Here is a 68,960-nt window from a genome sequence, read left to right as displayed (position 1 = left end):
CATGTGCAGTCCACGTAACTAGTCGAAAAAAAGGAAATTTGTCGAGCCACAGCACCAAGGGTAATCGTGTTTTGGAAATTAAAAAAACCTATATAGTTATTACAAAAGACCAGCTGCAAACCTCTAGTTAGAGCTATGCGCCCAACTTTACTGGTTAAGAAGTCCATTATTAAATATTAGTTAACCAGCTGAAACTCAAGACGATTCACCGGATTTCTGGTGTCCGCCAAAACTGGTGATAATACTCCGAAAAAAAAAACATATTTTAGCCCAGCAAACCCTATTTTTGAAAATTTTCTAACGTGTTCGCTCACACACCCAGTATTTCTTTTTTCAGCACAACGACCGTAACTGACGATATCGAAGACCTAAATCCATACCACCCTATCAAAAATAAGAGACAAACACATGCATTCAGCACCCTCCTAGAATTCGTGGGGAGTTTTAAGGGTTATAAATAAGCTATGAATAAAGACTACAGAAGAAGCTCAGTGCCTGTTCAAAGAGAGAGCGTTAAAGGAAGGAAAAATTTCAGTGTAAGCAAGACTTCTAACTTCAAGAGGTACTGAACTGGGAGATGAGTACTGAAAACTAGAGACATTTGCCCTGCTGCCAACTTGGTTAAGCTCAGAATGATGTTTACCAAGAACGGTGAACATTATAGTTGAATATCAAAGAAAGATACCCTGCAAGATCACAAAACCCGAAATTAAAATCCTCCATATTCTTGTCCTCTAGATTTCCTCTGGCATTATGTTCAGCACAATGAACGCCGCGAATGTAAGCCGCCAAGCACAAATGCAAGAAATCAAACTACAAGGCGCACAATTGCGACAGGTAGGGACCATAAATCACCAGCATGTTCTGCTTCAGGCCCATTGTTTTCGTCGCGACAAAATACAGAATAACGCGTTGTGTCATGAGGCCACCACGTTCGACAATGCGGTCCCGATTTGCTCATTTTATTGCACATTCATTTTCCGAGACCCATCGTGGGAAGTCTTTCACAACTTAGGCGCATGGAAAGAAGGTATAGCCTTTTCTTTCGGTAATTGGCAATGCCGTTTTGTATGATCGCGACACCTTGAAGGTTTTTTTTTACATTATGCTCTTTTTTTTCATACGATTTTCTCTGCTCTTCCCCATTGTTTTGAACTTGAACAGAAGGCGGGCTTGCTCACGCTTCGCAAACGCCCCCATTTGTTCCGTGAGCCATGCTGTTGAGAGACACCGGCCTGTATGGCGCTCGCACTGGAGAACAATCTATTCTACAGTTCTTACTTTCGCTATGTCTAGTAATCACTAGTTCTTCAGGTCGAAACGCTGGATTTGAGTGCAGAGCAAGCAAGACGAGAATTTTTTAAAAGGGGCCACTTACTGCTGCGTGTATTCTGAAATCGCAGATCTTTTCAAACAGTTTAACATGGCGTTAGTCCTTGAGCGTGACCTCGCCGTCAGGTTAAAGTCTCATTTAATCTGACGTCTTAGCGACTCTTAATCCGAAGGATGGTCATTATAATAAACATTATAATAGATATTACGCAAGTTTTCTATATTTTTATTTGGCTCATCGACAATATAAAATCACTCATAACGGCACTTCTTCAGTAGGAACGGTATGCAATTGTGAAAAAATTTCGAACAACTAATCGAATAATCTTTTTTTTAGAAACCCCGAAGGAATAAAATTGTGTGTCTTCAAAATTTTTCGAAACAGATGGAGTAGAATATCAAGTTTTCAGTAGTTTTCGATTAACTTGCATGATGTTCTAATAGGGCATGCTGCTTTCTTTTCGCAGCAATTTCAAAAACAGGACCTGAAGCGATACCGCACTACACCATGCCATGATCGTTCTGAGCTGGAAGAAGGGTTCAGCGCCACGGCACGGTACATTCGTGTGGCGGCCTTTATAATGGTCATATATATGGCCTTCAAAATGGGGCCACGAATAGGTTAAAGCAGGTCTATCAAAGCCTGTCTACGTTACTGATCTCCAGTTTTGTGGCTCAAAATCTCGTCCCTCTCATTCACTGAGATTAAGCGCTACATTTTCCTTTCACGTCATCAGTCGAAAACGACATCAGTTAATATCATGGTGGGGGCTAGTCGGTCAATCATTATGGAATATGGCAGCGCAAAGGAAACGATGACAACATCGAAGGAGCACAGACCAGAAGGCAAGTGCTGACATAGCAACGGATTGTTTATAGAGAATCATGTCACATTTTGTCTGTGCCAAGGTTTCACATGACGAGCTATCTGGAATAAGCATGACTGCACATGCGGCAACGTCGACATTCGTTCCGTTGCCAACATAGACGGCAAAATGCTGGAAAAGTGCACGAGCGCACGAGCCAAGGGAGTGTCTCGCAAAGGCGGATAAGGCGATTACACAAATGACTGAACGTCAGATCGCGTCTTTTCTTCATAGCAAAAGCCAAGCCACCATATCGTAGCAAAATAAGTGTGGCAAGGAACAGGAAGCAGCCTATACAACATCAAAAACAATCACCAAATAAAAACATAAAGCAGGAGCTTAGTCATCCGCGCAAAAGTAGTGTCAGAGGTAAAACAAAGGTTTGAGTAAAAAAAGGCCGCCACCGTCTGGAAGACGCTGAAGTAACGAGCGTTAACTGTTTAGTTTACTAGATGAAGAAAGCGAAGAACGCGCCGCTCGTATAGAGAAACGGAACGTAATACCCTTTGGAACGGGTTGGACTGCCACCATGCTCAGCTACGCGTGCACGCATGCCGCCTATTGCAACGATCGCCGCCTAGCGCCATCTATCAGAAAAATTACAATGCACGTCTACCCATTGTCGAGTTGCGCCCCCTCAAGATACACCCCAAGGGAATTTGTTTCGTTTGGGGGGGGGGGGGGGGGGGTCAATGTGGGCCTAGAATTCGGCTTGCGGTGCGATATGGTAACGTTTCAATTAGTAAATGTATGTATGCAATGTTTACCTACTATTTAATTGTGGTTTCATTTCTATACCACAACCCATAGGGTTTTATTTGCCGATAGTCTTCGGTATACAACTGTCCCCGGAGTTGAGTTGAGTCGAGGTGTTTCATGATACAGGTGGGGTTAGCCTTGCTTTATCTGCCGGCAATTGCTCCACCGTAGCGTCCCTTCTATATTAATAAGGTCCTAAAGCCTGTCGCATCTACCCCGCTATGCGCACAGTCGCTTATAATAGCACACATTCTCTCCCGCAGTCACCATCTATGCACACAATCAATCCACACAGTCCACATCACAGTCCACTCCAGAAGTCGCCATCTATACATATATTCAGTCACTGAAGAACAAAGGCCATTGTAGTGCCACAATTCATACACACATTCACTCACAGTATAACGTAGTCCACTCCGGGAGACACATTCAATCACAGTATATAGTCCGTTCCTGCTGCCACTATTTAGAAATAAGATCCGTGCCCTGCAGGAATGTTAAAAGAAGGCGTGCAGCCTTCCTTCTGCATGTCTGGTTTCCACTCGGGTAGACAATGTCCTGAACTGTACTCTGACGGGTTCCTGTCTTCTTGTAGGAAGCGAACATCACAAACCTTTTCGCGTTGTACTCTGGGCAGTACATAACATAATGTTCGATATCCCCGCACACACGACCTCAAGAACAGAGCGGAGACGATGAAATGCCCGTCTTATGCATCCAGGCAGGAGTGCGAGCAGAGGCCGTGCGAATTCAATGTAGTAGAGTCGCCTGGGAACTTCTCAGTCCCTTGGTCACACATGGCTTGTGGGGCGCACTCCACAGGGTACTGAAATGATCGAGCACCGTTTTCCTGTAGAGATTGTTTTCATATTGAGGTACTTTTTTGATCGAATCCTTGAGAGAGCTTTATGGGCGAGATTGTCTGCCACCTCATTACAGTTGACTCCTATGTGAGAGGGCACCCATTGGAAATATAGAGCAAAACCTCTGCTGTGCAGATTCTGCACCAAGCGCAGAGAGCTTATAAACAAGGCATCAGTAGGGAATCCGCTCTCTAACCACTGAAGGGCAGACTTTGAATCAGTTAGTATGAGAACAGGTTGAGCCGGACAAGACCCTAACTTCCGTAAAGCCACGTCAATAGCAACACTTTCAGCCGCTGTGGAGGATACGAAAGCAGTAAAGCGTACAGACACCACTTACAGTCCAAAGAAGGAATGTAAAAAGCCGCTGCGCTAGCTTGTTTGGCCTTGTCCACAGAACCATCCGCGAAAATTTGAAGATGGCTGGCATACTCTGTTTCTAAATGTTCAAGTACAAGCGAACGTGTTCCTGCCAAAGGATAAATGCGCTTTGCGCTCACATGGGGAATTATTACCTTACAGTCGAGGGTCGGAAAAGACCAGGGGGATTTCAACCGTTTCCTTTGCCTTCGGACATTCAGGTCTACAGAACTAAGAATATTTAGTGCCAAGTAAGCCTTCGACTCATATCTCCTGCAGAGCCGCTGCAGAAGGGATCGCTCACCTACCGTCTCTTCTAGGCGGCCAAGATGCATTAGTAGTCTCTGAGAAGCGGCAAGGCTAAGATGTTTCGATAGAGACTCATGAAGTACTGCCTTATTCGCAGCCGCCTGAGGAACTCCAATGGCTCTTCTTAGGCCCTTTCTGTGGACAACTTCGAGACGTTCAAGTTGTGATGCCGAGAGGGCAATTAAACGTAATTGATACATTATGCGACTGACCACCAGCGCTTAATGAAGTGGGACCATTGAAGAAGGACGGTTTCCCCATTGCTCACGTGCCATTCTACGGATCACTTAGAGACGCGAAGATAAAGATGAAACAATCGCGTCTACAGCTTTTCGCCACTGTAGACGGGAGTCAATAATGACGCCCAGGAAACGCGCGTGGTTGAATTGACGGATACAAGAGTGACCGAGGTCTATCCTCAACCGCGCTTGACGTCTTCCTACACCTGGAAACAGAACAATGCCGGATTTTTTCACTGACAGAGACAATCCCACACCTTGAAGGTAAGCTTGTGCCGAAATTAGAGCCTGTCTAGCTATCAGGGCTCCAAATCCAAATCCAGTAGCCAGTAATCCAAATGCAGATTCCGTCAGCATATTTTGACGTACGCACTTGCCTGCAACTTTTTTCAACGAATCGGGAAGGCCAGCCAATACGACGTTAAAGAGCGTGGGGAAAAGAACACTTTATTGAGGCACACCTCGTGATAGAACCCTTTCGGTGCTTTACGTACTCTGTAACCGTACACGAACCGCGCGATCACTTGCAAACTTGTAAATGAATCTTAACATATGGCCCTGTATGCCCATGCCTTGCAAACTGTGTATAATTGAGCTCTGAAGCACGTTGTCGTAAGCTTTCGCAACGCCAAGAAAAATGGCTAAGGTGGAAAGGTCGAAAGCTCTCTCTCTGGTGTTCAATGTGACTCACGAAGTCTAAGACGCTATCTTGAGCAGTACGACCTCGGCGGAATCCTGTCATATATATTGGCAGTGCTTTGATGTCCTCAAGCCACCACGATAAGCGTCCATTTATTAGCTTCTCCATCAACTTAGCTACACAGGAGGTCAATGACACAGGGCGATACGAGGCAAGGTCTGTCATGTCTTTGCCAGGCTTCAGTACTGGAACTACATGTGCCACCTTCCATTACGGAGGAACATCGCCAGTCTCCAAACTCGACAGATGAAGTTGCGGAGCTCCTTCCTGAGTTCCAAGGGCAGATTATTCAGCATTTGATTGGTGATGCCTTCGGGACCTGTGCACACCTGCGCCGCAGGCCACTGAGCGCAGTCTGAAGCGCACGAGGCGTGAACAGGACGTCCATGATAGACCCGGAGAAAGCAGGTGGTGTATATATATATCAATTCCAGAATTAGCACGCACGAGTGCGTCTGCAAGTTCCTTTGCCAAGCAAGCAATAGGTTTTTCCTTGCGTACTGCAAGAGCTTCTAAAGGCTTCGAAGGGCGAAATTCTCCGGCAAGGCTGCCAATAACTCGCCATATTCTCGTCATCGGTGAGAACACAGTCAAACTAGCGCAGAATGAGGCCCATTGCGACCTATACAACTTGGTCGTGTGCCGACTAATGGCAGAATTCAGCCTATTGAAGGACGTCTTCAGTTGCCTGTCGTCCTTCTTCAGCACGAGTTGGCGTTCCACCATTCTTCTCGCTGCGCAAAGGTTCCTGAGTTTTATATCCGCGGCCGGAAAATGATCAGGTAACTTGGCCGTCGTAGTTGCTGCGAGCTTACTAGAAATCATTTTGTCAAGATCACCAGAAACGCGTTCTATGTGCTCTCCATACTTTTCCCAGTTGACCACATTTCTAGCTTTAGGACCATGCATGAGAAAGTCGGCAGCAAACACAAAAATTGGATAGTGATCACTTCCCATGCGGTCAGGCGCTGTTGACCACCTCACTCGGACGTCAGGTGAATGCGGTGTCAAGTTTCTAGCTCTCGCTGAGGCTGGAGGCCGGAAGAAAGTGGGGCTTTCGTCATTAGCAACACACAGCTCCAAACTGTGAATAATTTCTACGAGTCTGCTTCCACGGGAATCGGTGTTCCTGCCACCGCAGACGGCATGATGGGCGTTGAGATCACCGCAGATGATTCGAGGAGCTGGGAAGCGGTCGCCCCCGGATGGGTGCCCGTCGTTGTCGGAGTATATATAGCAGAACGAATGCACGCATGTATACCGGTCCTGTAACTGGACAGTTTTCATACCTGTTTTAGGATATTTTTGGTGTGTGGGGGGGGGGGGGGGGGGGGGGGCGAAGGGATGAGAGCGCACAACCAATTTCAATGGCCGCGATCTAAGATTCGAGAAACCAAAAGTATGCGCCACTTCGTCTGCCGACGTCATACTCACATAGTTCCACCATATTGGACCATGACGTCATCATTGGCTTACGCCAGATGGTTTTTTCTACAATGCTGTCGTAGATGGCGCTACAAGTCTCAATGTGACATGTGCTGTTTTCAAGTTACAGCCACAGATGGCGCTATGATCTCAGTGTGGTAGGAGACCTCACGAAATATCGAAACGTGATGAGTAGTTGCTGCCACAGATGGCGCTGTGATCAATGGTGGTAGGAGACCCCACGAAATCTCGAAACGTGATGAGTAAGAGCAAACGCTCCTAAACATGACAAGAAAAGTTGCGCAATGTCGCTACAAGCCCGCATCGTTTGATGCAGCAGACAGGCAATTTCTTTCTTGGGCACGCTAATTGATGCTGTGCTATAGCACCATTCACCACCTCTGGAAATAAGGCTAGCTTCTTGGAGCTTTGGCTCATGCTAGAAATTGAGTTCAATACCACAAACATAATGACAGCAACATTTCTTGCAATATCTCTAGCAGTCCGCAGGATGGCTGCGTGCCTTATAGCTACACACAGCTTGCGCTCCCTGTCTCAGTCGTTCACACAATGACCAGCCTGCCCGATATACGAACTGGCAAAGAAACGGAGAATCACAAACAACGCCATTTTCACATCCTCTGGCTTGTTCTGCATGTTTTTGAGTGCATACTTCGCGCTTTTTCATTTTCTTGAACAGTGAACAGCGTACGCTTGACAGCTTGCACGGAGCTTAGAGGATTACATTATCCTTGTTTTGACTTCCTACTTTCTTTACATTGCTCAAAAGCTTGTAGTGGCAGAAAGGATCACGTGCAGAGGTTGTATTTCCACCTCACATTCCAGGTCTTATATCTTTTAGTGCCAAAAGCACTACCTCACTGCAATCTTGGAAAAAATGATATTTCTTTGAAGCCTCACAGATACCAGCAGAAGCAAATCAAATATTGCCGCGAGTGGGTTTCGAACCTGCGCCGCCGCGAGCAGATTAGCTTCGATGGCCAGTGCACGACAGTATTATGCTCTCACTTGAACTGATCACAGCTTGTGTTTTTGTTGTTGTTGTTTCTAAAGCAATCGCGAATATCCACAGTGGGCGATTGTCCACAGTTTGGTTCAGCTACAAAAACGAGAAAAATTCATCCAGACTAATCGCAAACGGCTCATGAAGTGCTACACTTTCGCGCTGTGCATTGCGCGTCGTCGTATTCATTAACTTCCATCCATGCGCAAAAGCACTACTCTACTCCTATCCCGCAAAATGCACAAGTGGATGTGAAGCCTCTGACACCGACGCGAAAGGAAAGGAAACGTGCATAACTGGCATCTAGGGTAAGTGGTCACCTTATTCTCGCTTTGACCTACGTGGCCTCCATTGAAACGCCGTCCCCGCGGTTGGGTTAGAACCCGGGTATGCCGGCTCAGGTGAAGGCGCTCGTCTACTGAGGCGGAGTACCTGGGTTCGAACCCGACCGCGGTGGCGGCGTTTCGATAGAGGCGAAACGCGAAAGGCGCCCCTGTGCTGTGTGGTGTCAGTGCACGTTAAAGATCCCCAGGTGGTCGAAATTATTCCGGAGATTTTCACTACGGCACCTCTTCCTTTCTCTTTTCACTTCCTCCTTTATCTCTTCCTTTGTAGAACTCTTTGAGTGCCCACCGAGATAAGTGAGACAGTTACCGCTTCATTTCCTTCCCTGAATACCAATGTCCATTTTTTTGTTTCACGTGAACTAAAAAATTAAAATTGGTTTTGAGCAAAGGAAATGGCGCAGTACACGTCTTACTTATCTCAGTGGACACCCAAACCGCGCCGTAAAGAAGGAATAAAGGCAGAAATGAAAGAAGAAAGGAAGAAAGAGGTATGTAGTGGAGGGCTCCAGAATAGTTTCGACCGTCAGCCGCGCTCTCATCCTTGACGAAACTGCATGCGAGAGCGGCGTCGCCTCCTTAAGCGAACGCCGATTCAAGTTCATCATCACATGACCACATCTGGCGAAGCGGCGGGGCAGGTATAGGTGCGGCGTATCAAATGGTCTGACGACACAGGCACACCTCCGGTGCTTCTCCTGCTGAAAGTCAAAATGCAACACCTGATGCTGGAAAGGTCTACAGTGAACGATTAAGCCTCAACAATAATACGAAAGTCAACAGAAAACGCCCTTAACACGCTTGTTTCGTGAAGATGTTCTGCTATGCTTTTGTCTATTGCCTCAAGATAAATGTAGCATAGTACCGCTGCCAGGTATGGCCGGACTCATATCCTATCCTTTTGGCCAAAGTGCTGGCCGTTGCGTTCAACTACCACTGACTTCAGGTAGAATTTTAAGGGGGCGAGGCACTTGCCACAAAATAGGCTGGTTGCATTTCAGAGCCGGGTCAGTCCTGCTGTTTCCAGCTAGTCCTTCATAGTTTTAAATCAGCCTGCATGTGGTACTGAATAGAAAATAACTTTGCCGATGAAGAAGGCAAAGGGTCCCGGCGTAAAAGTACCAAAATCTTAAATAACTTCAGTGAAGCTTATAAACCATGAAAGAATTGTGGTGTTGTTATTGAAACAACACTGAAGGCAGCTGACCACTTGAACTTGCGACGTTTTCTTCTCGGTGAGAATGTTCTTAATCGACGGAGAGGTTTGTGTGTTTTTTCCTGAAGAATACGTTTACAGCTTGCTGCTTTAACGTTTTCTCGATAGCGTCGAAACGAAAGCAACTTCAATTCTGTGCTATTCTGTTTTCTGTTTACTTTTTTGCAAAATTTTGGTAACTTTGAAGTTCTTCTCCACAGCTGCCGTTCCATTCATGCAAACAGTTCAATTGACCTGATAACGAACACTCCTTCTGTGTCACATTGAAAATCAATAAGCCAAGCCTCTTGGAGACGTCTTGCAATCCTTACAACTCATGGTTTGACCCTTCCTGTTATCGGTGAAGTACGCCGATCGCAGTCGACTCCTTCGTCAATTATTCGGGGCCGGTGTTGTGCTGCACCACAGTCAGCAATGCCTAATATTATGATGAGGTGGTGAAGTCTGGTTACAGAAGATTCACAGCTGAACTTCGGGCGTCTTAGCTTATTTGTAAAATCATCTGAACATGAAACCTTTCTAGATCATTCATCTCAACTACTAAATCAAGCGCAAACTTCAACGCAAACCACAGGATGGCTCATATTCACCTCATTCGTCTTGGTGGTTAGGCCCCGGCAACCCTCATTGGACTGTTGAACCAGATACTTGGGGTAGTGCTCACAGCCCTATCTAAATCTCCATCACACCTTCTCGTCTCCGGACAATACGCCGCAGCGTGCACTTTACATCATGGGACTCCGTACGCGCAGATAATCGGTTCTCTACGTTGAACCCTTCTACTGTTCTGTCCACACTCTCGGCTCTTTTGTCGACTCACACATTCTCCACTACTGTAGATGATAATGATCTGAACCCGCACATACACCCTCTTACTCTCTGGGCTCTCCGTTGCCAGGCGGATCAATTTGGTTTTCTTAATCCCGATGACACTTCAGCTCTTCCAGCTCTTCATTGGGCTTCTGCATATTGACGGCGCTACTCAAAGCGACTTAGCGGGCAATTCTGGGCTGCATGGTGTGCCCGCCACTGCTCTACACAGGTTAATCGACATCTTTGGCGGGTATTTCACGCCATGGAACGCACTTCACAAGTAGCTGAATATACCGAAAGCATTCGCTTGGCTCTGAATGTGGATAAAGCTTCTTTTGCACAACAGGCAGCCCGTCAGCTTTTCCCACATCATGACTGCGCTCTTAACCCTCCTCCCATATTATCGTTCTGAGCCCCCTGGTGTAGTTACTACTGATTTTACCATTGCCGAATTGCTGGCCTCCATATATCGCCTAAAAACAGGCGCTGCTCCCGGACACAATGGCGTAGCTAACTCGTTTTTCAGTTTGGAAGGACCTCCTTTACAGTCCCTCCTTAATACATTCAATGAGGTGTAGCATTCTGCAGTTATTCCTGCAGAGTGGAAACATTCTATCATTGTACCAATACCCCGAATCAGGTCAGCCGCCGTTTTCTCTTTCGGCCCTCCGCCCTATATCTCTTGCGCCTACTATCTGCAAGCTTTATGAACACATTCTAGCGGCTCGCTTGTCCTGATGGCATCGAATGATTGTTATCCAGAGTCTCAAATTTGGTTCTGCTCTCAAATTGGAACGAATGATGGTCTGGTTGTTTTGGCTGCGGACGTACTTGACCATTCTCCCCATAGTCATCTTGTTGGTACGGTAACCGCTACTTACATCACAAAAGCATTTGAAAACGTCCTTCACTCTGCAATTCTTGGCACCCTTCAAGATCTCGGTCTCGCGCATCGGTTTCTTCACTCAATTCACTCATTTTTAACAAACAGAACCTTCAGTGTACGTGTCCATGGGAAGCATTTTGGTCACTTTGCCTCTAACCGCGGTGTATCCCAGGGCTCCGTCCTCGCCTTCACGTTATTTACCATAACTTATATACCTATTGTCCGAGCCCTAGAGAAAATGCCTTCTGTACGCATCCTAGCGTATGGCGACGACATAACCTTGTGGTCCTGTCATCCAGATGCGTCTGTGCAACAGTCGGCGCTCGAGCAAGGGCTGGATATCTTAACATCACCACTCCCCTCTATGGGTCTGACCCTATCGTGTAATAAATACTGTTTCATTCGCATTGTAAACAGGTGTGGCTTACGGAAAGCAGCCCCTTTTACCTTCACAGTAGATAATTCTCAAATTCCTCAAGTAGAAAGTGTGCGTGTTCTAGGTCTTCTAAATTGGGCCTGGCACACTATCCACGGCTGGACGATGGAGCGCCAAAGCTGACGGGCGGTATCAGAACGCGCTCCGCCAGAGCGCATAGCTATGCGTCGAATAAGACCGATAGAGCGAGAGCCGATTTACATGCTGCGTTTAACCACGGAGTCCCAGTTCCAGATGTATAAAGTATATTTCATACGTCTGGAACTTCAACATCTTGAACTTCATACATCTGGAGCTTCAAGTAGACTTGATACATCTGGAACTAGGACTCCGTGGCTAAACGCAACACGTAAATCGGCTCACGCTCTATCCGTCTTATTCGACGCATAGCTATGCGCTCCGGCGGAGCGCGTTCTGATAATGCCCGTCAGCTTTGGCGCTGCATCCTACAGCCGCAGATAGTGTACCACGCCCAATTTCATCGCCTCACCCATCGACAGTGGAACTCTCTTAAAGCGATTAATCGGGAGGCTTATCTCCCTCGTATTGCACCCATACCCACTCTGCAAGAGTACGCTTAACTTAAAACGTTAAGTGAAATCATCGACCAGCGTGACGAAAGGACGCAAGATGTAGCTTCAGCGTCAGCGTTTACAGCCTCTTCCTTCATGGTCATACTGTCAACCACACACAGCACTGCTCGAAGTAACCGCAGTTTACTGTTCCTGCCGTCCTCATCTTAACTCCCGCTCTACATATAGCGCGGATGCTTGCACCCCCTTGCCTTGGAGCTTCAAGCGATACACAATGCAATTTCTTCCCTTCCACTCGTACCCACTTTCGATATTGATAATATTTACACTGACGCCCTTGCCGCCCTTAAGCAGCTTAAGGCCGTCCGGCGCACATTTCAAATTACACAATCCATCCACCAACTCAGCAAAAAAAATCCCTGTCCTGTGCGTATACTCTGGATTCGCGGACATGCTCACGATCTGCATAATATTCATGTCGATACAACGACAAAACTTGACACATCAATCATCCTGCCACCTTCACCTCTTCTCCCAGATCGATTCCTGTGACATTTTTCTGAGAAACAAGCTTTGCGTCCGCTAACACGCGCTCTAATTCCTCCCTGTTCGTACCCTCTCCCTCGAAGTCTCACTCGGCAGAAGAAGATATCTGTGCGCTGGATTCAGGCAGGAGCGGCTCTGACTCCCTCTGTTCGTCATCGGTGGCGTGACAAACGTTTAGAAGTGACTGAAAAGGGTCCTCATTGTGGTGCTGCGCCTGAACTGTGTGACGCAAAACACTTTCTGTGGACTTTCCCGGCTACACCCTCCGTGAGACTACGCTTATCAAGGAAGGCACTCCTGCGATGGGATTTTGGAGACCACTATCGCAAGTGGACTCTTGATAATCGTTTTATTGCGAACTTTTGCCACTTTATAAGCGAGATTTGTTTACACTCCTTCTTCTTTCTCTCCCTTTCCCATTGTGCATAATGGCAAACATCCGGAATAAAAAAAATCAAAGTGCTGCAGTCGGTAGAGACTGCCACTCTGTTTTTGCAAGAAAGCTCAAACACGCTTGAACGAAGAGTTTGTGGTTTTAGCAGCCAGCTTATTGAACTCTTGGAGCGGCCTTTTCTTGATAATGGCTAAATGGGGCATATATGTTTTGTCATCTTATGCTTCTTTTTTAAGGCTCACCCTTGGCCACTCCGCTGATTCTACATGCCTGCTCAGCAGTTCACATGTTAAGTTCATAAAAGTGCTTGTTGTGATGTTGCCGAATGTGTAGTCAAGTTTGTTCTAAATAGATTGCCTGTGATGTCTTAGCACGTATCAAATGTGGTCTGGTTTTCATAAATATTGAGTTGGTAGCTCAGCGCTTTCCCTATGGACCATGCTTCGTTGATGCCGACCTCCTTTCTTTAGTGCTGTCCTTTTCCATGATGAGTAACCGGTTAGCCGCCACGATGATATTTATCGATGTTTCTCCTTCATTAAGCTTCTCATTTCACAAAAGGCAGTGAAAAATGAGGGCATCAAGTATGTCATTTGCATTATCATAACGGCCTGCATGGCAATGCTCCTTTCCACCAATGATATGTTTTGAAGCCACGACCAAAGATTCGCAAAAATTCTGAAGTTGTAACTTAAGGTCCGCATCTGAGGGTCCACATACAAGCTCAATTTCGCCCGTCCGCAGCAGAACGCCGCTTTAAAGTGAGAAAAAGCCGGCTGTCCAAACTATTGAAACTTTGTGACAGCGCGTTTGACACAGCCTTACAGAGAGAACAGAGTAGCAGTCTCAATCGATCCGATAAACCTAGTTAAGGTCCTGGGGCGATGGAGAACTAAAAAAATGTCGGAAGTTCTGCTAGGAAGCTTGCGCAAACAGGCCTCAGCTACTCGCCTTTATAAGAGGGATTGCTCACAGTGCAGCAGAACAACAGTCTGCCGAATAATACGTGAAGGAGTCGACTGCGTTCTAGTTGCTCCGGCGGCAGCAGGAAGAAAGGAATCGTCAACTGCGTTGATCGCAATACGACTTCAAGAAGCTCACCTTATTTATTTATTTATTTATTTATTTATTTATTTCGGAATACTGCCAATCCATTCTTGGCATTGTTACAGGAGGGCAAAACATACAAATACAGGTTTAGTGCTAAATTTGTTTTAAGAGTCAAACATAAAGGCAGAACATGCAATACACAGAATAGGAGGAGTAATCGTGTCATAAAGCTGATGATGACACTAGAATACAATAAATACACTGAGAAGAACCCTGTAGTACAAGATAATGAACAGGGTTATGGGAAGAGGAAGTAAGCACAGAGCTGTCAGCGAGGGTCAGAAATTTGTCTGCGGTGCGTTGCATTGTGACTGATGGATGCAAGCGATTCCAATATCGGACAACTTGTGGAGAAAAAGAATATCGGAAAGTATTACTGTGACAGAAATATTGTAGCGATAGCTACATTGGCCACAGTTTCGCCGTTTCGCGTACCTCCAAAACGTGCAGTTATGCGCATACGCGAAGAGCCCTGTGACGTCACAGCGCGCCGCTGACGCGTGATTCGCGGAGAAGGCTCCATTTTCCAATGCCCATAAGTCAGGGTGACGGCGTCGCTGTGCATCACGCATGTGTCGGAGCACGCGGATATAAAACTCCTGATTCACCGTCTGCTTTTGTGGGACGAACTGGTGGTGTATGACACCTCTGGCATCGAAAAAGTCTGTCATTATTGTCTTTGTGTGTGTCTTCTGTCGCCGCACCTTTCTCTTCGCCGGAGAGCTTGTGGACCGCCATTCGGTGCTCTGCCTCTTTTATTTGAGGATCGTATTGGAAACACCATGCTTCGTCTTCGGCAATGATGCTGTCGACGAATGCAGCATCCTTCTCTGCCTGGGAGAGCAAATCAGCGCTCACTGATGCCTGCTTGTCCTTCTCGTCTTGTGTGAGGGAGTGCAGCCCAAGTCTGGCATTCAGCTTTCGTTTCCCGAAGCTCTCACGCAGTTTGGTGTCATGTTGTCTTTCTAATGTCGAGAGCATCTGATAGCATGGAGACTGTAATGGTGCGGTCTTGCTGTACGATTTCTCTGATCTGAGCCTCATTGCTTTCATTCTGTGAGGTTGAAGGGCGCCCCTGCCTTGTGTCTTCCACCGACGTTTTCCTCGAAAAGAACTCCTTGTGCCACTCGAAAACACGCGCCCGCGATAATGTCTCGTTGCCGGTAAGCGTCATGAAGGAGGTCATACATCTTTGTGGCTGCCTTGTCAAGCTTCACACAGAATTTTATGTTTACACGCTGTTCGTGGTGGACGTCCATCTCTCCACATTCCCTCCCTGTAGAATGCGCAGTTGACTAATGACAACGTATTTTTCTACATGTAGTGCCCTCTAGAGGCTGCCACAGCAATTAACATAAATAGCTCAGGTTAGCCTGAAAAGATGGCGCTACACATACGCACCAGGGTTTGTTTTGGGGAGTCATTCCTAGGCAAAAAAATAAATCAGTCTGAAAAATTTACGAACAAAGGTTGTAGGTCAATTTTTTTATTTTTAAACAGCGTTTTTCTAAGACACCCGAAGCATTGTTATAACGACCTTCTTTTAGAGAGAATGTTGCCATTTTCTAAAAATAAACACGCCGACATAGACACTGTGCTTGAATTATTTTATTAAAAGACACATAACAATGACATAGCGGTTTTCGTCTCTAACAGCTATTGCAAACACACCAATGGACCTCTCCTTATTTTCAGCATAGAGCGCAGTACAAATTATTGCCAGGGATGTAATTCTCATCGAAGATCAGAGTAAATAAAAGTTGACAGTAGCGTTCACACCAAGTGCGGAGTGCCAGTTACTCTTGAAAAATGACATTCATGTCTAGCGGCACTCAACTGTCTGAACCGTTCTGATCACTGCTCCGCAACAATAACATGCACATTCACTGGCACACGTACCTTCATTGGTGTCTGCCTTAAAGCGCAATGTCGTAAATACGTGTTAATCATGGCCAGCTGAGCAGCAGGAAAGCGCCATCAACTTACTGAAATGAAATGAGAAATATATCTAGATAAGTTATGACGTGGCTGATAAGAAAGTGATGGGCTCTAAAAATAGCGTGTAGTCTTCTTAGCAGCATACGTAATTATGAAGATATGAAGCCAAACTTGAGCCCACCGGAGTGTATGAGTAGCCAGAAAACGTTTAAGTGATATATTAGCACTCATTCTGCTGGTGTTTCTTTGTACGGTGTAGAGATTTAACTGTTGATTGGAGTGTGACCCTAATTTCACAATTTGAGAATTACCATTGTGAACGACCAATGCCGACTAGGAATTGGCAACATTTTACAGTCTGGAGAAAATCTGACATGACTGTTTCCTGGTGGAATCATACATACAAGCCTTTCAATGCTTTAAATTAAGTGCTGTTTTGGTGCACATTTACAAAGCAAAATAATCACTGCAAAATGTAACCTTTCAGATGGCATGATGTCGAGTTTCTTTTCCTGTCTGCCGTTCAAGTGTTTCGTCATTTTTAAAGAATTGTTTCAGCTTTTTAGGTCACATTATTCTTAAGGAGCATCTCGCAACCCCCCCCCCCCCTCCCTCCTTTGCTCCCCCAGTACCTACATGAGAAGCGGCCAATGGCATGAGGAGAGAACTTGATGAAAATTTTGCTTGAAACAAACACGATTTTCTTTTGCAGTTCTACACGCAATGGCAAGTCTGCAGACCAGTTGGGTTCCCAGGTTTTCAGGAAGGAATGGGGGCATGTCGTTTGCGAATTTTGCATGGAAAGAGTTCGCATAGATTGCAGATGCATGTGCAGTATTTGCAGTTAGAGTGTCGTTTTAAGCCAGGGGGGCGTAGTCGAACGCGCACCTGAGCCCTGTCATCCGAAGCAGTCCGGACACCGTGTTCCCAGGTGACGATCGAAGCCCCCCTTTGTTATCGTACTCCGCTTTTATACACTAGCCTCACACGACCGCAGATCCACTATCGCATCCGCAGCTTCCGACGGCTGTCACGTCACGCGTCAAGCAGGAACCGATGATCTCAGGACATAGAGGTCTCTCTTGATATCTTAACAAACACCAAAAAATGTTGCATGCCACAAGCTTGACTTCCCTCCTCCCGCTGTCTGTGTAGCATATGTTTTACACAGATGCATCATCTACAGGTGTATCATGGTGCTCAGGCAGCTCCATCGAAGTAGGTGGGCATGAATACTAGGCATTTTCTGCCACAGTGTTGTGATAAACACAATCATAAATGCGAAAAGACTTAACTGAATGCAAAAGCGCTTGAAGGTTCGCAGAAATTCTGTAAAATTATCTTATGGAGGGAGAAAATACGAGCGAAAAATCTGGGTGTCTTACATGTCGACAGTGTTAGTAAAACTTAAAGCACACACAAATCCATTAACTGCACAAGAGTTGACAACGAGAACTTTTAGAAACTATCTGTAATTTCGGCCCAAATTTATGCGGCGTTTCATAAATGCCTTTAAAACAGCAAACTTTCTTTCAGGTTGCGCAACCAGCAGTTGCACCGGATGTGCTGCACTTGAGTCGCAATAGCTCGAGAGAAATAAGAGATCGAAAATAGTAGGAGAAATAGTTGTATGGCGGCCGAAGATGGCACGCCCGAGCACGCCTGCCAAGCAAGATCTATATTGATTCCTTTGCTGTACAACCGAATGCCGGCCGCGGACTGTCCCGCCCATACCAAGCCCGTTATACTCTGTGGTACAGGCAGGAACACTTAATTTTTCTTTCTTTTTATCGTCCCACAATAATTTTTGTCCCGCTCATACCCGGCTAACAGGGTCCTGTCAAAAAGAATTTGGATTGGGACACTTCAGATTTGCTTAGATGGTGTGACACGATAGAGTAATGAATTGGTTATTATATATGCGGAAAGTATTCGCTACATTATTCAGATTCTTTGGAGTCCCTCATAGCCCTGCTTGCGCAGTGGCGCAGCAGTTAAGCCATGCGCCGCTGCTCTGCGGTGGCAGGTGCTCCCAGTGTTTGGCCTTGTGCGGCCCAGGTTGCTCTTCCTGAGAGACCAATCACATGTTTAACTGCAACCTGCCAAAGTGGGCAGTCCGCTCACTATCCGATGGGCACGTTGTTAAGACGCAGGAAGAAAACATCACTTAGGTGGCCCGCCTGCCTCCTAGGTTGATCTCTGGGCACCACTTGCCAGAGCCATGCCCGTCAGTTGTCGCTCGGAATGCCGCATTTGACAACGCCGCCACCTGATTATTCGGTGACCGGGGCCTTTAACGCTATTGTGTTAACATATTTGTGAAGACCTGACGACGGGTTGAGCCTGGGGTTCTACTCCACTACAGGCGGCGCTCAACCGGGAAACTTCTGAAACTTCAGCCGCTCCATATCTCGGAGGAGCTCGCTGGTCACAAACCTACCGAAATTTTGCGTCTCATGACCGCCCTGGCTGGACATGCGCCCGCCAAGCATCGGCGCCTGCTTCTTATGGCACTACACGCTCGTAGTTTCCATGCGACCAAACTGCATTCTGGATTCCGAAACGAGCTTAACCGTCCAAGGCGTTTCCTGCCACGCTTAACCCCTCCAGCTTCTGCCGGCGCACAGCACCGTTCCCGACCCTTGGGCAGGCGTACTTCCTCAGATTCTGGAAGTCTTCCGACCACCATCTTTTACAGCACTGGTCTCTAACAGCATTGGCCATCATATTGCGATGACTGCAACTCCCGTGTTTGCTCGCGCTCGTCGTCTCGCACCGGATCACCTCGCTGTCGCCACCCCCCAAAATAGAAATGAGCACATACTGAACCTTAGCTTTATCCGTCCCTCCTCCAGTCCTTGGACATCACCCCTCCATATGGCTCCCGTGCGGCGCCTACCGTGATGTTAAGAACGGTACAGTTCCAGACCGCTACTTGAATCGCCACATTCAGGATTTTACATTAGCCCTTCATGGCTACGCCATCTTTAGGAAGATGAATATTGTGAAATCATATTATCAGATTCCTGTGCAGACCCGGATGTTCCGAACATTGCCATTATTACGTCTTTTGGCATGTTTGATTATCTGAGGCTGTATTTTGTTCTTCGCTATGCGGCGGAGACTTTTAAGCGCTTTGCTGACCTTACGCGGTTCGACGCACCTCTCTGCCTATCTTGACGAAAGAGTCCTCTTCAGCCACACCGGTGAGATCCACAACCTTGGCCTACGTTTAATTTTCGTAAGACAGAGCCCCTGCAGCCTTGTAGTATATAGTCTCAGAAGTTAGCTGGGTGTAGCTGAGTTGGACTTGCTCGACCACCGCGTCAGCGCCCACGGCATACAGCCCTTTGCTTCCGGGGACTTTCCTGGGCCCACCACCAAACGGCAGCTGCGCTAATTTTAATACCACGCAAAATATTACCACTGCTGTATTCCTCGCGGCGTGCAGTACTGCAAAATGTACTCGACATCTTGTCTGCTCAGAGAAAACAGACCGCTCTTGTCACTTTGACCGACACAGTTGACCGCGCGTTTAACCGCATCAACAAAGCAATTGCCGCCATGGTGCCTTTGGTGCATTCCAAGGTTAAACTCTGGTCGCGCGCTTGCGTTAGCTGTGAGCAGTCCGCCGAGCATCCACAATGCGACTCCTCTTCACACCGTTCCGTTCCCAGGGCGCTCACTTCAGCTACCAGCACGTCGACATTATTGGTCCCCTTCCTTCCCACGGGAACCGCCGCACTCTACTCACCCTTACTGGCAAGTTTCCCACGTGGCATGAAGCAATGCCTTTTCTGGACGTAACGGCGGAGTGGATCTCAGCAGCATTTATATTAGCCTCTGTGGATAAGCCGCTACGGTGTCCCTTTTACCATTGCGACCGAGCTTGGTCGTCAATTCAACTCCACATTTTTCGCCGATCTATTTCCGCCCCTTGCCGTCAGTCGCATCACGACGACCTCTTAACGCCTTATTTACAACGGTGCCATCGAAAATTTTCACTTACAATTTAAGGCTTGTCTCATGAAGTTGGCATTGCCTTCACCATTGATTTAGCGCCTCTCCATTGTACACCTTCATCTCCTAACTGTATTTTGCAGTGACTCTTCCACTATTGCAGCAGACTTAATGTTTGGTACCACTTTTTGTTTTCCTGGTGAATTCTTCAAGAACTCGCCACACACAACTGTTGACTTTACAGGCTACGCCTGCCGTCTGCGGAGTGCTGTACGCACTGTCGACGCCAATATTCTCGTCATGTCCACGTCTGCCCCCCCCCCCCCCCCCCTTTACATTCAAGTCTGCAGCCGCATCATTGTTCGCCATGACGCAGTGCGCCCACCATTTGTGCTCGCCATACGATGGTCCGTTCCAGGTACTCCCCAGAGTGGTCCTTAGCACTTTCTCCTGCTCATTAGGGCTGAAATTATAGGGCTTCCATTGACCGTCAGAAATCTGCCTACTTTGACTCTGACGTCATCGGCAACGTTGCAGCTGAATCCCCTCCCGACCATGCCAGTCGTCGCTGCCGCGTACGGTTCCCACTGTCTGGTATTCATCCCTCACTCATGGCTTCATCGATAGAGGCGAGCCCTATAGCGTGCTATAGTGCTCCGGCCGCATAAGACATGTCGCGCCCCCAGCCCCCATGCTAAGCACGAGCAGATTTGATTCCGTGGCTCCACAACCGAATGCCGGCGGCACGATGTCCCGGTCCCATCTGCCTGAGCGGGTCCTGTCAGGTATATTGGTAGAGCTCAGACAACCACTTGTGTGTGGAGCTCTTGTCTAGAGAAGTGTTGCTGGGTAGCACTTCCCAATATACAGAATCTCATACCTGCCACGCCCCCTTTTTGTTAGATCAAATAACCCCTCTATGATGAGATGCTCTCCGTACTTGAGACAGGCAACCAAACATGGAAGCAACATAAGTTTAATAGGCAAGTTAGCCTCCAACCCCTTTCCAACTGTTTATTTTTTTTCCTCACACTGCTCAGTACACAACACAGGTACGTTTCTTTCTACGCAAGATATAGTATTCTGCTCTTCTATTACCTCAAATTATCACATTCTTTCTGCCGTGAAGGCAGCATTTTTGTTTTATTGTAGAGGCACTTATCTTGAAAAGAGAACTGGCTCCATGGTGACGACCGTAGCCGCAGAATATTGAAGAAAAAGTGGCCGGTACGACAGGAGGACTGGAAATCTTTGTTTCAACTTTACGCCGGTGTTTTTCGTGAATCTGACTGAGTTTATGAAATGGGGGTGGTTGAAGTCAGTTTATGCGCTCTTTTATTTGGTGTTTCGCGTTTAGAAACCAATCACTCGTTAGAGCACCATTACCTATGAAACTTGCAATGAAGGACACAAGCTTCCAACGTTCCAGTGCCATTTATTCTATCTGATATTCGTCATCGCATCACCAGAACCCTTTCACCAAGGCCGAACCCTAATAAGGCTCTCTTCGTTTGGAAACTACATCCTTTCCTGAGGAGGACGACACCTAGGTGCGCTCATTGGTCATAGTGCTCTATTTGGGGCGTTATAGCGCACGCCTCGCGTCAGGGGCAGGAGAGGTCTCGGTAGACGCTCCCACACGCCACCTCGCATTCACGGGGATGCGCACTGCTAATACGCGGGAGGAAAAGAGATATGCGGCAAGGGAACCAGTGCGTCCCAATAAGTATACCATCCCAGGAGGGTGGTTGCGGTGCCAGTGAAAAACGTTTACTATGCGATAGCATTAGATGGCTATGTCGCATCAACAAAATATTTTCCGCATGATTGTTTAATCCCATAAAGATAAATGTGAAAAATATTTTTGTTTCGCAATTAAATATTAGAATAATTATGCGTAATTATCTAAATAAATAAATATCGACTTTTGACAACAAATTGGATTTGGAGAGTTGTCGAGCACCTTCAGAAACTGCTATCCCATCATTTACGATAAGGAAACCCTCGCGTGTGTCTTTTTTTCCCAGCTTCAAAGAAAGCCTGCAAAATACAAAAATAAGCTTCTTGACTAACGCATTCGCGCACCTTCATCGTTCTGCTTTCAAGCGTGATTTGAACAAATGGAATCGCCTGCAGCCTTTACTCGACGGCCCCGCACCGTCCGCAGGCCGATATGTTGGCGATGGTTTCTCGTCCGCGTCAGCCGGTTGGCACTTGTGACGGTGAAGTGTGCCGCCGCCAACATACCGTCTTGCGGCTGCTGCGGTGCGGTCGAGTCAAGGCTGCAAGTGATTTCGTTTGCTCAAACCACGCTTGAGAGCGACACGATCGTGGCGCATGATTGCTTTACTCATGTGGTTTATTTCTGCAGTTCGCGGGCTTTCTTTGGAGCCGGTAAAAAAAGACACACGCGAGGGTTTCCTTATCGTAAATGATTGAATGGGGTTTTCTGAAGGTGCTCGACAACTCTTGAAATCCAATTTGTTCTGTAAAATCAGTACTTATATAGATAATTAAATTAATCAATCTATTAATTAATTGCGGTACAAAACATTCCCTTTGGTACGCAATGTGGCTCTAACCAATATGAAACTGGGGTCACTCGCCTGTCTCAATATTTTATTTTTTACCTTTGGCTCAGGGTAGCTGGGATACCCGGAATATAGAGAAAGGTGTTCGGGGGAAGGGAGACGAAACAGCCTCTGAGCGTATGCCATTGCAGTACTGAGGGATGAGTGTTTCTTATGCATTATCTCGGAGTTGACAGCACATCTTTACATGCAGTAAGCCACCAGTCTATGTTCGTGTGCTTGTCTCCATTCTCATTTCGCCATTTGCGCATGAAGAATTACCTTGCTCTGGCCGGCGATCCAAACTGTAGAAAGCGTAACTCGATAGCATTACAGATTTCTACACCACACTAGATATTGTTGGCTGCTGTCTCATAAAATGAGATAATACAGAGGGTACCCCAGGCGAGACGGAGACTTGCGAAAGGCTTTCGCGGGCCAGATTCTGATCCGAGCAGCGAGGTAAAACATAGTCTTACCATTACTTAGTGTCGGCAGGGCTAACAGTACCCATCATTAGTGCGCTCTGTATCGCAGCAGCATCATCACACCGGAACATATGTGGCAAGCCTGAACGATAGATAGGCTTTTCTCAGAGAGGCGGCAGTCATCACGCAAAGGCACATTAAACACATGACGATCCGTTCTGTGCACCCAGTCTGCGCTATAATGTTCTCTCAGCCAAGGCAGCCCATACAAGTGGTGAGAAGATTGACGTCACAGACTTAGCAGCCATGTGGAAGTCGTGCAGGAGTCAGAGCTGCTGCTTAAAACATAAGCTTTTATTGACTCCATCTGAATGTCACCAGCGATGAATGCAATAAAGCCTACAACACATTCGTCACTGCGGAACGCGAGAGCAACCTTGACTATGCTGCTGTACCAGAAACGTATGAAGCATACTGCACTGCCCATTTCCACAAGAGCCGCCTGAGGTATCTGTTTGGGAACAAAGTTCAGGAATCCAGATAGTCTATCGAGCTTTTCTTCATAAATTGGAGGACGCAAGCCTGCCCTGCAAGATTTTGAACAGGGATAGACTCAGTGAGTAAAGATTTAAGAGCTTTTCGCGCCAGTAACCGCAACATCAGAGAAAATGTGCTCTAAAGCATCAAGGCAACCTCGCTGTAAACAGAGAAATTATTAAATGGTGACGAGATCTATAAAGAGCACTTCAGTCAGCGCTACGCATCAAACTAGGTAAAAAAGAGCACTTCGTCTAACCAGGTAAAAGTCAAAGGTCTACTATTATTGGAAATGCCGGTGAACGCATAAGCGGCAGCACTCCTTGGTGTTCGGGCGAACCTGCAGAAGGTGTACACAAAATGATCCTTTATCGATCTCCTAGAAACAGCATAGCCAGCTCGATGAGCTGAACGAATGTAGGATGACTTTGATGGGCTGTAAGCCTCAGTCGGCGTGAATGAACCTCTGAAGCGCGCATTAATTGCATTAATGAGGAAGCTAAAGTTAAAACGCGGGATACCAAGCCAAACATTCGGCTTTTATTCATTGCTAGAGGATATCTCCTATGCAATCATTATGGCTGACCAGTGCGGTCTCTCGGTTGCATGATGGGGGCATTGTTGTCCTCAATAGAGAAGTAAACAGCTTGTGTTGTGCAGTCCTGCTTGGTAAGCAAGAAAAAAGAAGTAAAATGGCCTACTAGCATGTTACGAACTCTCTTTTCTGCCACTGCAAACTCACAGAGTATCGCCCGTACTATTCAAATGAAGTAATGTGAGAGATTGAGGTTTTTCGGCTACACAAGCTATATTCAAAGCCAGTTCATCACGGGGATTCGTGAGTGAGCGAACGCTGCAATTCAAACAGCACGGCGTGTAACGACTGGCTCTATGAGAAGCACTTAGAGAGGAACTTGAACACCTGGAGACGACTGGCACCAACGGCAAAGTCAGAAATGCCTAGGGCAGATCCGGCTTTTCGCAAGGGTCAGGAATCCTGTGCCAACTGCGTCTTATATTATTCCACTCCTTGATCCTCCTGCATGATTATAAAAAGAAGTATATGGGGGTTTAACGTCCCAAAGGGACTGAGTCTATGAGAGACGCCGTAGTGAACGGCTCCAGAAATTTCGACCACCTGGGGTTCTTTATCGTGCACTGACATCGCACAATACACGGGCCCCTAGAATTTCGCCTCCATCGAAATTCGACCGCCGCGGCCGGGATCAAGCCCGCGTCTTTCAGGTCAGGAGTCGAGCGCCGTAACCACTGAGCCACCGCGGCGGCGAAAAAAAAAATAGGGGCATTTACATTAAATTCATCCCACACGCGTTTCTAGTGACCGATGGATGGGAATGGTTTATTGGTTTTGTGATGCTTGATTTTAATCCTGCAAACAATGGTGAAAATATGGAGCGACTGAAGCAATTAGATGTTTTTTTGATAGGCTTTTTTGCGTGCTATCAATATATACGCCCCCTGTGCCCACATTTCACACTTCCATCTCGATCGTGATGACAACATTACCCACACCAAGCAGACGCATATTTAAGCATGAAACCGAGCCCAGATCACTAATATCACGCCACTTGAAGGGGTCTTTGAGAGATTTTCCTAGAGATGTTCCGATGTGTCGTTGTGTCGCTGCTTCACATGCCTCTGCCTCTACACCTTTGAAGCATTCCGTTTTTCAGCTCCTTCGTAGAGTAGTTGTTGCGCTGTTTCCCGTTCTCGCTTTTTTACAGCCTCCCATAATTCACGTCGCGCCTTGTCTGCAAACTTCATCCGCCCTCTATTCAACGCCTCTGCGGGCCTCTTCTCAGAGATATTAAGCCCAGTAAAGTGGGCTATGCTGAATCTCTTTTTTCACTTACGAAGACAGCCGTCTGCACTTACTCCTCAATATTTCCGTTGTATTGCGGCGCAGGTACGATCTGCGTTTCTGAGAAGCCGAACGTGAATTGCCCTTGGCTCTATAGGTCTAGTTTTAGCAAAGACATTGTTCGCAAAATCTGCAGCATGACGCAGTGCGATACAAGTATACTGTTATGACGCTCAGCTTTTATCAGGGAGTCAACTGCTTTGCCAAAGCCCAAGTAGCTCTGTGCATGGTAAGGTGGTACGCATTTGCACGTTTCCCTGCTACAGCTGCGCATTCGCCAGCTTTCTGTACCGAGGTGACAAATGCGCAGTTGATGCGACACCATAGTACGTACTATTCTGGACAAAAACCCCCTTCTCCAAGTTTGAACCCTGCCGCCCAGCATGCGGCCGCCACCTGACCGTCCGCTCCTGACTCTGTCCAGTGGAAGGGGGCGTGAGCCTGCAGCTACCCTAACACCAGGTGCCCATGCGTCGGCTTTTTGTGTTGAGGCGACGTATGCGAAGTTGGTGCCACGCCGTGCTTCGCACCATTGTGGACGAAAGCAACTGACACCACCTACGAGTTTTGAACCCTGCCGCACAACTTCCAGGCGGCGCCTGACCAGCCAGTTCTGGTGTCAAAATCATGCAGAACAGTAATGATAAGGAGGCGACCTGATATTGCGAAGAAGTTAAAGGATGGCGCAACAAATAATGCACCAGCCAAGTAACTTCGGCTTCCTTGTGATAATTCAGAAAGCATACGGGCATTAATTGGTTTAATTTTTCATACAGCGTGGCTTGTGAGGCCAATATTTTATCTTGTGGACAAGTCTGTGAGAGCTCTACCAAGTTGACATTAATAGCAAAACCTTATTACATCCTTTTCTGCCAATTACATTGCGTAACCTGAGGGAAGAACTTGCCACGCAGTTTTCTTACCTGTATACATAGCAAAACAGCAGGCACCTTATAATGAGCATAGTTATCAATACTTACGATATTATCATAAACTAAAAACAGAAGGGGCCTTAAAATGCGCACTTGGAGAACACCCGAAACTTCTGCTTTTAAGGCAGGTCAATGTCAATGAATGTCGACAAATTGTGTCCGACGTCCGAAAGGAGATATCAAATAAAGAACTTCACCACGAAAGCCACAGTATTCCATCTTCTAAAGCAGGATGCGATGGTTGATGAGGTGAAATGTTTTCGCGGAATGCTTTTGGTCAGATGCTTTCGCGTCAAAGAGCGAAATCATGCGAGAGACGCTATATGTGCTGCCTAGCACTTGAACAAATAAGCGGCCGAATGCGGTGGTATGTAAGGCATCAAAAGCGACCAAGCAAACCGAAGACGCTAGCAAATAAGACAAGTAAACTACACGTTACTTCTGATAGCAACTACGGTCCCGCTTAAGTCAGCGAAAAAAAGGGAATTTTGCATGGATGCCAGTAGTACTTGCTGTAGGGCTTATTCATTCGCGCTATAATCTTGAACAGCGCGAAGGACACGGTCGCCGGAAATATGAGGTTGATAGAAAGTGGCTCTATCTATCCACCTTTTATTTCGTTTGCTCGCGTCCTTCCCATCGTTCAAATTTATTCCATGGATTATATTATTCGAACACACAGAAAACCGCGTTTTGAATTATAAACATTCAACGTCCGCAAAATTTTCTAGATATAAAAATTGAAGAACTCAACACCCTATATAAAGGCGCAGTAATAAAGAAAACGCCATTTCTGTCCTTCATATGCGCTCTTTTTTCAAATGACCTTATTTTATGGCGTTCTGTAAACTTATCGTAAATGTCAGAGCGCAATCTCACGTTTATGTACGGTCTGGTAGATTTACTACTGGCAGACTTGACGTTTCTAGGTGCCCGACCATAACAAAACGAGCATTAGCACTGCCTTTTGAATCAAAATCAGTTGACCAGAATTTACACGGCCGTGGAAGGGTTAGATAGTTGAAACAGAAGCTAAATATAAAGCCAGGTGGATGCCGTGGCCAATTTTATCGCTCAGTTCCCTAGATTCTGCTCGCATAGTGCATAAGAACCGTTCAAGCAACGCTGCATCGCACTGCTCTGCGCTGTTTTGTCGTCTTGCTGTTTTTTTCCTGCGGTTATCTCTCGTCGTGCTGTTATTTTCGCTGTGCTGGTATGTCGCTGTTATTTTACCGGTGGGCTGTTTTGACCCGTGCAGTTTTTGCCTGTGCTGTTTGTCGCAGTGCTATTTTCTTGCGCAGCTTTGACGCATGCTTTTTTGTGTGCTGTTGTTTCATCGCCCCCAGCAGTTCTGTACGGCAGGTAGCCGTAGAAATCGATTACAATGCGATCGTACGGGCTAAGCGGACATGGTAGTGGCTGCAAATCGCCTGCGGTGCGATGAGGCAGTTGCTTACGGCTTTGGCAGGCCGGGCACGAGCTGAGGTACTTGAGGACGAAGTTGTACTTTCCTCGCCAATGCCACCTGAGGCGAAAGCGAGTGTACGTCTTGAAGACTCCCGCGTGGCCGCATTGCGGGTCAGCGTGCAAACAGGTGCAGATTTGGGACCGGAGATGTCGGGGGATGACGAGAAGCCATTTCCGTCCGTCAGAGTTATAGTTTCGCCGATAGAGTAGATCATCGCGAATTGTAAAATGTGAAGCTTGGCGATGAAGGGCGCGGGATGCTGGAGGCTTAGATCGGTCGGAGAGAAAGTGGAGAAGGGAGACAATCCGTGTGTTTCCGCGTTGCTCGGAAGGCTTGTCGCAGGTGGTGAGCGAAGGGCGGAGAAGCTGGAAATCTCGGCCGGTAAATTGGAACAGGAAAGGGCTACAGCGTCCTGATGCTTGCGGCGCAGCCGGTAGACAACGCGTATGTTATTTCCTTGTAGACGGATAGCCAATGGAGCCCGGAGTCTGGAGGGATCTTCAACGAAGAAGGCCAAGAAAAGGTCATGGTGGTCTGTTACCACGTCAAAAGGGCATCAACTTTTCAAGGGAGAGGAAAATGGGCAAGCACTGGTTTGGTTTGGATTAAAATATTTAACGTCCAAAATCGACTGAGGCTATGAGAGAAGCCGAGCGGACGGCTCCGGTTTTTTTTTTTTGACCATCTGGGCTTCTTGAAAGTGCACTGACTTCGCAAAGTACGCGGGCATCTGACATTTTGCCTCTATCGAAATGCCACACTTGTGCAGTCCCTTATTGAATACAGCTCGTAGAAATGCAGTCACAGCACGAGGTTTATTGGTGTCAGGACGGACACCCTGCTTTGACACAACAAGGCATCAAATTGCCAGTTTACGAGCCGCAAAGGGGCACTTTTTTAATTCGAGCAGCAGGCCAGAGTCCATAAAGTCGTTAAGAAATGCTTCAGCCGGTACAGATGAGTCTTAAAGTGGAGCGAACAGATCACGGCGTCTTCCAGATAGCACAGGCCTGGCTTTTACTTCAGGCCATGCAGAATAGTGTCCATCATGCCCTCGGAACTAGCCGGAGCCTTACAGAGGCTGAAAGGAATGGCGTTAAACTCATGCACGCCGTCATTGATCATAAATACTGTTTTACGGCAATCTTTGGCTTTCATGCGCACCTGCCAGTACCCAGAGCGTAAATCATGAGAAGTGTGGACAGTCTAGCGCATAATCAATACGGGAGGAATGGTAAATGTCTGTTCGCGTGATCTTATTCGGGCGGCGGTAATTAACGCAAAAACGACTCAGGACATGTTTCTTTTTCATGATTATCCCAGGTGAGGCCTATGGACTGTGAGACGCCTCAATCACGCCGCTCTGAGGCATGGTGTCAACCTGTTCTTGAATTAATTGGCACTCAGTGGCAGAAACACGATACGGGTGGTGACGCAGAGGGGCTCGGCACCTGTGTCGATGTCGTTGACGACAACCGACAGGCAGCTCAGGGTGGGTTCGTTAGAATCGAAGAAGAAACGAAATGGGTGGGTCAATGTGTATGAAATGCTAAAAAATCATGGAGCGGAAATTTAGCGCCCTTAGATTTGAAAATAATCTTTACTATTTTTTAGAGATATCCGCACTCTTAAAAAAAATATGGGAAACGCTGAATGCATCGCAGCAGTATATAAATATATGTAGGCAGTCTTGCTTAATATATCAAATAATTGCTCACCAGGGAATGATGCCGTCCTCGAAGCCAACATAGAAAAGCTTTCTTTGTTCACCAGCTTTGACTTCATACACTTCAACTCTCTTACCACCAGGTTTACGAGTCGAAGTTTCATAGCTTCTTTGGGAGCCCCACTTTCTTAACCACTGTTGATTTAAAACTAGGGTCCGAGTTTCGTAGTAAGTACAAAGGAATCCCACGTTTAGAGGCAACATTATCTTTTTCGCGGGCTCATACACAAGTTCACTTCTAACCATATCCCCTTAATTAGGCAACCCCCAAAAAATTACATGCGACGCGTTTCCGTTTCACTTCCAACCATACTCACCTGCTTCATCAAAGATGAATTTTGGCTTACAGTTCCCAATGCAACTGGCTATAAAGCACGGAGGGAATAGTAGTCTACAACGGTCGTCTCTTAGTTGTCCATATTTATTATATCTACAGCAAGCCAAGTCACTTCAGCTCTCCTGTGAAGACACGGTAAAGTGAAAGGAATCTCAGGTGAGTCAGTCACCCCGGTTGAACACGTCCGAAATCTCCACGTCCACCGTACTTATTTGATCAATGACTAAAACAACTTACGAGGACGCTTAAGCTTCGCCTTGAGAGAAGACGCGATTGCCCCTTCTCTTCCTTTCTCTTATTTTTATTCATTTTCTTCATCCTTACTCACCAAATACCGATCCACAATCATATTACCGATTGTGGTCATCGATTACAATCACAATTACCGATTACCAGTCACTAATCACTATCTAGATTGCACTGCACGGGATAATAGTATTCCACTAAATACTCGTGCCCATACACACCATTTGTTTGAGTATACTGAAGCACCATAACAATGTGTTTTCATTGCACGCAATTTCTGACGCCTAAGTAGCACATTAGTTTGTTTTTGTTTTTAATATTATAACACCCGTGCGCATGACAGACATACGTTACCTACTCATACATTCCACAACGCGTTCACTAGGAGCCCCTTTAACACGCTTGAACTAAAAACCCTTCGTGACCTCGACGTACTCGATGGGCCCCCAAAACAAGTTGATTTTTTAATATAATTCTACAGCCCTTCAAGATTCTAGCAACTGTGATTGTGTTTTCTACTCAGGTGGGAAATACGTTTATTTATAATAAACTGCACATCTCCAACCAAACATGTTAACTTTAACCCAACGTTTCGAAGCCGACTCGGTTCCTTCATCAGAGGGGACAGAGGGCAGTAGCTAGCGTCTTTTAAGTATGGAGGGGAGGGGGGTGAAAAGAACGACAGCTTTGTCGCGAAAGGCGCGGGGGAGGAAGGGGGGAGGGGGTTTAGGCTGTTAGTCACGCTGGCGCACTGCAGGGAGGTGCTGAATGGCGACTTTTTTTCGTTGCGTTGAAGAGCGAAGTCCCTGGGCATATACTGGGGGCAGGTTTCCTTTTGTGCGGTTGATATTGTTCGGGGTGGTTTGGATATGCCAGGATTCCAGAAGAAGCCTCTTGTGGTAATTTGTTTCGGTTCCAAGGATGCGGGTTTCTTCAAAGTTAATTCTATGGTCGGTGTCCTCGGAATGTTCGGCTACTGGATTGCGCTCTCTTGCGAATTTGCGGACGTCGTTTTTATGTTGCCGGATTCTTTCTTTGAAATTTTTGGTTTCGCCAATGTAGCTTGCGGCGCAGTTGGTGTATGGAATTTGGTAGACAATGCCTTGGGCTCTTTCTCTCGGCGGCCGGTCTTTGGGAACAAATAGGCAAAGCGCAACAGTGTTTATGGGCTTGTGCGCAACCTGGAGACTCAATTTTTTTAGGATTCGGGCGATGGTTTCGCTGACACCTCCGACATAAGGTAAAGTGACGTATTTTGGTGGTTGAGTTGGTCTTTGTGCGTTGATTTCTTGACGAATGTTGTGTTTTTGACGGCGAATGGTTTTTGAATAAAGTCATGTTTTTGTTATGAATTATGTTATAATTCATAACAGAAAGGTTTCTGTTTTTGTTATGAAATATTGTTGCTCTCTTGAGGTTATCGCTTTACGCCATAACTTTATTTTTCATTGCGAAAGGTGTGACTTTGTTTGAGGCGGTATGGCTCTTCAGTTACTGAAATATCATGTTCGCTCTCTGCTTGAAAGTACTGTAATGCTTCCTTGGCCTTAAGGTTCTCGCTAAGTTATGATTTGCAAGGTGTCGAGGTGTGAGAGATTACCTTGCTATTGTGCGTGAAAGCTTTTTTGCTTTTTGAGTGTGCGGTGTTATGCTTGGTGCGATGTTTCCACTGTGTTTAATGATGATGATTGGTTTTTGGTGGGAAAGGAAACGGCGCAGTATCTGTCTCATATATCACTGTGTTCACTTCCCAGTGGGTTTTTCTTTCGTTGCAGTATGTGCTTGTATTTCTACGAAAGTGTCGGTTGCAGTAGTTTGTTCTGACCGCATGTGGTTATCCGCTGTGGCCTCCATTTTCTGGGAAGGTTTAGGCGTGAGTTTTATTTTTTTTTCGATTTCATCTTCGCGTCTTTAACGTAGGGACGGGGAGTATGGCGACATTACGGAATGTCGTGTTCTGTCTTCGTGGAGTCGAGCATTTCGGCACATTAGGCAGGAAATTTCTTCGTGGCATCTGTCATCGTGGTCTTCTTGCCAACCGCAGTTAGTGCATCGCAGTGGTGCTCTGCACCAGTACGATGCATGGTCAAAGCTCGGGCATTTAGTGACGCGTGGAATCCTGATGCTCAGGTAGAGTGGACATCTTGTCCATCCGACTATTAGATGAGTACGGTCCTTTACTTGCTGGCAAGAATTCTTTGCAGAAACAAAACTGACCGATTTCGCGTTCTTTCTTCTCGGTTCTTCTTGTAATGGATGTCGTCCTTAATGCAGCTCAATTTGTTTTGATTGATGAGTGTTTCTGACAGGGTGGAAATCCTTTCTTCGTCCATTCCATCGATTTTTTACTCCAGCCGGCGAGCTTTCGGGATCTTTAGTGGAAGTTAGTGGAGGCTTTTCTGCTGTAGGATTTCCTTGCTGACGATCTCGAGGGATGAGGGGTTGGTCGATGTTACGACTATCCCCTCCCGCGCTTGTTTCAATGACATGTCTTTTAGGTTCAGCTGAATTGGATCAATCCCTTCCTTAAGTTTCTTCGAAATGACTTCTTGGTTGAGTTTCTCAGACGTTACATCTATGATGTAAATAAAATAAACCCACATCTAAGGTGTAAATAAAATAAACTTGAAACTTGAAACGTACTACGATTGATTCCCGGTCGTCTGTGGGTTGCTTGTCTTGTCGCTATAGGATAATGGCGTATGTCGCCACATGGGTCTTGGTCGCTTGGCCCTGGCTTTTTCCAACTGACCACTGATGTGCTCGTTGGCGTGAGAGTCTTCAACTCTGCGGCCTCGGTTTGAATGGCGTCCAGATGTTCCCCGGTGGCTTCATTTCCTCCACAGAATGTTGAGACCTTTTTCAAGTCTTTGAAAAATGTTTTGCCACTGCTCGTGAGCTTGTTGAGAACGTTCCTCGACTCTCCTCTATCTTCAGCACCCTGTTCTTGCTCCGTGTCAGAGCGACGTGGTGTTCTTTCCGATATCGGCGTTTCGTTTTTTCTCCCTCTGTGTGTCGTTTGTCCATTGCCTTGATCGACCTAGTTCACTTTTCGTACGTGACTGGAACTCATTGTCTTTCTCGTAGTTCTGTTCCTTGTTTCTATTAATTGCTATTGCTTTCAAGAAATCTTATCGTTCTTGGTCTTTAGATTTCTCTTTATCTTTCTTCTTCTTGGTTTCCTCTTCATCTGCGGCGTCTGTGGCAGAGTCCGACTGCACTATGCTTTTAGTCACATTCAGCTTTCTGAAACCGACAAGAGGCTGTTGTTGACCTTGCTTTGAGTTTTCCATCGAGAAAACAACCTTTTCCCTCTTCGGCTAGATTTGTCGGATTCCGGGTTACTAGGTCGGGAAACTACGTATATGGAGAAGCTTGCGTATTACGCTTGCCTCACGGTATCCCAGGAATATTACTAGGTAGAAATTTTGCTTTGCCACCACATTCTTGATACTGATTATTTTCTATGCACAATGAGTGGTTCCACTTTCTTCTAGGTTTAGCGGGGACGAAGTTATCGTGATTTAGCCCCGCTTGGTTCTGGTTTACAACATGGCTGCCGGTCAGGCCAAGGAAGCTACGCTCGGCGCGATGCCAGATTTGTTGATTCTAATCGAAATGTACCCTCCGGATGCTATTGATTCTTCTCTTGACGTCCCGAGCAGCTTTTAGTAAGTTTGGTGCAGGTTTTTCGGTTCGGGAGTCAGTTCGGAGGAGTGAATGGGCGATTCTTCTAAATGATTAGGCGTAGTATGGCTGCGCCCACTGTTTGGTTGTCTGCGAAAAGAAAGTAGCTGTATCTCGCTCTGTCCGGCTGGATTTTGACGTGATTTGCGGCAGCAGATGCGCGGGATGTTTATAAAAGCGTAGTGCAAAAAGAAATTTGCACACTTGCAAGTTTTGATGGCTTCAGGTTGAAAACCCGTAACTTGAAATCTGCCCCGCACCCGTCGTGACACGCACACAGCAAGAGTCGACAATCATCTACTGAGCTAGAATGGAAGTTTCAAAGACTTGGGCACAGAAGAGAACCCGTCTCCCGCTACCATCGACTGTGCTAGAGCGGAAGTCGGGTTCGATTTTCTGCCAATCCTTTGCCGGACGCTACTCATTCTGTTGCCTGTGTTAAAACCCTCGCCGCCGAAGACATCGATCTTCCCCATGCTCTTGCGTTCTTCTTCACCTGTCTTGCGACACTCTCAGCGACGACTCTGTTTTCTTTACTCCAGCCTATACTTTTCTGCACCGCAAGTGTGCAGAAAAGTATAGGCTTATCTGCTCTGCCATGCACCTTACTGACTGTGTCCGCTGGCCTCTCGATACTTTTGGTGTCTAACCCATTTTCCGGCCCTACTTTGAGTTCCTCGGCAGTGTGGAGCCCATCGCACCTCTGCTCATCCGCGAGGGGACCGACGATACACAGCACCTCGCCATGCACCTCGCGCCTCGTTCGCCGGATTATGACATCCGCGTGGTCTATCGCTGCGGCTGAAAGCATCAAGACGCTGATTCTCTGTTTCGCTACCCACTTCCAGCCGAAATCACAAGCCTTTCCACCTCTGACGCCTCCCTGCCGTTGCTTCACATCAACGACATGCCATCAGTGCAACGTATCGACCCCTGCATCACTTCTCTTCGCGACTTTTTTCTCCAACCCCACCGCTGCTTCTCCATCACATGTTCTCCGCCGCCATGCTTCCCACCCCGTGATTCCTCATAATCTTCTATATCGCCGGCACTACAGCTCAGACGGCCGCAGGTGGTTGCTCGTTATTTCTCGCTACTTGCGCACGTAAATATGCGCCTATTTCCACGCTGACCCACAACGCGGTCACGCGGGAGCTTTCAAGACAGACACCCGCACCCGGCGGCGGCGCTACTACTAGCGCGGCATGTACACCATCGTACTCAAAGACGTGTGCTCCTACATCGCCTGCCAACGTCGTAAGAGATCTCTGCTCATCGTTCTGGTGGAGAGTTGTCCCCCAGCCGTTCCCTTGCCCACCACGCCCTTTCGACCGCATCGGCATTGGTTTCTAAACCCGCTTCTGTACACTGCGGACGGCAACCGTTGGGCTATCGTTACGGTTGATTATCTGAGAAGGTATGCCGAAACTGCCGTCTGTCACAGCGACAGACCTCGCCTTTTTCTTTGTGCAGCATTTCGTCCTTCGTCACGGTGCACCTCGTGAACTGCTTAGCGACCGCGGACGCGCTTTTTTGTTCGATTTCGTCAAAGCCCTTCTCAGCCAGTGCGACATAATTCCTCGGAACCTCCGCCTGTCATCCGCAGACGAAGGGCCCTACCGAGCGACTTAGTCGCACCCACGGAGACATGCTCTCCGTATGTCGCATCCAAACACTCGAATTGGGATCTCATCCTTCCTTATATGACTTATCATGCTCTCCGTATGTCGCATCCAAACACTCGAATTGGGATCTCATCCTTCCTTATATGACTTATGCATACAATAATGCTCGGCAGTCCAGTCACCCCCCCCCCCCCCCTACTGGCTTCTTTCGTTTCTTTCTTACGGTCGTCATCCGCCGGCTACAATAGATACCATTCTGCATTACCAGCCTGACGCTTCCGTATATAACCCTGTTTCCGAAGCCGCGCAACACGCTTAAGATTGTCGCCAAGTCGTCTGCTCACTCACGACTGACACCTAGTATCGCCAGAAACTCCGCCACGACAACGCTCACACCACATCGCACTTCTCTCCTGGCACCCTTGCCTGGCTCTCGATGCCGTCCAGTACTTCTGGACTGTCCTCGAAACTTTTCGCCAAGTATCACGACCCCTACAGAGTCCTGGAGCGCGCATCTCCCGTTAATTATATCGTCGAACCTCTCGTGCCGTCTTCCGATCCTCTCCGCAGCGGCCGTGAGACAGTTAACGTCCAGCGCCTCAAGCCTTACTACAACCCCGCCATCTTACCATCGCCGTAAGTCGCCAGGATGGCTGTTCTTCTTCCCGGGAGCGATTATAAGGAAGAAGAGCACACTCGTGGAAAAAACGAAGATTGCCTTGCGCTTCAGCCATATTTCTATCCCCTCGAACGTCTGTGTTCGGCCTTGGTGACCTCGGACTGTTTTCACTGCTACTACCGTCCTCCCACTTAATTTTAATAAACCCCCGTCTTACACTTTCGGAAAACAACACAACATATAATATTTACTCATCTTAAATGCAAGATGAAGATATTATTTTCCTTGAAGATATTTCCTTACCTCTCTCAGCACGGCTTCTTGACAGTTTTTCTCTTATGGCACTCAATTACTTTCGTTTCTAACGACTTGCACCCCTACTTGGACACTTGTTTTCAACAGACAGCATATTTCTTGACTTTGCTAAACCTTTCGCTAAAGATAGCCACTCATTGCTTTAATATAAACTAAGCATGCAAAAAACTGACCTTGCAGTATTTAACAGGACTCGTGCGTTTCTCTTTTATCGTGTTCAGATCGTAAAGGCTCATGAAACTAACTCTTTGGCAGCACTAGTTAGCTCTAGGGTTGAGTCCTTGGCACCCTACAATTCCTAATTTATATAAATGACTTACGTAGTGCCGTTACCTTCAGCATTTGTTTATTTTCTGACGTCTCCATGATATACCGTAATATAACATCATTCTTCTATCCATTTTGCCCAGGGCAGTCTCAATAACATACATCACTTTTGTCACATCTGGCAAATCGAACTAAGAATTAAAAAATGCAAATATATGAGAGTTTCTCGGACGAATGCAGCATTTTCATCTTATTTACTACTTAGTCATCTCCTTAAAATTATCAGCGTACCAATACCTCGGTGTTCAAATAACTAGCTCTCTGTCCTGGATATTGCATAAGAACACATACCATGCATCTAAAGCAAACAAAACATTTTGTAACCTCCGAAGAATCTTCTATCTTCCTCGTCTTCACTAAAATGATTAGTATAAACAATTACACGCGACCAAAAATTGAATACGCTACATCTGTATGGGAATCTGGACAGATAAAATTTTCACTGATGTGCAGCTCGATTCATTTAGCTACCCGCCGAAAGTACAGCTGCCTTTGCCAATTCCTTAATATTTCCTCGATTTATTTAGCTACCCGCCGAAAGTACAGCTGCCTTTGCCTATTCCATAAGATTTCCTACTATAACTCCCAACTTCGCTCCGAATGCGTTCAACCAGTACCATTTATTTCTAGCGCCTTAACCACAGGCTAAATGTCACAGTACCCCACTGTAATACGTAATTACCGCGAACCTGTAAAGAATGAAATTCGCTACCCGCATCGTTAACAAGAGTCAATGATTCCATTCAATTTAAAATGTCCTGAGCACTCTGATTACCTAATTGCCTCATTTGTATTTTATCCATTGCTTGATTTATTGCGATATTTCGATTCACCGCCTATTGTTATTTCTACTGTTCATTTAAAGTTTGATTATTTTGTTTTAAGAAGACTATTAGCGTTATTTCTCTTCGTCGCAGGTACTTGTTCTTCTTGCATAGAGTGTGTTTTGTCGTTTTTCATTGTTGTAAACCGCCTTTCTTATCTGAAATGTACTGTGTACCCTGAGGGTATGATAAATAAATAAAGTATAGTATTAGGGCCACACTCTACGCAAATGTTAAATCTCTCCAACTTACAGAGACATATCACCAGTATGACTGCCAGTTTTTGAGTTCTACATTTTCAAAACTTCATGTAAACCGCAGGTTGCATCTAGTGGACTTAAGTTTGGTTTCATAAATTCAGAATGTTTTATGCTGCCAAGAAGACGTCATGCCACATTGTGAAAGCCCATCAATTCATTTGCAGCCCCATATCTTATCTAATTTGAATATATAGCTCATTTCACTTAAACCAGTTGTTTATTCTCGGCGCTCGGCAAGTTTTCACGGGAACTAACTTTTTTGTAGGTACTTAACGTTTCATTCACATGAGATTTTCGCTGTCGTCGATTTCGTCAGTAGTCCGTTTCGGTTGCTGGTTGGGATTGGTATGCATTTACAAAAGTTGGCTCTAAAAAGGGCAATAATGCACCGCAAGTGGCTGTGCATGTGACCGTTCGAAAATAGTGATTGTAAAGATAGAGATGGGTGGGGCGCCATAAGGCGCAAATGCTCTATTTCAATTATAACTACAACTTCGCACTTTGGATTAAACGCCAGTGTCATTGTTTATTTCTTCTGGTGCTTGATGATGATGACATCATTGGCGCTTAATTGTACTGTGTTCCCGGTTAAAAACACAAAAAGAGGGCCTTTTGTTGTGTTCGGCAGAGCTGCAAGAATTGGGAATCAGTTTCTCATTCTTATGTGATTTATAATAAATATAATCCACAAATTGTGCCCATTTAGCATACTCACTCTTACCAGCCACAGTGTGTGTGTGTGTGCGTGCCTTCTTCTTGACCTGCGTCTTCGTTTTCTCTGGTACAAGATGAATAATCAACTCGCCGAGAATTTCGCGCTTCTGGATTACTCTAAGAAAACTGCAGAATTTCTTGTCAATGAGTGCTCATTGTGCCAAAGCTATAAACCGCTGTAAAATTTTAAAACATTTATCGATTTTCTTAAAGTGTACGTCACTTGGAGGTCAAGACATCAGGCGTGAAGCACCGGGTTAGGTGACGTTTCTAAGACTGCGTGAGTATATAAGAGCCAGCGGCTATGCTAATTACTTTGTCTCTGTATGTAGTGGACTTTTGAATTTTATCTCAGCTGTATTGCAGCATGCCATAACGGATTCTTGTGCGTTATGCCGCATTTCTCCCATATGTAGTGTTTTTTTCCTAATCATACTATTTTATGATTTAGAACAACTCGAACATTGTCACATTTCTTCCCGTTTCCTACTGAGACTCGAAGAGGTCTAAGCTAAATTGTCACCACAGGGGAAAAAGCAATATTCTTCAAGAGAAGAATTTCAGATGCTAGGGCATTATCTTGTGTATTACGCGCGTATTATATGGACGTTCACACATCGGTGGGCTGTAACGACCGCATGCTAATTTACCGCAAGAGGCTTTTGGCATCCTTCGCTGTTAACAAGGTCCTGAGCCTGTATGCCTTAATATTCAACGTAAATGGGTTGCAATAGCGGGCGCCTATGGGTATGACTGTTAAAACAGCTCTGCAGCGAAAGGGACAAAAAACGTTGCATCATGTACAGGAGGCACATAGAGGACAGTGCTTGTGCCGTTTTATTGTACAGCTTTAATATTAGGCATTACAAAACCGAAAAACAATAGCTTCGAACATCTAGTGAGCGCTTATTGCACTCGTTCAACGCTATCACACTCTGTACAGAGAAAACTTTAAAAAAGGTACGAGATCAATTAAAAGCAGCCGCTTTGTGAAACGTTACTGCCTTGAAACATGTGCCATGAAACACACAAATATCTGATGTCTGTGTTGGCTTTCCAGAGTAGCTGGAGCGCCTCGACCCATAGAACACAACTTGAGAGCTGTTTTATGTTTCAGACAGTACAGTGCTCGAAAATGTTCTTTAGGAATAATTTCCAGGTGTCAAGTAAAACTGGTCAACTGGTTTCTGAGGTATACTACATAAGAGCATCAGTTTTCTGTGACATATATAAATGCAGTCTATTGAGCAGACAAGAGAGAGGCTCGATATGACATATGTGACGTAATCCATCAGCCACCGAAACCAAGAAGCATAAGAGAATTTTTTTTAAAATTTGCGTTGCTCCTGACTGGCACATTAATATGGCAATTATTTTAAACATATCTGATTAGAAAAGAGAAGAAAAACTACCACATGCCGCCGGTGAGAATATAACAACGACCTCTGAAATTCGCGTCCGGTGCTCTACAAATTAAACTACGACCACCGCAGGTATCACATTACAGCGGGCCACGGCGGACTCGGATCGACAATGTTGCTAACGGGAACACCGTTCTTTGTACTGCAGGTTATCCTGGGTTCCGCTGCATTGCGAACAACTGGACTCGTGTGGCCCCATGGCGCTTGCTGCTGCGATGGAAATCGAACCCTCATCGAAAACGCACACATCTTGCTGTCGTCACTTGATGACACTTTTCTGGACATGCGTGTTCTTCCAGCGTCAACGTTCATGCATCGCACTGTGACGTCATCGGAGCCAACAGCTATAAAAGAAGCCACGCAGGAATACAGCTTCAGTGGGCACGGCAGACTCGGATCGACCATGTTGCTAACGGGAACACCGTTCATCGTACTGCAGGTTGGTAGTCATACCAGTACATTTCGTAGTGACTGCCGCGGTATTGTTGTCCTGCCGTGCCCCCATTGTTGTCTTTCCAAGGTAGATGTACACTGGTAGCGAAGGCTCCATAGACGCCCATTGGTCCAAAAAATGGCGGCTCGTGGGCACTCCAGCGCCCCCTGGATTTTGGGGGGCAAACTACGCAAACCTGACGTAGAATGACGTCACACATACGTATGCTTTTGGCGCGAATTATAAAGCGGTCTTTCTGTAGAATCCGCGTTTTCGAGCCCGTACCTCTCGAAGGTTGCTGCCTTTCAGCGCGCCCCAACCTTTGCCAGTCAAATGTGCTCGAGTTCCTGCTAGTTATGGCCTTGTTAATGTGCAATTGGGAACGCAATGAAAGTGACTGGTAAAGGAGGGCAGCATAGAAAGGCAGCAACACTTCCAGACACTGGCGAAGCATGCATGATTCGTAGTGCAAATACTGGTGCTAGTACTTTTGAGAGCTTTTGAGTACAGCAAGGTATGATGCAAGGTATGATGCACAAAGCACTGGCTCAAGTGCACAGTTCGCAATAGAGTGTACGGCAAGTATGGTTTTCATAGTTTCATATTCATTGTTTATTGCAGCAACCAAACAAATACAGTCACAAAGCACACCGTTGGCACACAAACAAAAAATACATGTCACAGGCAGCACAAGCAGTATTGTTTAAGTTGGCTAATCATCTCAATAGTCACAGTGCAGATAGGAAAAAGCCCTGAAGTGCCACGAATGTTGTCAGTTAGGAAATTGAAAAGTATAGAAAACAATACTACGACAGCTTCAATTGAAGCAAACATAACATGACATAAGTAGGCGCATCAACACAGACCATAGAGCACACTGGGATTATTCTTCACATTTAATTTCTTCAGCTGAAAGAATATAGCAGGTGCGTTTACATCTGCAAGGCAATGTTAAAGCCAGCTTTAGCACCCTCAAACGTGCTCAACGTAGGAGCAAATACCATACATTGAGCGTACCATCTCCAGAGTACTGCTAGTCGTTAGCCGGATCAATTTGAAGTAATTTTACGTCAACAAAAGTACACATGAAGTACAGCGTACAGTGAAGTGCAAGGGCATTCGCGGGGCAGTAAAGCATGTAATCAGTGTACTGTACGCTACAATATAGCCAGATAAAAGTCCAGCGCTGTTCTGTTCGTTGCGCTGACAAAGATCCTACTAAAAACTCTGAGATGCAACTAGCCTGCTAAAAGGTGGCCTGGTAGCCAGTGGTGCCGAGTGGTAGTTATGATGACAATGGTTGATTTCATTATACCTGCCAGCACGGAACTGCAGGGGGGGCGAGCAGGTGGAAAAATTAATCCCAGCGCCACGGAAACTAGGTTAATCCATTGCCTAGAAAGTCTCCTTTCAGAGGCATTCGCTTTATCGGTATGGCGTTTTATCTGACAATATTGCACAAGTACATAGGTGACACTTGAACAGGCTGTACATGGCATAAAAGTACCCTAAAAGAGTGACATAGTGGAATGAACGATGAAAGATGCTACATTGTTAAACCATTGCCCCTGTGAGCAACCACGTCACATCCTAGCAAATCAAAATACACAAGTAAAAAATAAAAGAATAAAACCAGGCCGTGAACCAGAAAAAAACCCTTTGCAACCGTTAAACCAGACTAAGCTGATTTGCTGCACAGGCTGCATAATAGCCTGCAACTTCACAAAATATTCAGCCAACAGCTCGGGAATTGCATCCTTTTCATTTGCTTAGCCTCAGTGCTTGCTTCGTTGCTTTCCGTTTAGTAGTTTGACTGTGCAGTTCAAGATTTTTTCTGCGTGCAAGCCAATGCAGCCTCACCCTGACGAACAGGGCAAACAAACCATCATAAACGTCATCACCACACACAGTCAGCGATTTTTCTACCTTCGCATGAAGCAACATGCACAGATCATGCCCTACTTGTTCTTTTCCCACAATATTGGAACTAGATGCGACAAAAACCTGCTCGCAAGCATTGATGAAAGCTACAAACGAGGGTGTAGGAACTGACAGGCTCCCAAAGTCACCTTCTCCAGGATTTCTGACACTTAAGTACAAGAGAACTTGGCTCTGATCGGCAAAGGCGGCATTTTCTAGCCTCACGTCGCACGTATGTGGCCCTGTAACACACCTGTGATCATTCATAAACTTGTAGGCAAGCCAGCCAGCAAAATAGACAATGTTGTTCTCTAGTATTGGAGACTGATAATCATATGCCAAAACTTCTACTGCAACTGGCAAGGATGTGGCAGCTGTACAGAGAGAAGGGGCAGACTTAGATAAACAAACTGGGAGAGTGGCTAGAAGGCTAGACATGTCTTAAGCACAGTTGCTGCTTTCCGACAGTTTGAAAAGGTTGCTAACTAAAAGATGCCTAAATGCTGCTTGAAACTGCCGGCAAGACGAGTTGCTGTTCGATCCAGATTTCGACCTAACAATAGCAAAGGTGTTTTCAAGTGCATCCTGCTTCAGGTGCCTGGTAAGGAGGTATGTCAAACCATAGCGAGAGGCCAGGTGGTTCCATAACAGCAGCACAGCCCTCATAGTTTGGCAGAAGCCACGGATGCAAAGAGGCTGCCGCGCACAGCCTAGAACTTCGATGTTTTCGAAAACTGCAATACACTCTTCCAAAAACTCTTCATGCACAGATCCTGCACAAATTGCAGATGCATACGGAGACTTTCCCCGCTTCTGTGAAGTATTTAGACTGTCAAAGAGTCTATCGATCCTCTCAACAAATCTGGCTGTGTGGATAGCCTCTGATGGCAACTGTTGGAATGTTACCAATGTGCACAATGCAGCAGCGCAATAATTGCTGAATACCTGTGCTGCGAGTTTCACAGACATCTTCGAAGCAAAAGTTAAAGTGCCGGGCACTCAACTTTGGGATGGACCGAATTTGCATTTCTCGATCCTTCTCATAAGCCTGTCGTATGTACGAGCTTTTAATTGTGTCACTGCCTACCCTGAAGTCATACATGAAGAGCATATTGCGCAAGCACTTGAGCAAATGCGGTGGATCAAAAATAAAGAAAAGCGGTTCACCATTCACACTTAAGTACGGCTTTTCAGGGGTCACAAGTTTCAAAAACAGAGAAACATTTTGGTTCCCCTGATCACAAACCACAGCCACAGGCTGCAATCCAGCTCCAACCAACATTTTGTGGCATTTGAAGAGGAGGTCATACAGAACAGTTGCAGGCGCTGCCTTATCTGCAAAGAAGTAGCCAAGAGGCTGCTTCCACGGCGTACATATTCCTTTGGCCATGAACACAAGCCCTTGTTTGCAAGATTTGGACCTTGTGCTGCACTGTACTCTTCAAGGCCTTCAAATCTGTCCGGCACTGGATTGTACGACAGCTCCTTTGAAACATGCATTTCATCAAAAATTATGGTGCAAGCCCTGTCTTGCCGTGGAAAAGACGCTGCCCGTTTCTCGATCAAATCAAAAACTTCAGGATAAAATCCAACCCTCAATGGTACGCGTGGAAGCCACAGCTGCAGTGACCTAACAGATGGAAGTTTCAGGAGTTTCCCGCAATATCTGTAACCTTTTGGGCTGTGGACGTATAAACCTAAAGCAAAGGTTTTGTTTGGCTGCACCATCGACGGCCAAACCTGCTGACATTGTGCATCTTTAACTGAGCTTCAACAAAAGCAGCAACAGCTGGTGTTAAATGCTCACGCAGACTATCTACCAATTCTGCAGTGGTCTTCATGCGACGGCGTTGAAGCAGCAGTCCTTGCAGCCTCTTGTTGCGGTTACGCAGCTGCCTGAGCTTGGCTCGAAGTTTTTGCAGTGGCCGCCTTTCATTGATGGGGCTGGTGAAAGATCCTGCAACGTACAGAGTCGACGGAAGAGCAATAAGTTGCTACGTCGGGTTTAGTCATAGCTGCATGTAGTCCTGTAGCACCAAAAAGTGCGCAATATTGCGAAAGCGTTGTAAAATTGCTAACCTTCATAAGAAAGAGGCGAACTGCTGAACGGAGCTCCTGGTGACAGATCAGCACTCGCTGACAGTGTTGCGGCCACCCCTGCCGTGCCAGGTTCCAGAGATGAAGCGCTTGCTTCAGTGCTTGGTCCTGCATATGTGTGGTCAGCTGCGCCCACAGAATATAAAGAACAAAATATAGTGACAGCACAGTTCTGACAGGGAAGCCAGCAACCCAACAATGCACAAATAATAAGTAAGCGCCAAAGGCGGAATTAACACTTACACTGAACCATTATGAAGCCACTGGCGTGGGAACAAGCTTGGTTCAGCGTAGAACCAGTAGGGCTGGCACCATCTGCATCTGCACAGCGCACAGACAAGGAATTGTAGCATATTTCTGAGCCATACCTCCTCAGGCTGTTCGAGCAGATACGAAATAACAATCACCTTCTTGGAAGAGTAGCAGCGACTGGGACGACCGACTCTGGACGTACCCCTTGGAAACAGGTTCACCGGAGACAGCAGCTATCATAGGAAGCAGTCCAATGAGCTTTCAGTCGTCACCATGTTCAAAAGATTTATGTCAGTTATGCATACAACCCTGCTCACCTGGTTCTCCAGCCCGGCGCACTGATGCCGAAGTTTCGCTCAGATTGTGAACAGTCCATGTCGCTGCTGCATTCGCTTGAGGTGTCTGAAATGGCAACATTATTGCGGAGAGAAAAGAGAATTCAGTACCTTTATAGTAAATAATTTCCAAAGAACTATAGCTTCCACAGCATGCGGTTCACATTGTCATCACTCAAGAAAGAAAAATGCTTATCCAATGAAATAAAATTCTGTTTACCACACTTAATCGTTAGGCACATTAGTTTGATGTCATCAGCAGCTGTGGAGCACCAGTAAATCATTTGCAATTTTCATATGCTATGTTTCACTTTGAAGAGTGCGAAATTCGCCTATCACACAAACAACGATAGCTCGCAAATCAAGTAATGTGCCCCATATTGTTTACAGATTTATGCAGGTCAGCCTATGGCCTACGCAATGAGATGCAACAAGAATGAATTCGTAAGCAATTATCGCAAAAAATAAAAACCTGTACAAACATTGGCTTTCGCTAGCATGAATATTGAGGTAAAAGGCAACAACACAAACAATTATTAGTGCATTTCTATAACCGTTCAGTGCATGCTTTGATACATAACACATGAGCACACAATATCTCGAGAAGCTTTTCACCAAGCGTACCTTGCCCAAGTCGGCATAAGATTGCATCCTGATAAGACTGAAGATGAAAAAAGAAGCTCTGCATACAAGAAAGCAAAGTTCTGGAGTACTAAAATTCATCAAACATTTAGGAAGGCTCACCCTTTTTTTCCCCTCACTTCTTTTGAGCTATCAAAGGAAGGACGAGAATGCCCTCTGGACACGACAGGGACCGTTCATGAGACAAGGTTTCACGGTGAATATGAAAGATTCAACTCCCACTTGCTGCAAAACATGTAGAGTCGCCTGGTTTCCGTTGCTGAAGTGGCTAGCGGCATCAAACAGCCTGAACCGGAAGGCTGACAGACTCACGTTAAGATCCTTTGGAGCCCTTTGCCATACCAGACTACCGAATATCCCACTTCCGTTATCCTTTTTTTTTACCGGAAATATCAGGCAAGAGTATTCACACCGTCAGTGTACTTTTTCCGCACCCGTGCCTAGAAATTCGCTTGAGCACCCTTCCTACTAAGCTTGTGCCATTAGCTTACCACAAGCACAAACCTAATTCTATGCTATGTTGGACATTTGTCACGAACCTCAGATACAGTGTACAGTGCATACAAGAGACGTAAAACGAATAATATATATATATATATATATATATATATATATATATATATATATATATATATATATATATATATATATATATATATATATATATATATATATATATATATATAGATGCCTTAAAAGTTTGATAACAAAAATTACCGGCAATGCTTGCTCGAGTAGGCAAAGCATCGTGTCGCAGCCTTCCTGATGGCAGATACACAGATGGTTCGAAGTGCCTCGAGCAATCCTGAGTTCTCGTAGCTGCGACGGCGCCTTCTTCTCCAGGCTAACGTTGCGGCAAAACTGCGCCCACGCTCGGCACCTGGACGTGATGCAACATGCACGTTAGATACAACTGCGCCAAAAGGAATACGCATACTCGAAACGCCAATGCGTCATCATTCCTGTCACTGCTAACTGCAGTAAATTATACTTGCATTACATCTGAACTATGGTAGCAAATGCTCGCTCCAAGCTCTCTGCGCCCCAGAGTGCGGTAACGCTCATCCTCATGCCACGCGGCTAGCTGCTTTTCTAAGCTCAACGAGTGACGAGAGTGAAGTGCGTTTAAAATTACCCTGACAGTCATGTATATGTAGGACAGCAATACCAAGGCAGGCAATAACTCCTGCTGAGCGAATCCAGTTAAAGCCTCCTCAAAGCCGCGCACATACACGAGGCTGAGTTTCGATACTCCCAGCTGCGAGGGGATCCTCAAATTGGCTTCATGGTTTTGAAAAACTAAACAATGTCGTACTCAGAGCTGTCAGGTAGCAAACTTTGTTCTAAATGGGGCTCCCGGTCAGTAGCGTGCACGTGGTTGCTCCTGAGAGCCCGGTGTGACGTTCACGTTGGTGATAGTCAGCTGCATGAAACTCACTATAAATTAGAAAAATGTGGGCCTCTTTCGCACACCTCAGCACTGAAAGTGTGTGCCCTGCAGTGTAGTACATAAATATCCCCGAAAACATGAAGCCAAGTACGCACGAACGGGTTACAGCTATGAAACACGAGCGAACAGCCCGGCGAAACCATATCGAAGCTATCGCGCATACCTAGAGCAGACGACACTGTCAAGAGCTCACCTGTGAAAGTCCAGCCCTTTGTCCAGCGGGAATCGGTGTAGCGTGACACCAATGGTACTATCCACGCTGTCGCAGTGTACCACGGAGCATCGTTTCTTCACATGCCGCAAGCTCATCTTGAAATGAAGCGCTAAGCGCTTCAAAAGAAGAGCGCGAAGCGTGCAAAGACGGAAAAAGACTTCGCACTGGCCGCACGCCAAAGGAAACGACAAAACCGAGAAAACTGCCGCAGCGGTGCAGCGGGGTGCAAATCTTACCGAACGGTAACAAAGAAGCGACGTGCAAGGACGACGAAAACTTCGCAAAAGGAGCATTTTGAGACCGGCGAGCTAAATTTATACGCTTTACCAGGCGCGCCATCGCAGACAGCTGGCGATAAGAAATCGCTTCGTAAGCTCCCGCCACTGTGGCCGGGTTAGCCGGGTATCGAAACAAGGCCTGCAAAGACGCGCTGTAATGCACCGCACACTCATGAATAGGGGGCAGGTCAAGAGTGTTGCAAAAATACAAAATTTGCCAGGTTTTAATAAAATGACTTACCTCTTTCATAAAACAAGGTGCTAATATATTTTTTCTTTTCTAATGGCAGATTACATTCCAATTTTGTAGCTTTATCATTTCTTTATATGAGTGTTTTGCCCCCCATCGTCTGGTTGTGCTGCAGTCGCGCTAAACCACTTTTCGGCCCAGCCTTCGCCACCACTTTAAATCCGCCTTGGTCTTTCTTTGGCATACGATTGTTTTGTTTCTTGTAAATTGCTCCTCGGTGGCGACGTCGAAATGAATCCTGGCCCGTCTCAGAAGGAAATTCTGGAACAATTATTGCATGGTCAAGAGTCGCTTCAAGCCGAAATCACTGAAATAAAAACGGAGCTCGTTAAAACTGTAAATATAGTGACTGACCTGCAGCTTGTACTATTACTGATGGAAAAAAAGCTTAATCAACCGTCAACCCTCACCGATCCGCCTCAGCAAATCCACAAAACACTGAAATCAATAGTAAATGTGATGGGATTTCAAGCAAAAAAATAACCGATCTCGAAGATCGAAGCAGACGTTCGAACCTAATTATACACGGAATCGCAGAAGACCCTGAAGAGACTGATACTACGCTGAAAGATAGAGTAATCAAGGAAATATTTGAAGATAAACTGCAAGTTAGTTGCCAGTCTATAGGGCGTATACATAGGCTGGGACGTAACAGCGAGAAAAGGCCTATAATTATTTACCCACAGAATTTTGTAGAAAAAAAGACAATAATGGAGAACGTTAGAAAACTAAAAGGCTCAGGTATGTCGATTCAGAATGACTACTCGCAGTCTACACTGAAGAAGCGCAAACTACTCTGGGATAGCTCGAAAGAAGACAGGGATCAAAAAAAAAGGTCGCCCTTTTTCACGATAAGCTAAAAGTGGATAAAGATATGTTCGTCTGGGATGAATCCCAAAATAAGCGCGTAAAGATAGCCTCCTCAAAACTTAGAACACCTCAAGAGGACGAGGCATGACGTCACTCGGAACAATGCAAGCAGCTGCACGTAGTGAACCTTAATGCACGTAGTTTAGTTAATAAAACAGCCAATCTTGAAATAACCTTATCACAGCATGATCCACACATTACAGTGATTACAGAGACGTGGCTTCACAGCGAAGTGAATGATGATGATGTATTTCCTCCCGCCTACATGGTATATCGAAAAGATAGAGAATCTAGAGGTGGTGGCATAGCTATCCTCATTAAGAAACAAATTGCGGCCGTCTTGCAGGACGAGGCACCAGAAATTGAATGCCTATGCGTAAAATTGTCTTGTTGTGGTCATAACTGCGTTTTATATGCTCTGTATAGACCTCCCGATTCTGGACCTGACTGCTCAAATAAACTACAAAATCATATGTCACAGCACGAAAATAGCAAAATTTTGTTGATGGGAGATTTCAACTTGCCTGGTGTGGGTTGGGAACGCCTTAAGTGTTTTGGTGCTAACAGTAAGCATGCAAATAAAATGTTTAATATAATGCTAACTCACAACTTGATGCAAGTAGTTCACGAACCAACGCGTCAAGTTGGTTCCATGAAATCATTATTAGATCTGTTGTTCCTGCCTCGCAATCTTGTAAGGTTTACTGTCACTGTGGAGCAGGGGCTTTCTGATCACGGCCTAGTTAGTGCTTTCTTACCTTTGGTACAACACACTAAAAACAAACAATCATCACTACGTTGTTTTAAAGATTATTCACGTGCTAACGACGCATCTGTAACTGACCATCTAGAAACCTGCTTTCTAGATTTCGATGATACTGATGTCTGCGCACTCTGGGACCGGTTCAAAAAAATTTGTTTTTATTGCATCGAAACTTTTGTGCCAAGCAAATATAAAAAAGAACGTAAAGAAACCCCATGGATGACACGTAGCATAATTCAACTCCGGCGAAAGGTAAAACGGCACAAGAAGAAACACAGACCCTAAACAGATAAAACATTTGCTCGACAATCTAGCATGCGCCATACGTGATTCTAAAGATTATTTTTTAACACATCACTTCAAAATTTCATAAAAAACGAGCCAAGTAAATTTTTGAATTACATCAGTGAGAAAAAGAAAACCGTGTCACAAGTTTCGGTGAACAACGCTATGGTATGTGATCAGATGGCTATTGCCCAGCATTTTAATGCGTACTTTCAAAGCGTATTTTCCGCTCCGAGCGCGTGTACCGCAAATAGCCGGGTGTATCATCTTTCTGAAGTGAATTTCATATCTTATTCAGGTGTCTTTTCTATGTTATTAAACTTAAAAACGAAAACGTCATGTTTTCCTGATAATATTCCAAATGTATTCCTTCGTCGTTATGCTGAAACCCTGGAGAAATTCCTCGTGATCATATTTCGTGCTTCTTTGCTGACAAGCAAATTACCTTACAAGCAAATTACAAGCAAATTACCAGTTTCATCCAGTGTACCACAGGGAAATGTCTTGGGCCCTCTGCTTTTTCTTTTATATATTAATGACATTGTTCAAGTAATTAGCCCATCAGTGCATATTAGATTGTTCGCAGACGATTGTATATTATTCAAAGAAATTACTAATAGGGATGACCAGAATGTTTTGAACAATGCTGTGAACAATCTTTTGAAAGGGTGTGACCAATGGGGCATGGTTTTCAATGCTGACAAAAGTGTGTATCTTCTGATAACAAGAAAAAACATACCACATAGTTACACATACAAATTAATTTCGTCCGCTCTTGAACAAGTATCTAACTACAAATACTTATGCATAACTATAACTAGCAAATTAACGTGGAACTTCCATATCAATAACATTTGCTCTTCCGCATTTCGCAAATTGTGGTGCTTAAGACATAAACTGAAGAACGGGCCTCCTAACATCAAGCTATTTTGTTATTCTTCTATAATCAGACCAAAACTCGAATACGCATGCGTAGTGTGGGACCCGTATACTAAATCTAACGTAGCCAATTTGGAACGATTACAGAGAAAGGCTGTTAGATTCATCTTTAATAAATATGCAAAGACTGACTCCCCCACCACTATGATGGAAATTAACCAAATTGAACGACTTGAACTCCGAAGAAAAAAGTTCAGGTTAAAGTTTCTTGCGCTTTTATTAGAGAATAAATTTGGTCTGCACTCCTCATTATACTTAAAGCCGTTATCTGCCAGACAAACTCGACATTACCACCCTAGTTTTCTAACCCCTATATTCGCCAAAACAGACACCTACAAGTTTTTATTTTTCTCACGAACTGTAATAGATCGGAATCAAATAAACCAAACATTGCCCCATGAGGTCTAAACAATTAGTGCTATTTCTGTCTATTTTCCAGTGTTATTTCTTTGTTATTTCGCTCACTTGTACGCCCACCCTGCTTGGACTTAGTGGCCGCTGTATTTCATAAATAAATAAATAAATAAAAAATATTATAAATCATTTGGCAAAGCATGCCCCTAAGTAGACCGAGAGTTCCCAATGAGCATCTGATATTGGCAGAGCCACTCACTAACACATCTAATGATGGCCTTGGTTCTTCATCGCTTTTTCAGTGCTGTCTGTGACGTCATCAAATCATGGCTATCAAGGGCCACATTAGCGAGAATTCTACTATTTGCCATTTCTGGCTGTGCCACCTAAGGATCATGGCTATCGTAGGCCGTGGTAGGCAGAGTTCCCTCATTGTTTGCTAGAAATGGCTATGCCATTCTAGAAAGCTGTCGATATTGACCTAGTTTTGCCATCACCCATCCAGTGTTACACTGGCAAACGCGGCTCAACCTTGTGCCATCTGCTGACACGACATGACAACGTTCAATATTACCACAACAGAGAGACAGTTTAGTATTTTTAGAACTCGTAAAAGCTGCCTTAAGCTCTCTTTAAGGGCCTTGCGACCTTTATAGACCTGTCTTATCTCAGTTTTGCTATAACTGACGTGCATACTTGGCCAAATAAAATAGTTTGTATCCTTGAAATGAACACACATGTTCCTGGAGCGCAATATAGCATTTGAGCAGTATTAGAGTAGTTGCGCTGTGCTATTAAACTAATACTGCTACTGCAACTCTATGATAATACCCACCCAAGCAGCACGCCGATAATGTCACGGGGAAAATTCGCTCCAATAAAGGCCTATAATGGCATCTGACTGGAGCGCTTCCCGATCCAGTGTTCGAGCCAGTGCACCCTACGGGCTTTCCTATCAGCAGCCAGAAATTGCATACAATGTTATTGACTGTCTTGAAAGACATTCCTTGGTTATCTAATATTAGCCATCCAAGATTCCTAATTGGCGTATATATCGTAGGCAGCCGGCTCAACTCAGCGGCTGTCCAATGTTTCCCGCCCTGGCTTATCCACTGTTTGTTTAACAGGCATCCAGCGAGACTCGCTGGCTACCCACTATTGTCGACCCAAGCTAATGCACTGGTTTTCGCCAAAGGCATCCAACCACTCACTGGCTACCGAATATTTCCCACTAAAGATCACCCGCTGTTTCTTCACCGCATGCATCCAGGTACGCTCACTTGCAGTCCCATTAGTCGTTACCCAACATTGTTGACTATGCATTTTGTGCTTCGCACTGCCAAATGCATCTGTGACGAATGTTTCATTTTGGCAGCCGTTGTCTAGGCAATGAGTTTTTAAATGCCACATTTTGCTGTTACATGCATTAAAAATGAGCAAACCAGCAAAGAAGTTTAACGCTTGAACATTTATTAAAAACATAACAAAGGGCCGCAGGTCTAGGCGGGCAGTGGAGGCTGCGTGGAAGCGATTAATTAGTCCTGTAGGGTCTCATCAGGGCTCGACCACCTCGTCAAAAGCTCCGCTTCTGTAGCAGGCTCCGGGTTCGAAAGATCGGCTGCCCTAAGGGTAGGCCCAGGTGCAATCCCTGCCTGCTTGCGCCTCAGCCATGGTATTCGCCATTTTGAATGGCACTCGGTCAAAACGGAGTTTTAAGATGCCTCAAAACAATTCTCAAGCGCGTTCGGAAGCATTCCAGGCGCATTCGCTCGTTGTATAGCAAAAGTGCTGCTGCCGTCGAGTTTTCTGCTGTCCGTTCGCTGATTTTGAGCGATACAACGACGCGATGACGACTTCGGTGGTGGTCAGTGGACTGCGAATATTCCGCCACAGAGGACACCATCCGGACCAACCACTACAGGTCTATAGAATGCTAACGTAAATACTGGGAAACTAGAAGTGGCTGCAACTAGCCACTCAAATTTCTTTTAAAAGGCCCCATAAATTTAGTAATCAAGAAATGCGTGCTGCCATTACCCAGTGGTTATCGTGCGTGTAATTACGTATTGCTTAGCCCAGTAGCTAATCAACAAAATATATTTTTTTAGAAGAGCACAGAGAGAGCTCTCGCTCTTGGCTTTGTTCGATTTCTGGGCATGAGAACCCAACTATTTGTCATAGAATTCATGTATTTAAACGCGTTTTTGCACGCTCTGCTTGGCGGGTATCTGAAAACCGGCCCAGACGCGCACCCTTCTGAAAAAAATCCAATACCTTCCATGTCATAAATTTTTAAATTAAAAAGCCCTTTTTTGCTTCACACCAGAGAATTCACTGCCACATTGCGCAGCGAGTGCCATGCTCAATGGCGATCCTAAATGGAACGTAATAACTTAGTGCAGGCGCATTCGTAAAACCGACATTGTGCGCAAATTTATCAACGTCCAGAAATCAAGTAGTGGCGTCATCATTTACGAGTTGCGCACGCGCGAAATATTAAACCACCGCATCATAAACATGCGCTGACAGATTCCTATGCTTCCGTACGTCGTTCCCTGTGATCGCGATTGTCCCTTTGTTTTCCGATTTGCTGTTTCCTTCCTTTCCTGCAAATTGCAAGGTTGCAAATTTTTGTTTGAGCATTTTATTGTTGTGTTGCGTAATTTGCATTGAGAGCTATAGCTCTTACTCACGTATTTCCTTATTTGCTTGCAATTAATTTTCCTTTGCTTCCGAACATTAGCTTATTAGTGAGAAGCTTTGTAAATAGTTTCGAATCACAATTTAATACATTTTTGTTTGTTTATGCTTTTTGCGTGAAACTTCCGCACCAACAAAAAAGTGTGGATTCTTCGACGACTAGCGAATAAACCTATTGAAAAATGATTTTAGATGCATACTAACCTAGCTTGTTTGCCACTTGTCCTGTGTACAATATTATGAAAGAGTGCGACTTTGCTTGCATAATATTTTATTTATTATATTATATTTTTTATTATATGGCAACGTTCGAAGGCACACGGCCATGCCACACTACACACGGCCCCACAAAATACGCCAGTGTCTGGTATCTGAAGTCGGCTTGGCGAAATCCATCTCGAAGCTCCACGTTTCTCACTTCAAAATTTTCGATCGCCGAATAAGATGCTTCTCTTGTCGCTTTTCAACGATAATTTCACGTTTCCGCGTTTCCTATGCCCTTCTTTCTTATACATATTGCCTTCTGAACTGCCCATGACTCATTCTCCGAGAATGCCGAACCCCTTTCTCATGTTTCGGCCACCGTCCCCTCTCTCATGTCTCGTATCTCCCTAACTCTTCTCCCAGCCATGGCCTTTCCGAAATTATGGGGCATGTGGCAACATCCTATCAGTCGCTACCTTCAAACCCACCTTTCATGCATGGTGGGCGATAACCCTTTCCTTGTGCGCAGTTCGTGCGAGCTGCTAAAACACCTGGAGACTTTACACCCCCCCCCCCCCCCCCCCCCAAGAACTACACAGGGTTTTTAATCGACACTGAAGAGCTGTTATATTCCGTACCCCACCAAGGACTGCTAAGGGCTGTCAGGGAAGCCACCGCCGAAGTCCACCGGCGAAGTCAATTTTCAAAATGCAGCAGGAGTGATCGTTGATAGTTTCATTTCGTTGTTGGAATTTTACCTGAACTCGACCGCTGTTGTGTATGAAGGAAAGTTCTTTGTTCGGAAGAAGGGCTTTTGCGTTGGCTCTTGTGTAGCGCCCGTTCTTTGTGACACTTTCTCTCCTGTGTAGTAACCGACATCAGATTCCACCTTGTTGATCCGCACGTTGTTTCTGTAGACAGGTATGTTGGTAATTTCTTGGTTAATCTTAAGGATATTTCTGAACATGAGCTAGACGCCGCGCTCGCAAGGACTATGTCCGTGTTCTCAGACTACAACCAAGGCCTCAGTTTCACAAAAGAGGTCCCGACAGATGGCGAACTCAGTTCTTGGATCTTAGGATACGGTTTCTTAAATTTAGTTTGTGTTGGATGTATAATCCGCGTTCAAAAAAATGTTTGCTCCCTTTTGATAGTGCTCATTCGAAGATCGTGAAGCGGGCGATTGTTTCGAACTTCTTGCAGGCGGCTTTGAATAAATCATGCCCCCATATAGTCTCGTCAAGTTTTAGCGCTCATGTTCAGCGGCTAAATGAAGCAGGATACCCCTCTTGTATGGTTACTTCCGTGTGTGAAGCCATTCTGCAGAAGATGAAGCAAGGTACTCAAAGCAGAGATCCGGTTTCGCGCAACCGTATGATGGTAATACCGCATATTCACAAGGTTTCGTGCAACCTTAAGAAAGTAGCAGGCAGACGTAACGTTCAGGTCGCATTCTCAGCCCCATGGAAACTTTCTAGGCTTTGCGCCATGAATAACGGAGAAACCAAACCGGCTTGTACTGTGATACATCAAAACAAGTTCACACAGTGCAGAACTCGGGTTGTTTACCAGATTTCTTTAAGCTGCGGGCTCATCTACATTGGACAACAAGGTCGACGTTTCAATGAGCGGGCCAGCGAGCACTGCCGAAACCTGCGAAATATTGAAGGAAGCTTCCTAGCGGATCCCTGCAAAGCTTGGAGAAATTGCCGCCCAGAATTGGGCAAAACTATCTTTTTGAGGAGTGAAAAGCACAAATTTAAGGGAGAGGGGGTGGAAGCCTATTATATCAGGAAAGAAAGGAGCACATGCGTCAGCAAGCCATTCATTACACTTAGCAATGAGGAGTTCACTTTGCTAGAAGGATTTTTGTAGGTTCTTCGTTTTGTCGTGAATTCCCTTCGGCATTGGGTGCTATATTTTCTGACGATGTCCCATTGCTTGCGTGGATACCTGTTCGCATTGTATGCCTTTGGCGCAGACTATGGTCCGAGCCTGTTTTTCACTTTTTCCCTTTGTTGGTCATCGGATTTCATTTATATGGTTGCTGGTTGATCGGTTCCGGTTGGTAAAGGTTTTTGCACTCTTCACCCTTTCGCCGTTTGTACCTTTGACGCAGCTTTGGTATTAAATCTTCATTCTTCACCTTTTTTTAAGGTTTTTTGTTGGTCATCTGGTTTCGCTCCTGATGCGGTTGTATAGTTTTCGGTTTTTAAGGGTTTGATTGGTCATGATCATTTTATTTTCGTATTGATGTAGAGCTGTTTGTTATCGTTTTCTTCACGTCGTTAGGGTTTTTTCTTCCGGATGGCCTCTTCTATTAGATCTTTTTCAATGATCTCTTGTACCCCTTGTTGGCTTCGTGACTTTGCGAATGCGTGATTGCACGGATATTACGGCGTGTTGGCTTAAGAAAGGGAGGTTTTACGCGAAATAAAATTCATTTGTAAGTTGGCGCCGGTCCTGTCGTATTTGTTTCTCGTTTGTCTCCGTATTTCTCGCCGCTTTCTTTGTGAATCATGAACCAACTAGACCAAATTAAAGTTCTCCTTGTTTAATCCTTGTCTTTGTTAAAGTGCAGCGAAAGTTATTCACTTGTGAGCCCGTACTATGCAGACCAACTTTCTGCTCTATTACAGAAAAGTGCATAAAGGACATTCACAATGATAAATCTTAAAGTTGTGGTCATCCTTTAGGTCTCAGTAATAACATTGGCATAGCTAATCTGACGATCTGAGTATTTTCGTCACTTTTAATCCAATGTCGATTACTTAAACGAAAGGCAATCGAATTCCGGATACGACACTGTCGCGAAATGGTAACGCGTCCCCAACTTTCCGAAGGGGAAAGCTATCGCATGCAGATTCGAACAAGAGGACAAGATAAGAAAGTGATCAAAGAAAACAAAACGAAGCCGTATTTATATATTCAAGGAAAGGGGCCCATTAAGAAACGGACACGAAAACAAGAAAAACACACACTCAACACGCGTACAACACTACAGAAAAAAAGAAAAGTGTTCACCAGGTACTGAGCGTCCCAGGTGAAGCGACGACGCCTTGCAGACAGGGCGGACGCAGGTGGTTGTAGTGCGACGCGTCGCTGGCGCTGCGTAGAAGGAAGCGGCGGAAGGGAGCAAGGTGGTAATAGAAGCGGAGAGGAACACAAGAGACGCCGGTGGTCTCCCGTCAAGAGCCCGAAGAACTTGGCAGCAGCAGGAAAATCGCAGCAAGGTCCCGTCGACGGCGTCACGAAATGCCGGAGGCTTAATTAAACAGGCTACCTAAGAGTGCAGTTCGGCAGCACGGACCCTCAATCCATCGGCCGCCACCCCCTCGCTGGCAAGGTGCGCAGGAGACTTGCGTCGGTGATCCAAGGGAGGTCACGGTAGAACGGACCCAATGTCCGACAGCTGCCACCACCACGCTTGAATGACGTGATCTCCGCTGCCCTGTTTTCCTTTACACCTCGGTTTTCTGACACGTCAGCTCTCGTCTCCTCGTGCTCGCCACGCTCTTTGTCTCCGTCGCCTCGCACTCACCCTTCGCACGCGCACACGCGCAACACTGGGCTGGCACGCGCAGCGCTCCGCTGTCCGGTGCACCACTGTCCACACACCGCGTTCACAAATCCTCCGAGAATCTTTGGTGAACCTCACAACATGTGTAGTTGCAGTAGTAGCAGATGTGGTACGAAGCATTTGACCAAAGCAGCGCCTTAGCAGCGGGCGGTGTCAGCAGCGATTTCAGTGTTTTTTCTAAAAATAATAGAAAATTACGAACTAGCAAACAGCGGCGACCCAGCTAGCCGCGTTTTGTCATTGGTCAGTCACCGGCAAAATTATTCATTCGGAGTACATGCTCGAAGGGCACGAAGCTGTTAAGTGGCAACTGTGGGACCGCATAGGGGAGCTATTGCTGAAACAGTACCTTTCTTAACGCGCGTCTTCCAAAGTTTAGCTCGGTTTCGCTGACCCGTCAGAAACAGACGCGGCGAAAACTACCGATAGTGATAGATTCCTCTCTTACACGCATTTGCTGTTGATTTTACTTTTATAGCAGGAGGTTCACACACGATAATATCGCGGCACTCACTGTTTGTGCCTGCCGACGTTCAGACGGCAAAGGTGAGTAAGAGCATATGAGTTTCAATGAATTGCATGCGTTCTGACTTTTAGGAGGAGGTATTAGATACCAGCAAACAATAAATCGTACCAAAATTCTTGTGAAAATAGGCTCTTGCCGTCGCTTTGTTCCGGATCCAGAAGATTCGCAGTGCATCTAATCCTCCAGTGCCGACCGTTACAGCACAAAGAAAAGTTTTGAAATGATGAGCCACTGTGCATTGCGGAAAGCAGGGGAATCGGTTTGCCCGTCGTTTTATTTTTCTTTTTGCGGCTCCGTGAACGCTATGCTGCCCGCTTTCCATCAGACTGGTGAGATGCGTCTGCTAATTGCACCCTTTCTTGCACTCCATTTGATCCACATACCATCTTGGCACATCTGAGCAGATTCCTTGGCATCCAAATGATCTTCCGTAGCATGTTGGGCATTCACCTTCGCAGTCCTTGTGCATATCGCATGTCTGCAAAAACAACAGAAGCCCGGCGGAAAATCATTCCAGATCGTAACCTAGGTATTTCAAGAGATGCAAAAAATGTAAAGCAGTTTAGCTAGCAAAGCAAGAAACAACACAAGTAGCTTCAGTGCTCACCGTCATAACCCAAGCAGTAACCGCTCCTGTACACCGCATCTCGGAGCGTCTCCTTGAGGCGTGCTGTAGACCATTAAGTCTTCCCGAATGCGCCTCGTTTCCCGAAAATCCGCCATATTTCGACTACTCAGCTCGCCGCAGCTCAGGTTACATTGTCGAATGAAAACATCTTTCCCTTCGGACAGCTTATCAATTCTCATGTTCCTCAGGTGATTGTGATGTCTTCGCTCAACTTCAACGTCAGGTCTCCGATAAAAAGCAGCAGTAAAATCGAGTGTAGCCAATCTATGCAAACCCCTATCCTGCCATCCGCTGTGATAAAGTTTCCGTTAGCGCCATCAACTAGACTGAAGAGGATGCAATTATATACTGATGTTTGTGTATCATGTTATAAGTTGAAGATGCAACGGTAGGGGAATATAATTTCGTATCATCGATACCTGAAGGAGACGAACGCGGTGACAAATGGATCAACAGTAACGAATATGACATGACAGTTTGAGATCGAAAGTTGTAATAAGTTGGCCTGAGAGGCAGAAAGCTCGACAGATCTTCATAACAAATTCTATTGCCGCTTTTATGTAACCAAAAATGAGGAATTGATAAAAGGGATGTGGAAGACAGAAGCGTTAGTTGAACTTATGGCGGCCTTAAGGATGCCAGCAGTCTAGGCAACCTTGCAACCTCTTTTCACACAATACGCCATGATCATAAACACGGAGGATTGATAAATAATTGTCAGTTCGGATGGTAAAGTACATGCTATTTAGCGCGATTCATACCCGGGGACAAAAGCCATCTTGGGAGAGGAGATTTTTGCACGCTCCGCGTAGTTCACAGCAGCGCATGTTCTCTTTGTCATAGTATAAAACAGGTACCTTTGTCAATATTTAATATTTTGTGTTTAATTTGAAGAATATGAGATAGTTTGCACCAAACAAAGCCCGCTATTTTAAATACCTTTCTTTAAAGCAATATATAACTTTATTTCGTGCTTTAAATAAATGCATACGGAAATCCATATGGAGTCTAAGCGTCGGACCTTGTGGACAGAAATTGCCATATTTAGGGAAAAACAGAACTTAATATTCATGTTTTATTTTTTACAGAGCCGGTATAAACCATGATATGAACATATTAAATGCGATGATTCTATATGAAGTGATGCTTAACTAACACCTTAGCTTCGAAGAAAGTTTCTAAGCCCCGCTAACAGAATACAGATTTAATCTTCTGCTGTCAATTAACCTGTTTTGACCCGAAGATTGCGTTGAAGTGCATTTTGAATTAGGAACATCTAACTTTTTTGCATTAAAGTGCACATTGATCACAAGGAGCCGAACTCTGCGCAATTTCTCCTGCAGAACTAGGAATTCCGCCGCCCGCAACACGTAATATCTAATGTAGGACGAAAATGTTGGCGGGCTGGTTTTATTTCGACGCATTGTAACAGCGCGAAAAACGGCTGACGAAAAAACAGACAAGGGCAACCCAGCTATGACTAAGATATGAATCCGTTATTCAGAAAGTGTAATGTATATAGGCCGGAATAAAAAAAAATATTACGCAAAAAACACTTCCGGAAGGTAAAAATCTGAAAATAAAACGGCGATTGCATTGCAGCACAACAATTGCACATGCCCCAGCTATTCAAGCAACACACGAGGGGAAGCATATGGCACAACTAAAACTGGGTGCAAATTTGTTAAACCTTGTAAGCACAAACTGCACGAGCGAAATCTCATTTTTATAGAGGCTCACTGAAGACTGTGCTGCGCACGTTTTTTTGTTTTCTAGGAATAAAAATGCTTCAACCCCTTCTTGCGACACTTGGTTCCGGTTCCTGAACACTATTCTTGTATTTTCCATGTCTGGTGAAAACTGCTATTCGATCAGTGCAGAGCGATATTAGAGCAAGGTGGATTGCGCAGAGAATTATAGATGGTCTTTCAGACGTGTATTCACGCAACGCCCCATATACCCGAACCATCTAACCGTTTCTTCTCCGCTGGGCATATCCTTTCAGCGTATCGTCTCCTTTCGAAACGCCTAGAGCCCATGCTTATCACCAATCTTCTTCAAACAGTGTGAACCCCCCCCCCCCCCCCCCCTCGAGCGTATACGACTCCGTCATCCTTTCCTACAATCCATCACAGTTCTCTGAAGGGGCCTCTTTTTGCATTTTCTTGGTGATTCTTGCGCTGATTCGCCCGAAGGTCAAGCTTCCTTCAGCTTCTCTAACCAGATTAATTTGCAGTTTTAAGGCAGCCTCCATCCTTTGAGGCGAGGATTGAACAATTTACGCCTTGAGGCACATAGGCGCTATTTTATTAGCGGCCATTGTCACCCATACTTCGTGCTTTGCTTTCAGATTTTATCCGATTTTGAAAAATTTATGCATTTGCCCACTCGTCTGGACCTGTCTCATTAAAACGGAAGGGAGTCAGAATCGGTAATGCGATTGCCTATTTTAGCCACGTGCAGCTCCTTTTTACAAACTAAATTTTATGAACCTCGACCCAATAATGAAACAGCCATGAACACTTACTTTCGTCACATTGCAAGACGTGTGTCCACTTGGCAATTTAATGTTCGGACACGCTAGCAGTCTGAAAAGAGGAAAGGAAATCAGTGGCCATCCTTGAGAAGTTGATTTGAAATGGTGTAAAATACACTGGAACCACGATATTATGGAACCCGAAAAGGATCACGAAATAGTTTGTACTGGTAATTCAGTATACAGAAAATGGCAATAGGTGAACCTATATGTAACCTGGAAGAAAGCATACATTGTAGTCCCTCTATCTGTTCTTGCTGTGACGAGGCGCCCGCCGGCGTCCTGGCAAGTTGACCGCTCGCTAGGCGTTGCTAGGCCTAACCTGCTCTGCATCAACATCGCTGTGAATGGTGCATTAGTACCAGCGAATGACCATCAAAATGTGTCTAATCCTGTTATCAGTTCATTATGGATAGGCTAACTTCCTAAATTATCGTGCAGTTTTTTTTTTCCGCAACGCTTCCCGCAGTGATGCACGCCATGCGAAGACCGCCACTTGGTTTAGCTAGGTTTGCTTCGGTGTATGACAGAGAAGTGGCTTGGAAAATGAACGCATGAGACCAAAGGCTGCCCTCAAGCAAACCTGAGATTCCCCTGTCATGCGGTCTCATAGCGTCAGCGTTCTCAGCATGTGCCCAAGGCCGCGGAGTCAACCCGTCTCCACAAGCCAAAATTGGTAATCATGTAAAGGGCCGCATGCTGTTCCTGGTGCTCCGTGCAATATGTCGAATGTTCCACTAAATGGGATTGTGACAAACAATAAGAATAGCCTGTAGTATGCGTATTTTGAAGGGCATTGCCTGACTAACGCATATAAACAATAATTCAAGGCCCCAATCCTTCCAAACTTGCCAGAACCTCGGAAGTGTTTTAAACAACGCCCTAGCCAGCAAACCTGACAACGAAGGTGCGCTCCACTGGGCACGTCACAAGAAATTCTGCCAGAAGAGATCCAAAGATGAACAACCACCTGATCCACTATTTGCCCTATGCTCGCACTGGAGACAAGCCGTTCCCAGTATTGCGCACCTCGTGTGGCATTGTCAGTACTTTGCCATACAGACCCGTGAACGATAACCACCGCACTACTGTCGTATGGTCACTTGCCGTTTCCTAAGAATACTCCTGACGACGCATTCACGAGCTCATGAAGCTTCGCCTTACAGGTCAAGCTCTTTTTGATAACGTGCGGAAACCAATACATCGAGTTGGAAATATGCTCGAGAACAAGACCTCTCCGTCTCATTGTTACTTTCCTCCCTCGACATGCTGCGGCCTTTGACCTTACTTTTGTCAGTAATCGCGTTCTTTCTGTCATATATCCGGTATCGATGTTTCCAGGCTCGGCAGTACAAGGTAGGAAGAAATCGAAAGTATATTCTCACATAGTAATGGGGAGGGCTTGGACTTTACGTACGCAGAACCGGATAAAGGGTCATTGCAGTTTTTAGATACTAACTTAAATTTAGGCACCCGTCATATCTGCTGCCATTAAACCCCACGATTACAGAAAGAGTTGCTTCTCTATGATGTAGCTCGTTCCAAGACAGTGAAGAGATTTGTAAGCTCGGTAGAGCCTGGAGTCAGCTCTGACTAAGTTTTGTCAGACAGTCTAGATTTCCTAATCAGGTTGAAATGGTGCTTTCAAACGGCTTCTTTTGCACGGTTATCGCGATGGTGGTGAGTCTTCAAAAACAGACAAAGTTGGAAAACGCGGCAACAGGAGTAAGCGGGCGCTTGGAAATACAAAACCCATGGACTTGCCTATATCCACAAAGTTGTGCGCCGTACGCAGAAAAGGGCGAATATGCACGGCATCCCTGTGTATTTGTTTTCAACACTACGTGTGCTTGCTGCTCTATTGTCCAAAACTCGTGGCCAAGGACCTCGACGCAGCAAATTGCTAGGCTAGTTGGTTCATAATGCACAGATTGCGCCTCTTTGTCTTGTCCTGCGTGAGTTTCGCTGGTTCCACCAACCAAAAAGCTCGACACCGTGGATGCGGAACGAAGCATGCGAAAAAATTCGTGAAATCTCCCCCTTCGTTCGTCACCGAGATTCCTCTGAATTGTGAACGGGTCTACATAGGTCAGACGGGCCGCTGTGGCATTCCTCGCTTAAGAGAGCATTCGCATAGATCCAAGAATAACAAGGCGCAAACTTGCCCCCTCGCTGCACTACATTCAATGGTTACAAGCCACGACTTGAGGCCGTCAAAATTTTAAGCCGAAGCAGGAGCAGAGTAGCATGTTAGTTCTTGGGGGCCTACCACATCAAGAGAACCGGTGACGGTTGCATGAGTGAAGCGTAAAAGACGTTGCCTTAGTTGGAGGCCAAATTGCTGCAGAAGTTTGCTTGACATGCGCAGAGGCTTGTCTTTGTATTCCTCTTTTTGGGGCGGTTTTATCAGTCCTGATATAAGGTGTTACTTCGAAGACAATAAAATCAGTCGAATATTTGTGCTCTTCCCATCGCGCTATTCTTCGGTGAGTGTCTTTATGTTTGCGCACTTGGCTTTTATTACATGAGATGGCATGGAAGATCGGCGGCGAAGCTTAGGCGAAGATAGCCGTTCCGCTGTGTCCTTTCTTGTCCTTGACATCTACGCTCTTTTAGAAAAGAAAAAAAAATACCGACTCATACCGTCCATAAGGTGAGCAGTGAAAATGTTCCCAAAAAGATTACGAAACACATTTTGCGCAAAACGAAATAATAAATTCGTAGGAACAGCTGCCGTAATTCTTGCTTCGACAAATACACCGCAGTAAAATCCCCATCGTTTGCCTTAACTTCATGAGCCGTGGTTGTTGGCCAAAGAATATCGCAGACAGCATGGTTGTTCGAACATTTGCCCGGAATTTCGGCGCCGAATATTTTTTCAACCCTGCCAAGTATTCCGAGCTTAAAATCTTGTCTCCTAATTGCCTAGCGGTGCTGTAAATATAAAAGGCCTGTGTAGTCACCTTGCCTAAGTGCGCCATGCGAATGCGCTGTGCTACAGCTTAATTTTACCCCTGAAGTTGCGCAAATGAAAGCATAAGCTTGAATACATCCATTATGCAGTTTTCCTCTTGCTTTCGAGAAAAATATTCTTTAAGAATGGTCATGTACCATTTAACTAATGATGAGAATGTGCCAATTACACGTAAAAAGGGGGGTGTAGATGCTTCGGACTTCAAGCTTACCCTGCAATGAGAAGGTGCACTACTAAGAGAACAGAAAGAAAACGAATTAGAGAACGGGGCATGGTGCGTCCTTATGGTATTCTCTTGAGATCCGTGTGGCGTAAATCTGGAACAGAAGCGCCATTTTCAAAACTTGACACAGCACGAGGACTGACTACGCAACATTTCAAGTACACACCGCGCTGAAATCGCAACTCGAAATTGATTTCCATTTAGATGAATACGTAACACCCACCTCCGCTTGCAATCATTCTGCAGGAAACGCCTTGCCTAGGTGAAAAATTATGAACATGAAATATGAATAACATCTATTGCTGCTGCCTATAACCACAAGCCCATAGCTGAAAAATGACCTTCGCCTGCTGCTGTTTTTCATTTTCGCGCCAAACATCACAGAATTTCTTATTTCCTGAATAACTTTCTTTTTGTGCTGGTGAAACGTAGTAAAAAAAAACAAAGCCAAGAAAAACAAACACAGAAAACAGATGAAAGTTCCTACAGCGTATATTTTTCGCTTCTAACGTGCATCTGCCTCTCGCTGATAAGAAACTTGGTTTTGCCGTGGCTCTTCGGAGCCATCTACAACATGAAAATCCTTGCATTATAAAAATGGTGCTCGATGGGTGACAAGGTGTTCATTTTTGTCAGAAGAAAATAAGCTTTACAAGTTCTGAATTTCACTTGACTAGCTAAGTCCATTTTAAAAAATCGGTACCGCATTGAACGCATTTTTTTTCAAGCGACCCATTTTATTAAAAGCCTATTAATAATTACATTGTCCGAGTCACACGGCAAGAAACTAGTAGATTTGGCGCCAAAAATTTCGAAGATATTATATGCTCATGACCTGTTGTAAAGAATAATTCTAGAACCCTAAAAACTTTTTTAAACGAAATAAAAGGACAAACTATTTTTCCTAAATAACTCGTGACTACGAAATCGCATTAATTTTTTGCGAGACACTCAGTTGCAGTGCGTAGAACCATGTTTCGAGAGGGTCGCCTAATGTTCCTTTAGAATTATTGCCAGACAGGACGGAGCAAGCTTTATTCACACTCATAAGAATGGCGGACACTCGTCCGAAGACGAAGGTGAGCGATGACGATGAATACATGTATGTACAAATGGGGACGACGGTCGCACGATGGGGATGGATATGCAGAGATGAAGACGAAGATTGCGCACTGTGCTTAAATTTTATACGTTTGAGCATTCACGGTTTTTTTATAGTTTGAAAACAACTAGTCTAAAAAGGGTTGGTTGTTAGAGCAAAGCCAATAACTCGGTTCAGAGCCTAGCCAAGTAGTCTCTTGAGTGTATGCAATGATCTCTTGCGTGTGTGTGCCTAGCGTGAGCGCTCCTCATGGTCGTCTTCGACGCCGCAGCGCCTATAGCGCGAGCGCTCCGTCCCGCGGTTCTGCCCGCACCCCGCTGTCTTCTACTTAGCACTAATCAGAATGTGCTTACCCGAGCAAATATCTAGTTTGGCATGCCCGCTAAAAAAAGAAACTAAATTTAATCAATCATCATGTGTGCGCCTCAGTTCAGTCGTTCATGCATGAAAAATGAGGAAAATCAGTCGCGAAAAAAAAGCCCCTGCTGCTGCTCCGAACGAAATGTTGTAAATGTAATCTGTGATTGTTTAAAAGATTAGCTTGATTTTTTTTAAAAAAAAGCGAAGAATATGCAGGTGCTCGAGCGTTGCAACTTTTTGATTTAACATCATTTTAGCCGAATATGGATGCAAGCTTCCAGCCCGCTTTGAATTAAGAACTTTTGAGAGATTATTGCGTTTCGTCTACCATACTTAAATTATTCGAAAGAGCTCTGCTCTTTTTCTCAAAATGGCTGCCGTCGACATTTTAAACATTTTTTTCTGTGTCTTTATCGAAATACATTTTGAAACATAAGCTTCTTCAGCAGTCCACTACAAGTTTTCTAGATAGGACCGAAGTCGCGAATGTTCTGTCCCTTCATAGGGGCCCCAGTGTGGGCCGCTTCCATGAACCGATATGGTCGCCTGACACTGCCAGCCTTACTACCGCTGATTACATTAATTCCTGCAGATAAAGCAGCCATGCTGCACCTCACCTCCGCGAGGTTTTATTTTCTACATCCCTGTCGCCGACTACAAGGTAGCGCACAACCTGGAAACCACTGGCCGTAGCAACCCTCGGCACAGCTGCATTACCGGGCCATCGCCTTGCCGGTGGTCCTCGATAAGCACCATGGCTACTTAAAACGTTTTCGAGGCAAAAACGGCACAGATCACTCTCTCCACTGCGGCCGGTCTTGGTTGCGGAGCCAAGATCGTCAATAAGGCCCTTGCGAACATCGCGTTGACGGTGGGCATAGCGACCTTTAATTGATCTCTTTGGTCACTCTAGCGTGCGCTCGCCTAGCAAAATAGTATCTTGCGTGTATGTAATGAGGTCATTTTAGACCTCGCCTGCCTCAGCACCAGCGTTTTGCTCAAGTCGGAAAGCGGGCTCTCCGGATATTGCAGCCCTCATGCCAGTTGGTCTTGGCGTTTGCTACAGCTACAGACCGTCACCGGCCCAAGCAGGTCCCTTCTGACAAAGGGTTGCCCGGATAAATAGAGGAGTCAGACAACACTCTGCGGAGACTCAGAGACCTTGCAGCACAAGTGAGACTTAATTCGTCACATTGGTAGGTGCAGCTTTAATTACTCAGACGTCTAGATCGGAGATACTCTATTTTGCAGCCTGTTCTCGCCGTTCCTTCCCTGTCTTCGTGCATTTCTTAAAAATATATTACTGTTTCTCGTCTTCACTGCAAGCACCCGCAAGAAAACACCATGGAGCATAAAAACTGAATTATAAGTGTTTAAAATTCAGTTCGAAAAGAGTGCTGTTGGAAAGATTATCTTCATCTTTTAAGATTTCCTTTACTTACAAAGCCAAACCAAATAGATCAAGTTCTACCCCTTCTATGTTGCCTGCCTATTAGTCCAGAGCTCGAAGTAGAAAGTAATACGAATATCAACTAGAAACTCTCAAGGATTAGTATGCAGACAAGGCTTTGCGATGGCATGGCTTCAGTTCTCGCGATATTACAAGAATTTATGCACTCATTACATCAAGAAGAGGGCTTAGTCGGGCTGGTTGGTGGATGTTGTTGGAAACCGATCCAATAGCGCAAACAGACAGGACGGATGAAAAGAACACAGACACAAGCATTGTTCTTCTTTTATTCCCTATCCGTTAGCGCTGTTCAGTCGGTTTTTATCAGTCATTACATACATATCGTATGCGACAAATTGTTATTCCAAGCACACGAAAAACATGGTGCAGCCTACATCCAACATGAGCGACTATAAATAGAAGCAGCCCGGCAGTTATGAGAAACATAGCTCTTAAAGTACCTGAAACCTTTCCAAAAAGCTCCAAATGTGTCCGTACCTGCGTGTGTTGCTCCAGACCACGTGCTCTTCTTAACGATGGAATAAACGCAGTTGCTGACTCGTTTCTCCAGCCCTGCTATAGTTTGTGCAAGAATTCCTCCGCAATACTTATATAGAAATAGTGGGACGTTAATTCTCATTAGAGATAGGAATCAGGCATTTAGAATCTGGCGAATTATTAAGGAAAAGAATATTAGGCTTGAAATTGTTTACTTAAAATAATTGTTCCGCTAATTAAGCTACTCAAATGTATAAAATGATGTGGCTTAATTATGGACATCGCCGTATTATTGGTTCAACAGCTAGTTTATGTTTAAACAGTACAATATTATGTGTTTTCCAGAAGTAGGCACTCATTGCGCTTATTTTATAAAAATGTTCGGAGAAATACTTTTTGTAAATTCTTGCTGTGTGCATTTAAGGCATCCGTCACTTTCAGCGATGTCAAAATTGCACTAAAGTGGTTCCAGTCGTCTCTATCTGCGGTTGGCATTTCCAACCTTTATTCGATTCGGTTCTTATGTTTTTTTATAACATGCTTAAACAGGTACTTGGTATTCTTAAATTAATCGCAAATAACATTTATCGTTACCATTGACAATTTTGATTCAATATTAATGCGGTTTGTGTTTATATAATTCCATTAGAAACTGCTTCACATATTTTGCAATTAACTTTAGCTGCATTGCCTGATGTGCGTAAAATGCTTGAGATATCCTGATTTCCCACTTTCTAAGCAGCATTCGAGCGAGAACTACATCGGCAAACTAAAGCAAAAAAAACAAGCAAATTTAGGGCCACTTGTGGTCAGGAAAAGAAAATGTCATGAATGCACATGCATCACGTTTCTTACATGTGCAGTTGGAACATCAACATCAGCTCACAGAAAAATTATTGTGCACTAAGAGGCAGTAGTAGTGCACCGCACACAAAAAGGAAAATAACTACTGCCACGAATGTACCTATAAAATTAGTGAAATTAACATGAGTCGGCAACATTGCCATTGCAGGTAAGCTACTTCACCTATCTTTGGCGCATTTCTTCGAGATAAATAATGGAGATGCAATATTTTTAGGGCGCCTCCTTCAACAGCGTATGTGAAGTACATATTGTACCATTTGAC

The 68,960-nt window shown here is 45.4% G+C and overlaps 1 protein-coding gene across 1 annotated transcript; it reads right to left on the bottom strand.

The window, feature by feature from the left end:
• Positions 1 to 30,041: 30,041 nt before the first annotated feature.
• LOC144123839 (uncharacterized) lies at positions 30,042 to 45,173 on the bottom strand. Its single transcript, XM_077656577.1, has 6 exons — positions 44,991 to 45,173; positions 44,829 to 44,906; positions 44,665 to 44,742; positions 44,404 to 44,547; positions 44,213 to 44,281; positions 30,042 to 30,055 (listed from the first exon to the last, which is right to left on the bottom strand). The coding sequence occupies exons 1-6, from the start codon at positions 45,088 to 45,090 to the stop codon at positions 30,042 to 30,044; spliced, it is 483 nt and encodes a 160-aa protein (XP_077512703.1). The 5' UTR covers positions 45,091 to 45,173.
• Positions 45,174 to 68,960: the final 23,787 nt, after the last annotated feature.

Source organism: Amblyomma americanum, chromosome 3, assembly GCF_052857255.1.
Source record: "Amblyomma americanum isolate KBUSLIRL-KWMA chromosome 3, ASM5285725v1, whole genome shotgun sequence".
In the NCBI taxonomy this organism is placed as follows: domain Eukaryota; kingdom Metazoa; phylum Arthropoda; class Arachnida; order Ixodida; family Ixodidae; genus Amblyomma; species Amblyomma americanum.
This window is presented reverse-complemented; position numbering and strand designations above follow the sequence as displayed.

Coding starts and splice junctions, on each gene's coding strand:
- LOC144123839 (XM_077656577.1), bottom strand. CDS start 45,090: ATGTTGCCATTTCAGACACCTCAAGCGAATGCAGCAGCGACATGGACT. Junction 44,907..44,990: donor GCGCCGGGCTGGAGAACCAG/GTGAGCAGGGTT, acceptor TTCCTATGATAG/CTGCTGTCTCCGGTGAACCT. Junction 44,743..44,828: donor GCTGCTACTCTTCCAAGAAG/GTGATTGTTATT, acceptor TGCGCTGTGCAG/ATGCAGATGGTGCCAGCCCT.